This window comes from Aedes albopictus, chromosome 2 (genome assembly GCF_035046485.1).
Source record: "Aedes albopictus strain Foshan chromosome 2, AalbF5, whole genome shotgun sequence".
Classification (NCBI taxonomy): Eukaryota; Metazoa; Arthropoda; class Insecta; order Diptera; family Culicidae; genus Aedes; species Aedes albopictus.
This window is the reverse complement of record NC_085137.1, coordinates 82207279-82279367: the sequence shown is the minus strand read 5'-3', so window position 1 is coordinate 82279367 and position 72089 is coordinate 82207279. Positions and strand designations below refer to the sequence as shown.

General features: G+C 41.8%; 2 protein-coding genes across 2 annotated transcripts; both read left to right on the top strand.

Moving 5' to 3' along the window:
- The first annotated feature begins 16940 nt into the window (after positions 1-16940).
- Positions 16941-19028, top strand: LOC134286098 (uncharacterized). Its single transcript, XM_062847667.1, has one exon. The coding sequence runs from the start codon at positions 16941-16943 to the stop codon at positions 19026-19028; it is 2088 nt and encodes a 695-aa protein (XP_062703651.1).
- Positions 19029-20706: 1678 nt separating this feature from the next.
- Positions 20707-21735, top strand: LOC134286097 (uncharacterized). Its single transcript, XM_062847666.1, has one exon. It carries the CDS (start codon positions 20707-20709, stop codon positions 21733-21735), a length of 1029 nt encoding a protein of 342 aa, XP_062703650.1.
- The last annotated feature ends 50354 nt before the right edge of the window (positions 21736-72089 follow it).

Sequence of the window (72089 nt, the reverse complement as noted above, 5' to 3'; positions counted from 1 at the left end):
TTGCTCACGTTGAAGACTAAGATCAGGGACCAGGTGATGCAGGATAGGAGCATTACACTTGAAACTACACAGCACTTTGCGTACGATGAGGCCTCTCAAGTTGCTGCCTATGGTGCTCCAGTCGGGATCCCTGCTGTATGTACCGGACGATTCTTCTATGAATAAAATAGATTAAGCCATGTGTTTCAAATAAAACATTTCATTGAATTTCTTTTTGATTTCATTTTTTGCATAGATGTAAGGATATAAATATGTAAAAAACCCAGATTAATCTACCTAGTGGTGATAGTGCCTTTCTCGTCGAATATGTACTCATGAACTTTTTGTCGACGTTAGCCAAAATGTTCCTGAATCCTAAAAACACTTTACATAAAAAAGCAACAAACAGCAAAACAGAGCAGAAAAATATCAAACCTCTCAATTGACTGCTTGACCACCTTAACCCTAGTCGTGTATTGGGGTCATTATGACCCCATTCCATCCACTACTGCAGCGGGGTGAGCGTCAGCTAATGCATGAAGAACCCAAGCAACACACATGTTAGATACGAGTTACGACAGCGCAAATTTTGGTTGTATAGAAGTTAATTTACGTAATTCAAACATTGTGTTGGAATAACGTTAAATAAACTTTTATACAACCAAAACTTGCGCTATCGTAACTAATATATAAAATGTGTGTTGCTTGGGAAGGTTAACTTTATTCACAATCACAGATCACTTTGTGATCTTCGCCAGTGTTTATTTCAGCACACTTTTGGGTATATTTTATTATCATTGGTAACACAATTCATGTAAAATTTGACCTTCTTACGAGAAAAATGCAGAAAATGTTAATTTTCCATTCAAACTTCAATCGCAATGAGAAGAGTGAGGGCTCAACCAGCCGAACAAAATTGTGAACAGTAATTTTCGAAGCATAAGGAGATTGAAGATTGAAAAACTGTATAAGGTGTTGATGCGATTAAATTATATTTTTTCCATAAAACGTTGATCCATCCTACTATACATTCACACCGCAGGAATCTGAAATAGTGTGATTTGAAGAGATCACTTTGGTCACGATTTTGTTCTCTTGCATATATGAGGACTTTGACCATTTCTTCACTTATAATCTTACCCAACGTTTACATGCTATCAAAAAAGCCACAATTTGATTTATCGCTTTGACATTTATTTTGTTCACTTTTATAATTCCACTATTTAATGTGTAGCTTGCATGGGGTTTGTTAAATTTCACGTTAGACCACTTCCAGCGGGGCCCCTGGAACCGATTCCGGTTGTCTCAAATATGGTCTTAGACTATGTTTTTGTCAACTGTTCATTGGGTTACCAGAAAAGCCGATAATAATTGTGATCTAAGGCTATTTTCTTGCTAACCGGCAAATTTTTGAAAACAGCCGCGATTTTTTGTACCGCGTGCATGATTTTGGTTCACTTCTATTAAATCACTTCCGATGGAACATCCGTAACCGATTTCCAAATATTATTACTAGTTCTAGATGTGACCTGAGACTATTTTCTTGTTGACCGTTCTTAAGATTATCAAAAACGCTGCTGTGGTTTAGTTCTCTTCTATATTTTACCACTTCCGACGCGTTACTCGTCTTGTCACCAGTTCTGGGAGACTACCGGTTCTCCCAAATATGGTCTGAAACGGTTGGTTAACAGTTTATCTTGTTACTGAATAAGTCATTGATATGTCGCATGTATTGGTTCTCTTTTACATTTGACCATTTCTGGCGGTACACCTGTAATCGGTTCCGTGACACACTGATCATTTAATTTATTTAGTTAACATCAAATTCATGATAATACTGAATCAACAATTTGCCGCCATAATACTCGATTTGCAGCTGCAGCTCTCCAACGTCGATCACGCCCAACACTCGCCAGATCACGCTCCACCTGGTCCGCCCATCGTGCTCTCTGCGCTCCACGCCTTCTTGTACCAACCGGATGGTTAGCAAACACCAACTTTGCAGGGTTGTTGTCCGGCATTCTTGCAACATGCCCTGCCCATCGTATCCTTCCGGCTTTGGCCACTTTCTGGATGCTGGGTTCGCCGTAGAGTGCAGCGAGCTCGTGGTTCATCCTTCTCCGCCACACACCGTTCTCCTGCACGCCGCCGAAGATCGTCCTTAGCACCCGTCGTTCGAAAACTCCGAGTGCTTGCAGGTCCTCCTCGAGCATCGTCCATGTCTCGTGTCCGTAGAGAACCACCGGTCTTATTAACGTCTTGTACATGGTACATTTGGTGCGGAGGTGAATCTTTTTTGACCGCAGCTTCTTCTGGAGCCCATAGTAGGCACGACTTCCACTGATGACGCGCCTTCGTATTTCACGGCTCACGTTATTGTCAGCCGTTAGCAAGGAACCGAGGTAGACGAATTATTCTACCACCTCGAAAGTATCCCCGTCTATCGTAACATTGCTGCCAAGGCTTGTCCTGTCTCGCTCAGTCCCACCTTCCAGCATGTACTTTGTCTTAGCCGCATTCACCACCAGTCCGACCTTTGCTTCTTCACGTTTCAGGCGGGTGTACTGTTCTGCCACCGTTCCAAATGTTCTAGCAATAATATCCATGTCATCCGCAAAACAGACAAATTGGCTGGATTTTGTGAAGATCGTACCCCGGCTGTTGAGCCCGGCTCGTCGCATCACACCTTCCATGGCGATGTTGAATAGTAGGCAGGAAAGTCCATCACCTTGTCGTAGTCACCGTCGGGATTCAAATGAACTGGATAGTTCACCCGAAATCCTTACGTTGTTCTGCACACCGTCCATCGTTGCTCTTATCAGTCTAGTCAGCTTCCCGGGAAAGCTGTTCTCGTCCATAATTTTCCATAGCTCTGTGCGGTCGATACTGTCGATGAACAGGTGATGCGTTGGGACCTGGTATTCACGGCATTTCTGGAGGATTTGCCGTACGGTGAAGATCTGGTCCGTTGTCGACCGGCCGTCGATCAAACCGGCTTGGTAACTTCCCACGAACTCATTTACTTTAGGTGAAAGACGATGGAAGATGATCTGGGATAGCACTTTGTAGGCGGCATTCAAAATGGTGATCGCTCGAAAGTTCTCACACATTAACTTGTCGCCTTTCTTGTGGATGGGACAGATTATCCCTTCCTTCCACTCCTCCGGTAGCTGTTCGGTTTCCCAGATCTTGACTACTAACTGATGCAGACAGGTGGCCAACTTTTCCGGGCCCATCTTGATGAGTTCTGCTGCGATACCGTCCTTACCAGCCGCTTTGTTGTTTTTGAGCTGGCGGATGGCATCCTTAACTTCCCTCAGCGTGGGAGTTGGTTCGTTCCCGTCCTCTGCTACACCAACATAGTCATTTCCTCCGCTGCCTTGGTCCTCCGTGCCTACATTCTCTTCGCCATTCAGGTGCTCGTCGAAGCGCTGCTTCCACCTTTCGATCACCTCACGTTTGTCCGTCAGGAGGCTCCCGTCCTTATCCCTGCAGATTTCGGCTTGCGGCACGTAGCCTTTGCGGGATGCGTTGAGCTTCTGGTAGAACTTGCGTGTTTCCTGTGAACGGCACAGCAGTTCCATTTCCTCGCACTCCGCTTTTTCCAGGCGGCGCTTTTTCTTCCGGAAGAGACGGGTCTGCTGCTTCCGCCTCTGTCTGTATCGCTCCACATTCTGTCGGGTTTCATGCTGCAGCATTACCGCCCGCGCTGCATCCTTCTCCTCCAGAACCGCTCTGCACTCCTCGTCGAACCAATCGTCGACTCTGTTCTACGTACCCGATAGTGTTGTTGATGGCTGCTTTGACTGTACTCCAGCAGTCCTCTAGAGGGGCCACATCGAGCACAGCCTCGTCCGGCAACGCTGCCTCGAGATTCTGCGCGTATGCGGTGGCGACATCCGGTTGCTTCAGTCGCTCTAGATCGTACCGGGGCGGCCGCCGGTGTTGTACATTGTTAATAACGGAGAGTTTTGGGCGCAGTTTAACCATCACCAGGTAGTGATCAGAGTCGATATTAGCGCCACGATAGGTCCTGAAGTCGATAATGTCGGAGAAGTGCCGTCCATCAATCAGAACGTGGTCGATTTGCGATTCCGTTTGTTGTGGTGATCTCCAGGTGTAACGATACGGGAGGCTGTGCTGGAAGAAGGTGCTACGAATGGCCATGTTCTTGGAGGTGGCGAAATCGATGAGGCGTAGGCCATTTTCGTTTGTCAGCTGGTGGGCGCTGAACTTTCCAATCGTCGGTCTGAATTCCTCCTCCTGGCCTACCTGAGCGTTTAGATCCCCAATGATGATCTTGACGTCGTGGTTTGGGCAGCGGTCGTACTCGCGTTCGAACTGCGCGTAAAATGCGTCTTTGTCATCATCAGTGCTTCCGGAGTGAGGGCTGTGCACGTTTATTATGCTAATGTTGAAGAATCGGCCCTTGATCCTCAACCTGCACATTCTTTCGTCGATCGGCCACCAACCGATCACGCGCCTCTGCATGTCGTCCATCACTATAAAAGCTGTTCCCAGCTCACGTGTGTTGCCGCAACTCTGGTAGATGGTACGATTACCTCTAAACGTTCGCACCATAGATCCTGTCCAACACACCTCCTGCAGCGCTACGATTCCGAACCCGCGGTCCTTCAGTATATCGGCGAGTATGCGGGTGCTCCCGATGAAGTTGAGAGATCTGCAGTTCCACGTACCGAGCTTCCAATCGCAAGTACCTTTTCGTCGCTGTGGTCGTCGCCATTGGTATCGGTTCGCATTTTTCTCTTGTTGATTTTCCGGTACTAGTCTTTTTTACGGCTGGCTCGCAGGGCCTGACACCAACCCACTAACCCAGGGAGCTGGGCTTACCTTCCCGGAAGCTCCGGGTTCTGCATTGGCATTTCCTCCAACTACAGTGCTAAATAGCTAGGTTCGAGCGCCAGTCTTCGCCGGGGGTGGTGTTTTTAATGGGCGCCCAGGAGATAATATTTTACCTGAGCTTCCACCCCCACACACTGACACACTGATATGGCTTGGGTCTATTTTTTTGCAACTGTTCATCATGTTACCTAAAAAGCCGCGATTTGAGGTATCGCATGCATGGGTTTGGTGTCACTTCCGGCCCGGAACCGGTTGCGGAACACTACCGATAGTCTCTTAAATAGTCTGAGCCTATTTGCTTGCTAAAGTTTATTAGGTTATCAAAAAAGCCATGGGTTTGGTTCAATTTTATATTTAGCCGCTTTCGGAGGGAAACTCGGAACTAGTTTCGGCACTACTGACGGTCCATAATGAGGTCTCAGCCTACTACCTCAATAACCGGTCATCAAGTTGTCGAAAAAGCCGTGATTTGATGTGCCGCATTCAAAATTTTTGTCAACTTTTATATATGGCCACTTCCGGCGGAACACCCGGAACCGGCTCTGAAACACTACGGATTCAGATATGGTCTGAGCCTGTTTTCTTGCTAACTGTCCATCAGGTTATCGAAATTGCCGCAATTTGATGTGTCGCATGCGTGGATTTGGTTCACTTTTATATTTGGCCACTTCCGGCGGGACATCCGGAACCGGTTCCGGAACACTACTGGTTCAGATATGGTCTGAGACTGTTTTCTTTCTAACTGTTCATCAGGTTATCGAAAATGCCGCAGTGTCGCATGCATGGGTTTGGATCACTTTATATTTGATCACTTCCAGCGGGACATCCGCAACCGGTTCCGGAACACTACTGGTTCAGATATGGTCTGAGACTGTTTTCTTTCTAACTGTTCATCAGGTTATCGAAAATGCCGCAGTGTCGCATGCATGGGTTTGGATCACTTTATATTTGATCACTTCCAGCGGGACATCCGCAACCGGTTCCGGAACACAACCGGTTTAGATATGGTCTGAGACTGTTTTCTTCCAAACTGTTTATGTATGTGTTTGTTACATTTTTATGTATGGCCCTTCCAAGGGTACTGGTCCGGAACACGTAAATGGCCATAACTCCGGAACGGCTGGACCGATCCGAACCATTTTCAATAGGAAACAATGGGACCAGATTCCGCGTCGAATGAACCGTCGGTCATTAAAATCGGTTGAGGTTTACTGCCAAAAAGTGATGTGAGTTTTTTTGTACACATACACAAATACACACATACACATACACACACACAGACATCATCTCAATTCGTCGAGCTGAGTTGATTGGTATATGTGACTTGACCCTCTGGACCAAGATGTTTATAAGGAAGGTGTTAGCGTATAAGCAGTAAGTGGATGCGGGGAGTGCGGCACACTGCGGGGGGATGGAGGTGACAGCCGGCCAGTTTATTTATGCTGCAGAACGCTACAGAAGCGTTGCTGCGCCGCATCGGCAACAACATTCTCAACACGGATAACCAATGATGACATATTTCCATAGCACTCATAAAATGAGTAATATTCCCCCAGGTTTAAAATTTGCTCGTGCCCCCGCATTTTTGTTAATTATGAATACAATGGTGATTTGTTAACCAAAAGAGATTGCTTTGCCGAAAATATTGCAAAATATTTGCTTGAGTTGGTGTACGAGCTAATTTGCAATCCGTGTAAGTAGGAAACACTCGATGAGTGTCATGGAGTTTGTCCGATTTTAGTGCTGAGACAGTTAAGCGTGCATGGTTTCTGTGGGGTTGCTACGTTGCTAGGGCTGAAAGTTTTTGTTTGTCATCTCACTAGTGAAAAAAAATGAATACAAACTTGCCAGCTGTCGTTGGGTTTGCCAATATGGCGGATGGTGGAATCTGACATATTGGATTACCTTCCTTTTACTTACCTTGCTCTGGACCTTCTATCAAAAAGTCGTTTTTAGAGTGAACATATAGCCTTTCCAGTACACTTAGTGTACGAGAACGGCAAAAATGTAACGAAATACATTGGAACCTTATATGCAGCACATATCACTAACTAACAACACTTAACATGAATTCTGCCCAGTTATCTAAATGGATAACGAAGTCCAATCCCTGGATGACGAGATTTCATTATTATTCTTGGTCCATCAACCAATCCTGTGATCGTGTGTCTTCTGGCGGATTGCCTTTTTGTTCGCAGCGTTGGTTGCTTACATAGCTTGCATGTGGTCTAGGAGTTTCTAACCCTAAGGGGGCATCCTGATTTGGGCAACAGCACAAGACCGTCTTCCGTTTGATGTCCGTGTTAGGGGACGGCATGCGTGTTTTGTACTGGATCGCTGCCCGAAATGACTGGAGCGCTACAAATGTGCATTAAAATTCAGGGACAGATGTACAAACCTTAGTATGACATACAAAATATACTGACAAAATGTTCACAACAATCTAGAAACGCAACAATCGAAAAATTTGTCATGAATTGGAGAATGCAATTTATGGAAAATTCTTAAATCTACTATATTAAATAACGTTACACTCTATTATTCATCTATTCAACTAATGCCGTTTATCTTTTTTAACCTGGGTTGGAACTGAATTGGCGGAAAATGTGAAAACAATCAACGTCAAGCAAATTTTAGTACAAGCGAAACCGAAGTCGGTTGGGGTTGAAACTATGATCTCATCCAGTTCCAACCCAGGTTGGAACTGGAACAAAAAGAAAAAAACCCAAATTAATCCACCTAGAGGTGATAGTGCCTTTCTCGTCGTATATGTTCTCACGATCTTTCCGTCGACGTAAGTCAAAGTGTTCCTGAATCCTGATATTTTTTAAGAAAAGCAAGCATTTTATCAAAGCCATCATTGAATTGACTTAAAACTTATTGATGGCACACACTCCGACGTTGTGTTCAGCGTAAAAGCAGAGCTGAATAATATCAGATTTCTCAGTTGACTGCATGAGTACCTTCACAGCTCCCAATGTTGCTGATCAATATCAAGACGATACTAACAAGCTAAGATATAACTTTTTACACGTGAACAGATCAATTTGCGGTCTTCGATAAAGTTTTTTTTTGCGCATTCTAGGTTATATTTTATTGACCGTTAAAAACAAGAACGTAGTGAGTATAGTGAGACGTCTGTTTGTATGTGTGTTTAATATGTCAAGATTTTGTTCTCTTACACATATTTATCGCTTACATTGATTTTATTTACTTTCGTAGTTCCGGCGAAGCATCAAACGCTGGTTGTGCAACCCTACCAGTAGTCTCTAATGTGGTATGAGCCTATATTTTATAGTTAACCGTTGCTCAGGTTATTAAAAGAACCGTGATGTGATGTGTCGCATGGTACATTTGGTTACTTTCCGGAACAGGTTCCGGAGCACCACCGGGTCTCCCAAATATAGTCTGAGGCAATATCATTGCTAACGTACATCAGGTTACCTAAAATAAACCATGATTTGATTTATCTTATGCATGAGTACAAATCACTTTTACATTTGACCACTTCCAGTGGGACATCCAAAACTAGTTTCGGGACACTACCGGTTGTCTAAAATATGGTCTGAGGCTATGTTCTTACGAATCGATCATCGTGTTATCAAAAAAGGGTCTCCAGTTGGCCTAGTGGTTAAGGCTATGAATCGCCAATCCGGAAACGGCGGGTTTGATTCCCGTTCCGGTCGGGAACATTTTCTCGACTTCCTGAGCATAGTGTATCATTGAACTTGCCTCACAATATACAAATTCATGTATGGAAGTACTCTAAAGAACACTAAGTAGAAGAGAGACAGGCCAAGTTCCAATGCGAACGTCGAGCTATAAAGAAGAAGAAGAAGTTATCAAAAAAGCTGCTATTTGATGTACTGTCAAACCCCGCGTATTCATCACTCTTTAATAAGACACTTTTTAACTTGTACCCCGCTCATTCTAAATTTGTTGAATTAAAAAAATGATCAAATGTCTCAGTGTAATACACTGTAAATACGAATGATACGATATTGTGAAGTTACTTACACCCGCAGCGGCTCCTCGTGCAGCTGCTACTTCCGAAAGTTCTAATTTGGTGCATTCCGACACCTGACCCGTTTGGTGATCAACCGCAGTGAACCTCGGAAGCCAACAATCGTAAAATGAACAAGCTATCAATTCGTACCACCACAATATCTGTAAGATTTGTGTTCAAAAACAAATCATACAATCTAAATGAAACTAAAATAGAGTTAGTTTATCGAATTGAAAGTTTACACAGGTAATTTGACAGCAATCATTGTCGAATCAGCGTGGTTTTATGGTACGACACGCATGAATTTGATTCAATTTCACATTTATAACTTTCGGTTCACATTTTACCACTTACCGAGTGTCCCTGATGTGGTGTTAGACTAGTTTCATGCAAATTATTAATCAGTTCTCCTAAAAAGTCGCAAATTGAGGTAATGCATGTATGGGTTTGGTTCATTCGTGCATTTCGCCAGTTCCGGCGAGGCACTCGAATCTGGTTCCGGAACACTACTGACCTGTGACTATTTTCTTGCTAACCGTTCTTCGCGTTATCGAAGAAGCCGTTATTTAGTGTGCTGCGTGTATGCGTTTGGTTTTTTTTTTCTACATTTGACCACTTCCGTCGGGGCACCTGGTACCGGTTCCGGCACACTATTGGTTTTCCAAAGTATGGTCTATGATTTTTTTTGTTAACCGTTCATCAGCTTACCTAACAAGTCATTAAATGTGTCGAATTTATGGGTTTGGTTCTCCTTTACATTTGACCACTTCCAATGGGGCAACCGTAATCGGTTGCGGAACACTACCGGTTGTCCCCAATATGGCCGGAAACTTTTTTTTTGTCAAATCAAGATGCCTTAAAATCCGCGATTTGATGTGTTGCTTGCATGGATTTGGTTCCCTTTTATATTTGGCCATTTCCGGCGGGACACCCGGAACCGGTTCTGGATCACAACCGATTCAGATATGTTCTGAAAATATTTTCCTGCTTACTGTTCATCAGGATATCAAAAAAGCCACGACTTGATATGTCCCTTGCATGGGTTTAATTAACTTTTATACTTTGCCACCTCCGGCGGAACATCTGGAACCGGTTCCGATATGGTCTGAGAATGCTTTCCTGCTTACTGTTCATCAGGTTATGGAAAAAGCTGTTGTTTGATATGTCACATGCATGGTTTTATTTCAATTTTATATTTGGCCACTTCCGACGGGACACCCGGAACCGGTTCCGGGACACAACCGGTTCAAATATGGTCTGAGAATATTATCCTGCTTACTGTTGATCAGGATGTCAAAAAAGCCACTATTTGATATGTCGCATGCATGGGTTTGGTTAACTTTAATACTTGGTCACTTCCGGCGGGACATTTGCAACCGGTTCCGGAACACTACCGGTTCCAATATGGTCTGAGAATGTTTTCCTGCTTACTGTTCACCACGTTATCGAAAAAGCCGCGGTTTGATATGTCGCATGCATGGGTTTAGTTCACTTTTATGTTTGGTCACTTCCGGCGGGACACCCGGAACCGGTTCCGGGACACTACCGGTTCAGATATGGTCTGAGACTATTTTTCTGCTTACCATTCATCAAGTTATCGAAAATGCCGTAGTTTGATGTGCCGCATGGATGGGTTTGTAGCGTTTTCATATCTGGCCCCCTCCTGGGGTACCGGTCCGGAACACCTAAATGGCCATAACTCCGGAACGGCTGGACCGATCTGAACCATTTTCAATAGGAAACAATGGGACCAGAATCCGCGTCGAATGAACCGTCGGTCAATAAAATCGGTTGAGGTTTACTGCCAAAAAGTGATGTGAGTTTTTTGTACACACACATACACACACACACACATACACACACACACACATACACACACACAGACATCACCTCAATTCGTCGAGCTGAGTCGATTGGTATATAAGACTTGACCCCTCCGGAGGCTCTATCAAATTTTCGTTTTTGGAGTGAACATATAGCCTTTCGGTACACCTTGGTGTACGAGAAAGGCAAAAACTAGTTAATCCACCTAGCGGTGCTGGCGCCTTTCTCGTGCATTCTATCCGATTTTGGCAACATGAGGTGAATTTTATGTTGCCAAAATGGAGTGATGCCAAAATCAGTAAAAAAAATTGTGATTTTACAACTTTTATGCGATATTTTGACTTATATTAGGGGTACTCACTAAACAGATTAAATTGCTGCGTAAGCCATGATTTTCTGCTTATTTGAAATGTTTCATGATTTTGCGAATGAAATAATAAAAGATTGCCTTGGTGATCGCGACGTTTAATCAGTTTAATCGGTTTACGCTGTTTAGTGAATCCCCTTATTATCAATATGGATTATTCACTAGTTACAAAACGCTCTCCTTAGGTGACGTTCATAAATTACGCCATGATTTAAAAGTTGTCGTTTTTGAAAACTTAATTAATTCATATTTTTTAATAGAGGTAATGCGGAAAACATGTATTTGAGATGATTTTGCGATAAAAAAATTGTCAAAAATTTGTGTCGCCAAAATCGGTAAAAAAATGATGCCAAAAACGGGTGTTGCCAAAATCGGAAAGAAAATATTGCCAAAAACGGGTGTTACCAAAATCGGGAGTAGACAAAAACGGGTGTTACCGAAATCGGTAAGAAACTGTATAGCACTTTCATATATTTAACAAAAATCCATTTTATGGCACTAGAAATCATATCGTTTATTTGGATTTTGATTTTTGAGCCTTAAAATCTTAAGAAAAAGCCGCTATCTTGAATTTTAAGCCGTAATCTTGGATTTTACACTGCCATTTTGGATATTCCGGTCGCCATTTTTTGGGCTCCGAACATCTTCCCCATACCAAATATACCCATATTGCATGGTTTTAGGGCCTAAAATCCATTGAACAGCCGTCATCTTGAATTTTGGAAATACTGGTCGTAATTTTTGGAGTCCAGGCATCTTCTCCATATCAAATATACCCATATTGCATGGTTTTAAAGCCGGAAACTCCATGAAATAGCCGCCATCTTGAATTTGAAGCCGCCATTTAGGATTTTAGACCGCCATCTTGGATATTTTGGTCGTCATTTTTGGATTCGGGACATCTTCACCATACCAAATATACCCTACCCATATTGCTTGGTTTTAGGACCTAAACCTCCATTTTACAGCAGCCATCCTGAATTTTGAACCGCCATCTTGGATTTTGGACCGCCATCTTGGATATTCTGGTCGCCACTTTTGGACTCCCAACATCTTCCTCATATCAAATATACCCTTATTGCATTATTTTAAGGCCTAAAACTACATTAAACAACCGTCATCTTGAATGTTGAGCCGCCATCTTGGATATTAGACTGCCATCTAGGATATTCTGACTGCCATTTTTGGATATCGGACATCTTCCCCATACCAAATATACCCATATTGCATGGTTTTAGGATCATAAACTACATTAAATAGCCGTCATCTTGAATTCGGAGCCGCCATCTTAGACATTCTGGTTGCCATTTTGGACTCTGGACATCTTCCTCATACCAAACATACCCATGTTGCATGGTTTTAGGGCCTTAAACTCCATTAAACAACCGCCATCACTCCGGACATCTTCCCCATACCAAATATACTAATATTTCATGGATTTCGGACCTAAAACTCCATTGAATAGCAGCCATCTTGCATATTCAGTCGCCAACTTGGATTTTAGACCGCCATCTTAGATATTCTGGTCTCCATTTTTGGACTTCCGACATCTTTCTCATACCAAATATACCCATATTGCATGGTTTTAGGGCCTAAAACTTCATTAAATTGCCGCCATCTTGAATATTAGACCGCCGTCTTGGATAGTCTGGTCGCTATTTTTGGACTCTGAACATCTTCCCCATACCAAACATACCCATGTTGCATGGTTTTAGGGCCTTAAACTCAATTAAACAACCTCCATCTTGAATGTTGTACCGCCATCTTGGATTCTAGGCCGCCATCTTGGATATTCTGACCGTCATTTTTGAACTCCGGACACTTTCCCCACACCAAATATACCCATATTGCATGGTTTTAGGGTCATAAACTACATTAAACAACCGCCATCTTGAATTTGGAATTGCCATCTTGGATTTTAGACCGCCGTATTGGAAATTCTGACCGCTATTTTTGGACTCCGGAAATCTTCCTCATACCAAATATACCCACATTGCATGGTTTAGGGCCTAAAACTCCTTTAAACGCCGCCATCTTGATTTTTGAGCCGCCATCTTGGATTTTTTCGCCAACTTTGATATTCTGGTCGCCACGTTTGGACTCCAGATATCTTCTCCATACCAGATATACCCATATTGCACATCTTCTCCATACCAAATATACCCACATTGCATGGTTTGGAGCCTAAAACTCCATTAAAGAGCCGTCATGAATTTGGAACCACCATCTTGGATTTTAGTCCGCCATGCGGTAAAATTCCGGTTCGACTCGAGCTATAATCCGAAAATCGGCCAATGGGAAGTGCCTTAAAAGTGAGTGACCTTTTTTGTACACAGACATACATACACACATACACACATACACACATACAGACATCATCTCAATTCGTCGAACTAAGTTGATTGGTATATGTGACTTGACCCTCCGAGCCTTCTATCGAAAATTTGTTTTTTGAATGAACATATAGCCTTTCAGTACACTTTGGTGTACGAGAAAGGCAAAACCCGGATTGATCCACCTAGTGGTGATAGTGCCTTTCTCGTCGAATATGTACTCATGACGTTTCCATTGACGTGAGCTGAAATGAGAATACTTGACTTAGAAGTTTATCAGAGCCATCATTGAATTGACAAGTAACACACTTGTCACAGGAGAGTCACGGCGGCGCAGGTTTTTGGCAGAAGTCACTGTGACTTACTTCTAACGAGTATGCATAATTTTGTTAGAAGTAAAGCACAGTGACTTTTGCGCAACAAAAACCTGCGCCGCCGTGACTCTTCGGTGACAAGTGTGTTACTTGGGTGATGATGTGACTTCGTATTTCACGGCTCACGTTATTGTCAGCCGTTAGCAAGGAACCGAGGTAGACGAATTCTTCTATCACCTCGATAGTATCCCCGTCTATCGTAACATTGCCGCCAAGGTTTGTCCTGTCTCGCTCAGTCGCACCAACCAGCATGTACTTTGTCTTAGCCACATTCACCACCAGTCCGACCTTTGCTGCTTCACGTTTCAGGCGGGTGTACAGGTTTCTGGAGGATTAGCCGAACTGTGAAGATCTGGTCCGTTGTCGACCGGCCGTCGATGAAACCGGCTTGGTAACTTCCCACGAACTTATTTACTTTAGGTGGAAGAACACGAAAGATGATCTGGGATAGCACTTTGTTGGCGGCATTCAAAATGGTGATCGTTCGAAAGTTCTCTCATGTTAACTTGTCGCCTTTCTTGTGGATGGGACAGATTATCGCTTCCTTCCACTCCTCCGGAAGCTGTTCAGTTTTCCAGATCTTGACTACTAACTGGTGCAGACAGGTGGCCAACTTTTCCGGGCCCATCTTGATGAGATCTGCTGCGATACAGTCCTTACCAGCCGCTTTGTTGTTTTTGAGCTGGTGGATGGCATCCTTAACTTCCCTCAGCGTGGGAGTTGGTTCGTTTCCGTCCTCTGTTGTACCAACATAGTTATTTCCTTCGCTACTTCGATCCCCCGTGCCTGCATTCTCTTCGCCATTCAGGTGCTCGTCGAAGTGCCGCTTCCACCTTTCGATCACCTCACGTTTGTCCGTCAGGAGGCTCCCATCCTTATCCCTGCAGACTTCGGCTTGCAGCACGTAGCCTTTGCGGGATGCGTTGAGCTTCTGGTAGAATTTACGTGTTTCTTGCGAATGGTGTCCTCTAACCAATAAAGTTATGTTTTCGTATGTTATGAGTCTATAGTAAGCACTAACTGCACTATAAAAATCAGCTGGATTAGATGCAAGATAGCTCAGAAATTGCGCTGGGCGTAAAGTGGGTGGCAGCGTATAATAGGAGCGACTGGAACGGTAAACAACCCATCCGTCTCCGCATTGGCGATCGAAAGCCCAATTTACTCTATACGGAGACCCAGAATGTCAGAGTAACGCATTTTACACCGATCTACCCAATTTTCAGGATTGCACCATGAGACGCTTTCCACCTTCTTCGCTCGCATTTCCCTATCCTCCCAGGAGTACCCAGCGAAACGGGAAGGAAGAACCATCAAAGCCCCGTGCATGTGAATGTGTTTTAAACATGAACCATAAATTATTGATTTATTCTATTTCCTTGCCACGCTCTGCTTCCGAGTTTCATTCTGCTTCGAAGGATTCACGTCTACCAGCGCGAGTGCCAGCGGATGGCGAAGGTTGTCGTGAGAGCATTATACTAGACGTATGATGAAAGCACGAAAGAGTTGGACAGCTGAACTTCGTCGGCCGTAGTGGCCAGCCGACAACGTGCGGGACCGTGTGAGGTTAATTCAGAATGTTTTAAGTGGAGGAGGGTTTTAGCACCGATTTTGTACTGCTTCCTTGCGGGTCGATGACAATAGGACAACAAAAAGAGTACACGGCAGCTCTTCATAAGAATAAAATTAATAGGTAAGTTTAAATGCAATTACTACTTCAATTCAAAAATTACACATGCCATCAGATAAGACGTTGAAAGGCTTGTGTTAACGTAAAATTAGTAAAATTACCGATCGATGTGTAACCCTATTCAAAATTATTTCCCATTTGTATTTGTTTGACAATTTGTATTGTTGTATTAGCTAGATCAGATGAACTTCCGCTAGAGAACTCATTCTCAGCCCTCTCTTTCAAAACCGATCGTTTTGGTAGATAGAAAATTTGCTAGATTGTGAATTGTAAAAGTCAGTCTTGATCTCAACCACTCGTGAAACGGACGTGTTAAAATTATCTCGTCGCGTTGTAACTCAAGTATCGCAAATAAAGTGAAAAGTGTAAAAGTTTATTCAGTCTAATTAATTTCGACTCCGCGAGTGTTTTTCTGGAACAGATCCGGAAGAAACCAGAAACCCAGTTACGTCAGCGCTACCTTTTCCCCTCATCGGCCGCAGTAAGTTCCCCAACATTGTTTGGTGCCGAAACCCGGGACTTTCGGCTGCGGATAATCGACTTTGGAGGTTAGCGTGGGTTTCGCCTGCCAGTCATCCCACTATTCGAGTGGAATCGTCGCACTTCGGGGCTCTGGACGCCCATTAGGACCCTTCGTCGGACTTCCAGGCAGTTCCAGAACAACGGACACTTTCCGGACGATATTGGACGCACATCGTTTGGTCACGGTCGAACACGTGGTCGTAGGTCAGCCAAGTGAGCACAGGGAAGTACCACTCCAACGAGCAGGTGAGTGACTAGCTTTTATAAATACACACACTCACACTGCATTAAAGCAACACCAAGAACAATGGCGACATCGGACCACGAGGATCCGGTTGCTCCGGCAACGCCTAACACAAAAGAGTGCAAACGTTTGATTATTCGTCGCAATAGCATTCTCGGCTCTGCGAAGCTCATCGGAGCGTTTAACGAAAAGTATAATCCTGCTACTGATTATGCTCAAATTAAATTTCGTCTTGCATAGCTTGATACTCTCTGGACCGAATTTAATGAGGTTCAAGCTGAAATTGAATTGGATTATGGGCTAACTGAAGAGCTTTCGGATGGGAAAGCGACGTTTGAAGATATGTACTATCGGTTGAAGGGATCACTGGACAGCAAACTAACCTTGAATAACACACCTTCCACATCCGCTGGTCATATCCCACCCCCTGCTCCACCTACCCAGGCACTTGGTGTCCACCTTCCTGAGCTCAAAATTCCTGAGTTCAAGGGAGATTTTGACGAGTGGATGAATTTTCATGATTTGTTCAACACACTCATCCACTCGAACCACCAACTTTCCGAGATTCAAAAGTTCCAGTATTTGAAGGCAGTACTGAAGGGAGATGCGCTACGTCTCGTGCAGTCTCTGGCGGTGACCGCTACCAACTATGATATTGCGTAGGACCTCTTAAAGAAAAGGTTCGACAACAAGATCAAACAGCATTTCTCCGCTCTACTGTCCATGGCTCCAGTGAGAATGGAATCGTCGTCGGCACTTTCGGACCTCGCAGATGTCTTCGAGAAGCACATTGGTGTGCTTGACAAATTGGAGGGACCGGATGATCACTGGAATTCCTTTTTGGTCGAATTTCTCAGTAGCAAGCTCGATTCCGCATCACAAAAGGAATGGGAAAATCAATTACCCGACAATCAGCGACCAACTTACAAGGATTTGGTTGCGTTCATCCACAGGCGTTCCCGTGTTCTCCAATCTTTGATGCTCTCCCAATCTTCGCACACCACCAGCAAACCAGAACCACGATCCCCTCGAGTTCATGTGTCATCTCACTCGGCTCTCACTACTGAGAGCTCCAAAGCTTGCATTGCGTGCCACAAAGGTTCTCACTTTCTCTCGTCGTGTGACGAGTTTCTGAAGCTTTCACCGAAAAAGCGTTTCAATGTGGCCAAAAAGTACGGGTTGTGTTTGAATTGCCTGCGGTCCTCGCATTTGGTCAAGGACTGTCCATCTGGGAGCTGTAGAACGTGCAACAAGCGCCATCACACTTTGTTGCATATCAATGCTTCCACCACGTTGGCTGTTCAGGTTGACAGTCAGTCCAATCCACCCCCGCAACCCCAACATGCTTCACAATCGGCTCCGGTCGTCGAGTCGTCTTCGTCGGTTCGAGCGTGCACTGCCGATCAGTCGCGCGTAGTCGCTCGGGAAATGAGACCCGGTTCGTCGCCGTCGGGAGGCCAAACCAAGTCGTTCGCTTCTCCCCCGTCGGTTACATCGTCAGGCTCCGCTCATGGGTCTTCGCCGGTGATGAGCTGCTCAGCAGTCACCCCCTCGTCCACATTCGCTAAACGGATGAACTCTACGATCTTCATGCTCACAGCCTACGTTAGGGTTCGTGACATTGATGGAAACTACTCGTTAGCTCGCGCTCTTTTGGATTCAGCATCCGAGCGAAACTTTGTGACCGAAAATCTCGCTCAACGATTGCGGCTCAAGCGAGAGAAATCAGACGTCGATGTGTACGGAATTGGCAACAGCGTACAGCATGTCTCTCAATCGGTTTCGGTCAACCTGTCATCTCGAGTAGGTTCTTTTAGCGCTAGCATCGACTTCCTAGTGCTTCCCAGCTTGACCCGAATCTTGCCCTCCACAAACGTGGACATTTCGAACTGGATAATACCTCGAAACCTCCCATTAGCAGGTCCCAAATTTAACGTCCCCCACGGCATTGATATGATTATTGGCATACAATGGTTCTTCACACTATTGGAAGATGATAAAATCTCTTTGGGTCCCCAGCTCCCTATACTACGCAAAACAGTATTTGGATACGCTGTAGCTGGTGATCATGCGACCACCGAGCCAATCAAAACGGTCGTGTGTAATGCAGCACTCACGATTGACAAGCTGACTGCCGCAGTGCAAAGATTCTGGGAGGTAGAAAGTTTTGAGGAAGGGAAAGCATTGTCGCTGGAGGAACAGTATTGCGAAGACCATTTTCGAAGCACCCACACAAGAGCCCCTGACGGTCGGTACGTTGTTCGGTTACCGATTCGTGATGAAATGTTGTCGGAACTCGGAGAGTCGTTACCAGTCGCGCATCGAAGGTTCCAAGCAATGGAGAGAAAATTTCTCACCAATACAAGGCTGCATAATGACTACAGTCAGTTCATGGAAGAGTATGAGTCGCTCGGACACATGGAAGTGGTCGAACCCGATCTGTCCACTCCACACTTCTTCCTCCCGCACCATGCGATCATTCGACCGGACAGCACGACGACCAAGACCCGAGTCGTTTTTGATGGGTCGTGTCGGTCTGCAAACAATCTCTCGCTCAACGATATTTGCTACGTAGGTCCAACTGTTCAACCACCCCTTCTCGCAACGAGTATGAATTTTCGCATGACCAAGTACGTCATCACCGCCGACGCCGAAAAAATGTACAGGCAGACCTGGGTACACGACTCCGATCGTGCTCTGCAGCAAATTGTGTGGAGAAAGTATCAGAGCCAAGAGCTGAGAGCCTACCAACCAACTCAACACTGTGACCTACGGTACAGCATGTGCGCCGTTTCTCGCAACTCGCGTTTTGAACCAACTTGCTGATGATGAGAAGGAGAAGTTCCCGTTGGCAGTTAGACTGGTGAAACGTTCATTCTATGTCGACGATTGCTTGGCTGGAGATGACGACAAGCACCGCATGATGGACAGTTGTGACCAGTTGATAGGACTACTCGGATCTGGTGGCTTCGTTCTGAGAAAATGGAGCTCCAACGATCCCGAAATTCTCTCTCGTATCCCCGAAAATCTCAGGGACAATCGTGACGACCTAGAAATTGACAAATAGGTCAAAACACTAGGTCTACTCTGGCACCCTCAAATTGATTGCTTCGGATTTAAGGTGCCAACACTCTCGTCGTCAGAACCGGTCACGAAGCGGATTGCCTTGTCAGAGATGTCCAGACTATTCGATCCCATGGGCCTAGTGGAATCAGTGATTGTATCCGCGAAAATCTTTCTGCAGTCACTTTGGTCAAATTCGTTCACTTGGGACAGCGTGTTGCCGCAGGAGTACCAGGACTGGTGGAAATCGTTTAGGAAGGAAATTGAGACTTTGTCCGCCCTAAAAGTTCCAAGAAAAGTTCTGATCGATAATTTCGTCCACGTCGAGTTGCATTGTTTTGCAGATGCATCCGACAAAGCATACGGATTTTGCCTTTATGTGAAATCTATCGATAGATGTGGAAAATCGGCTTGCAATCTCCTCATCTCGAAGTCCAGAGTATCCCCCCTAACACGACAATCAACACCTCGTCTCGAAATGTGTGCAGCTGTGATGGCAGCACAGTTGGCTGATAGCGTGAAAAAATCAATCGAACTGTCCTGTTCCACCACATTCTGGTCAGACTCAAGCATAGTGCTTCATTGGATCGCATTATCGTCATCGTCTTGGAAAGTGTACGTCTCCAATCGCATCGCTGAAATTCATCGGCTCACTCGTGGGAGTGAATGGCGCCATGTGCCGTCAGAGTCGAACCCAGCAGATCGTGCCTCGCGTGGAGTTCCTGCCTCTCTCGTCGTCAACGATCAGATTTGGTGGCATGGGCCACCGTTCTTAGCAGCTGAGAGGAACAGTTGGCCAGAGAATATCATCGAGCTTTCTCCACTCCACCTTCGTGCCAGAGAGGAAGAAGTTCGGCAAACCGTTTCGCTAGTTACAACCTCGGTGCCCATGGCAATTCCGCTAATCAACAAACATTCGACGTTGCTTCCTCTCACCCACACTTTCGCATGGATACGGCGGTTCGTATCAAACTCTCGCTTGACCGCTCCAAATCGTGTCGTAGGTCCACTCACTACGAAAGAAGTGGATGACTAGCTAAGATGGCTGATCAGACAAGTTCAGGAAGAATGTTTTTCTGCCGAAATACGTTTTCTACAACAGAACCCTGGTCCAGTCAAGAAGCATTTTAGTTTCAAATCCCCTTTGAAAAAGTTGAACCCGTTTTTAGATTCTGAGGGCCTGCTGAGAGTCCATGGCCGCTTAGAATTGTTAGAAGCACCTTTCGATACCCGATACCCGATCATACTTCCCGCAAAACACCATCTAACCAACTTGATCGTCACAAAAACCCACATCGACACCTTGCATTCCGGACCACAGCAACTTCTGTCTACACTCCAACAGAGGTTCTGGGTCATCCGAGGAAGAGATGCTGCAAAACGTGTAGTGAACAAGTGCATGGTCTGCTTCCATTGTAGGCCGAAACCAATCGAACAGATAATGGGCCCTTTGCCAGCAGCAAGGGTAACTCCGTCGCGCGCGTTCGTCAAGTCCGGCGTGGACTATTGCGGTCCGTTTTTCGTTCGGCCACCGAATCGCCGCGGAAACTCGGTAAAAATATTCGTCGCGATATTCGTCTGTATGGCCTCCAAGGCAGTCCATATCGAAATGGTCTATAGCCTGTCGTCGGATTCGTTCGTGAGTGCGCTCAAACGGTTCGTTTCACGTCGCGGTCGCGTGTCCGACGTGTATTGCGATAATGCTCGTACTTTCGTTGGGGCAAATCGCCAGCTCCAGGAGCACAAGCAGCAGTTTGATGCTATCCACCGCTCTACCGGATTAGCAGAAAGCTGCACTGAAGCAGGGATCAACTTCCACTTCAACCCAGCGCGTTCTCCCCACTTTGGAGGGTTGTGGGAGGCCGCCGTCAAGATCTTCAAACATCATCTCTATCGCATCATGAAGACTACGCTCCTTACCATCGAAGAGTTCCAGACTCTCATTACTCAAATCGAGGGCATAATGAACTCACGGCCTCTCACTCCCTTATCATCTGATCCTGCTGATGTGGTGGCTCTAACGCCGGGCCACTTTTTAGTGGGAGAGCCGTTACACTCTCTCCCTGAACCTGATTTGAGTGATATTCCCGTTAATCGCCTCAACTCTTTCCAGCACATGCAACAGAAGGTACAACATTTCTGGCGGGTGTGGTCTCGCGACTACATCGGGCAGCTCCAAAGTCGCCAACATTGGCCGTTGGTCCAACTCGACATCCAGGTTGGGACGATGGTGCTGCTCAAGAAGGAAGCGGCTCCGCCAATGAAGTGGCCCCTTGGTCGGATCGAAGCCGTGTTCCCCGGCAATGACGGCCACGTTCGAGTCGTTCAGGTCCGAACGGCTACTGGATGCTATCGGCGGGCCATCACTGAAGTTTGTCCTCTGCCCGTTGAGAGCGGCACCGAGGCGAACGAAGTACCAGACGCTCCATCTTCACCGAGTGCACCACCTGCCACCACCCCCTACGGATGAAGCACCATGCGGCTCCATTAGCATAGTTAGTGTATAGTTTGAAAGTGCCTTTCAACGGGGCCCGACATGTTAAAGTAAAATTAGTAAAATTACCGATCGATGTGTAACCCTATTCAAAATTATTTCCCATTTGTATTTGTTTGACAATTTGTATTGTTGTATTAGCTAGATCAGATGAACTTCCGCTAGAGAACTCATTCTCAGCCCTCTCTTTCAAAACCGATCATTTTGGTAGATAGAAAATTTGCTAGATTGTGAATTGTAAAAGTCAGTCTTGATCTCAACCACTCGTGAAACGGACGTGTTAAAATTATCTCGTCGCGTTGTAACTCAATTATCGCAAATAAAGTGAAAAGTGTAAAAGTTTATTCAGTCTAATTAATTTCGACTCCGCGAGTGTTTTTCTGGAATAGATCCGGAAGAAACCAGAAACCCAGTTACGTCAGCGCTACCTTTTCCCCTCATCGGCCGCAGTAAGTTCCCCAACAGCTTGCTAATTCAAAAATTTGAAGTGGAGTGGAGCTTTGCTATAAGATCTGACGGAGGAGCGAATGGATACCGGTGGAATTACCTAAGTAGGATCCTGTTCGTATTCTGAAGACTATTAAAATGGGACTCCGTTGAAAATGTGGTGATAATCTTATAGAAAACTTCGGGGGGGGGGGGGGGGGTTTGACGTTGGTTTGGTGGAAGGCCAAAGTTAAGAAGGTTTTAGAGGACAGGCCCGTGCCTAGATAATGTGACAAGAGAGGGCAATTTCTGCAAAAGGCGGAGGGGCGCCTAGTAGATACATTGCACTTTGCTATAGAGGGGCTTAACCACCAAAACCCCTCTCTTGAGCACGGGCTTGTCAGAGGGAACTTCGACATCGTGGCGTTGCAGGAACTTTGTTGGACTGGATAGAAAGTGTGGAAAAGCGGGCATCGAGCAACTACCTTCTACCAAAGCTGTGGCACCACCAATGAACTGGGAACAGGATTTATAGTGTTGGGCAAGATGCGACAACGTGTGATCGGGTGGCAGCCTATCAACGCAAGGATGTGCATGTTGAGAGTTAAGGGCCGTTTCTTCAACTACAGCATCATCAAAGTCCACTGCCCACACGAAGGGAGACCTGATGACGAGAAAGAAGCGTTGTACGCGCAGTTAGAGCAAACATACGATGGTTGCTCGCCGCGTGACGTGAAAATCGTTGTCGGCGACATGAACGCGCAGGTAGGAAGGGAGGAAATGTACAGACCGGTAATCGGGCGAAACAGCCTGCACGCCCTATCCAATGATAACGGCCAGCGATGCGTAAACTTTGCAGCCTCCCGTGGTATGGTAGTCCGAAGCACCTTCTTCCCCCGCAAAAATATCCACGAAGCCACCTGGAGATCACCCGACCATCAAACAGAAAACCAAATCGACCACGTTCTAATCGACGGTAAATTCTTATCGGATATAACCAATGTCCGAACTCAAAGCTTTCGACAGTTATCACCACGCGTCGAAGTCGAACGCCGCGGCTCAACATCGAGCATCTGCGTAACGTAGAAGTGGCTCAAGACTACGCGCAGCAGATAGAGTGGCCCTACCAACGGAAGATCAGCTTGGCGCAGCTACACTTGAAGATGGCTGGAGGGATATCCGATCCGCCATAGGTAGTACCTCGGCTGCAGCACTAGGCTTCGCGACTCCGAATCACAGAAACGACTGGTAGGGTAAACAGGTATAATATGCCCCCCCTAAGCAGAAATGGCAATATATCTGAAACTGGCGCCTTATTCCATCTATTGTTCACTGCAAATCGTTGTTACTAAAGTTATTGAAGTGTTGCATGCAAACTTTGCCTTGGGAGTGTTGGCTAGGGAAGCTTTGAAACGTTTTTCGAAAACGTTCCAAAATTTGCCTTTTCAAATCAAACGGGGCAATACGCCCCATCAAAAGAAAAACGTCCAGCCCCGTGATAAAACGGTCCTAGGGGATAGTTCCACCACATGCTTATCCTAGAAGGGTCTTTCAACAAGTGTTTAACTGCATAAAAGTTGCAAAGTAATACAAGCGAACCGATCCAGCTTCGTTTACAATAAAGTCAGCTTACAAGAGGTAAAATATTACGCCAAAAGCCTCGATTTCAGACTTTTTGATATTTTCATTGCTTTTCTGTACCAATCCGCTAACGGACCAGCTTGATGGCAATTATTCTTCAATATTTAAGATTTCTAATCGATCACGCATGCAAAAAGCGCTTGAATCGCTAGAAAATGAAGGGGGGCGTTCTGCCCCGGTGGGGCGTATTATACCCTTTTACCCTACGACGGCGAATGTGAACAGTTGAAAAACGAGAAGAATGGGCGAGGATGTTGCAACACCGTACCAGGGCGAATGGGGCACGTTATAGACAGGCGCGGAACAGGCAGAACTCAGTCTTCCGGATAAAGAAGCGCCAGCAGGAAGAACGAGATCGCGAAGCGACAGAAGAGCTATACGACACTAAGGACACACGAAAGTTCTACTAGAAGCTGAACCGCTCGCGCAGAGGCTTTGTGCCACAAGCCGACATGTGCCGAGATAATCACGAGAATATTCTCACGAGCGAGCGTGAGGTGGTCGAGAGGTGGCGGCAGCATTACGATGAGCACCTCAATGGCGACGTTGCAAGCACTGAAGGTGGAGTGGTAACAGATCTAGGAGAACGGGCGCAGGACGAAAGATTTCCAGCTCCTAACCTCCAAGAGATTAAAGAGTAGGTTAGCCGGATGAAAAGTAACAAAGCCACTGGAGCAGATCAACTACCAAGCGAGTTACTTAAATACGGTGGAGAAGCACTGGTAAGAGCACTACACTGGATCATTACCGGAGGAGTGGATGGAAGGTATCGTGTGTCCCATCTACAAAAAGGGCGACAAGTTGGATTGCGGGAACTATCACACTGCTAAGCGCTGCCTACAAAGTACTATCTCAAATTTTATGCCGCCGTCTATCACCGATTGCAAGAGAGTTCGTGGGGAAATATCAGACTGGATTCATGGATGAACGCGCTACAACGGAGCAGATGTTCGTCATCCGCCAGGTGGTGCAGAAATGCCGCGAATACAACGTGCCCACACATCACTTGTTTATCGATTTCATATCGGTGTCCCAAGCAACACAGAAAACATCTTTGGAGATCAATATTTCCAACGATGTATTTTAAGTGCATTATAAGCGATTCAGAAAACATCATGTGTTAATTTCCAGCTGTAATTATGCTCACAAAAAAAAAACAAACAACAACAAAAAGTGGGATTGTTTGGATTACGTATGAAATATTTATTATAGAACTATTATAGAACAGAAACATTAGTTAGCCAATCAGTGATGAAAGCAAACACGTCATAACAACAGAAGGCAACAAAAGATTAAAAATGAAACAAGATGCAAATAGTGTATGCGTTTATTTCAACCATTCCTGGGATGCTCTGGTTGATAGGGCACAGTTAGTGGTTCAAGGGAAATGACCTAATATATTTGTAGAATTTACGAAAAAAAAAAATAAATCAGCACTGCTCGGGCGGTTAGGCTGCCATCGATTTTCCAGTTTCACATATTGTTTGCCGGATACAAATTCCCTATTTGTGGTGCCAAATAAGGCAGCGTACAGTAATCTGGTCAACATCCGAAAGGGTCGAAGGTCCAGGCTACTGATCTAAAAACCGGTTTGTCGAATACCACTAGGACCACGCAACTTGTATTCCGGCCTATGTAAAAGAATCAGAATCCAGCAGTCGGTGCTAGTCCAACATAAATTCCGGTACATAAACTCGACATCTAGCAGGCATGAATTTCACCGAAACCACCAAATGCACAACGTCATCAATCTCCCTGCTATCGCGGATTATTCGGAACACTGAATGGTCGGGTAAATCATCGGCCACATATAAATAATTCCTCGGAAAACACAAACCTCCGACGCACGATCAGCAGCGTAATTGTTTACTATTTGAAATTATTTTGCCATTTTGACAGGTATAGCCCCACTAAAAGTGTGTAGTAATAAATAAGTTATTTTGGGGTAGTTACTTATAATGTTTAGGGAACAATTTTAGAGCTAGAGTGAGAGTATATTGAAACGATGTTATTTTGACGTATTATAAATGCTTTTTGTGTTTCTGTTTCAAACCGAAGCACTTGACTTGTAGAGCTCAGCTGTTCTTATTCAAGAGGTCATGACGATTACACTGCCGATCAAATATGTTGATACACAAATTTAAAAAATGGTACAAAATTCACGCTTATCTTACTCGTTCGAAATTATTAAGGAACCAGCTTTCCAAGTTTAAAAATACTCGAATTTTACTTGAGTAATAATCAGAAGTTAGTCAAAAGCTCAGTTATTGAAAAAAGTAAATATAGATTGCAACATTTATGAACGGCACTGTAAGCCAAATGGAGAAGCTGCCATATTGTTATCACCGCAATTTGGAAAAAATGAACATTTTGAAAAAAAAATACGACATCATATGATTGATTCAATCTGCATATTTCAATACAATTTAGTGGCGCATGAATTTTGAATGAGAAGAATCAAATATTATACCATAAATCCGGAATCGCAATCAAAATAACACTACCCTTCCTGAAAATAAATCAATTCATAAATTTCTAAAACAATTTGTTTTAGAAAATATCATTTATGGTCTTTGCCTATCACCTGAGAAAAGTTTTCTCACTTGTTGGAGTTACTTTTATTTTTTTTTCTGTCAGTCGCTGCGATATGCTCGATTGTCATTATAAGATTATATTTATAGTAATAGTTTGTTGTAAACAAGGCTCTCGCAAGTTGTATCACAATCTAATTTTCTGATTTGAATCTATGCATGTTTTATGTTACATAATAGTATTTTACAAGTCATATTACTTAGATGCAGCTAAGTTTGAACCAATGAATAAAGTTGTATTATTTAGGTATTTTTCAAGTATTTTTTGCTTACAAATAACTTCATTATTGCATGACATCTGAATGGAAATCAATTATTAGTACTATAAGAGTATTCCTATACATCTTATATGACCTGTAAGATGTTCTATAAGCCGCCATTTTTTGCGCTGTTTTGAATATATAAGTATCCCATACGACGTAAATAATGCAAGAATTAAACAATAGAATAAGTTCGAAACTTGTATTTTAAACTCTTATATAACAAGCTGTGTTACTTGGGGTATGATACAATCGATCGAGACCAGCTATGGCAGATTATGTACGAATACGGATTCTCGGATAAACTGATACGAGTAATCAAGGCGACGATGGATCGAGTGATGTGCGAGTCCCTCAGAATCTCGCAGAGGGTTACGGCAAGGTGATGGTATTCCGTGCTTGCTGTTCAACATTGCTTTAGGGGGATTAATAAGGAGAGCGGGGATAAACACAAGTGAAACGATTTTCACGAAGTCCGTTCAGCTGCTTGGTTTCGCTGATGATATTGATATTATAGCTCGTGAATTTCAGACGATGGCGGACACGTACATCCGACTAAAGAGTGAAGCCAGGCGAATCGGATTAGTCATTAATGTGTCGAAGACAAAGTACATGATGCCAAAGGGCTCCACTGCCGTAATTCTGCAAAGTGACGTAAGCGACATTGATAGTTTTTGCCCATTTTTTGGTTATATTGCATAAAACTCTTGCTCATCCTTTAAGTTTCCTTCCATAGATGATAGAATACGACTAGATCTTGCATTCTAGTACAGCAGGCATACCACAGTGTTATTTTTACACCAGATATTATATATAATGTACCAAGAAATATCGACATTTTGAATGGCGCTTACGTCACTTTGCAGAATTATGGCAGTCCAGGGAGGAATCTCCGCGCCCGCCACCCCGAATTTGTATCGACGGTGATGAAATCGAGGCGGTTGAAGAATTCGTGTACTTGGGCTCTCTGATGACCGCCGACAACGACACCAGCAGAGAAATTCAGAGACGCATAATGGTAGAAAAACTAGCTTACTTTGGATTTCGCAGAACTCTACGATCGAATAAAGTTCGCCGTAACACGAAGTTAACTATCTACAAAACGCTGATTAGACCGGTGGTTCTCTATTGGCATGAAACATGGACCCTACGTGCAGAGGACCAACGTGCCCTTGGAGTTTTCGAACGGAAGGTGTTGCGTACCATCTATGGCGGAGTGCAGATGAAAGACGTGACTTGGAGAAGGCGAATGAATCACGAGCTGCATCAGCTGCTGAGAGAACACCACGTCCTCACCACGAAAATCGGGAGGCTACGGTGGATGGGTCACGTCATCAGGATGTCGGATAGCAACCCGACTAAAATGGTTCTCGAGAGTCATCCAACCGGTACAAGAAGACGTGGTGCGCAGCGAGCTAGGTGGGTCGACCAAATGGAGGACGATCTGCGGACCCTACGCTGAGTGCGGAACTGGAGACAAACAGCCATGGACCGAGTGGAATGGAGACGGCTACACTATGTACAGCAGAGGTAGGGATGCCATATATACAGATTTTTCTGTATTATACAGATTTTGGAGCTTCCATACAGATTTAGTTTTATATGAAATACAGATTTTTGAGCTAGAGGGTCCATTTTATTTTTGTATGGGATACAGATTTTTCTGCCAAATTTTGTATGGGATACAGATTTTTGGAAAGAGTGATACAGATTTTTCAAAAAAATCATCTGGCATCCCTGAGCAGAGGTCACCCCGGCCTTAGCCTGATCGATGATGATGATGATGATCTTGCATACATCTTCTTTTCAGAGGTTGTAGTGACGTTTCCTATATTTTCAGTAAAACATATTGAGATGAATTCTTTATTTTTTAACTTTGTTTTCAACATAAATCATAAGAAAAGTATCTGATTGTTTCAACTATGGATATTCAGATTAATTTATGCTTGTTGACTGTTCAAAACAAAACATTGGCCACCGTACATGTCTAAAATATACTTTTAATCCAAATAATTGATAGCTTTCTTCGCAAAGTTAAAAACGATTATTCGAATCTGTTCCTGTGATTGTTTCCATGTTCCATGTATGCTGGGCGGCTTATGTCTGACATCGCAAACTCACATCGTCGAATGCCGAATCCAAGACTCTGATGAGCACTATCGCTTACCTATCGTCAAAATATGCCTGCTCAGCTCTGGTCTCTGGACCAGTTTTCCTCTGAGCACTTCCAGGTACTGTACCGGGCACCTTCATCTTTTCGACAAACAATCGCATCGTCGTCGGAAGTTTTCTAGTCGATATGGTTTCATTGTGAACTTTGATTCCGGCTAGGTATAGGTACGAGAGGAGCGCACAAACGGATCGTTTTGTGATTCCGTTATCAATTGTCTGTTGTAAATAGGATTAGATGCGACTTACGTCGTCGTTTGTGATGTGCCACCGATGTGCTCTCTAGCCCTACCGGAGCAAGACAAGCACACAACCGGGACGCATCAGCCAGCCCCATAGATGAAGAAGGATACTGACTGCTCCCGTTCCCTGACTGGTACATCTGCTGGTAATCATCTCCTAGGAAACAAGCAGGAGAAAGAGTATTCACGGGTTTTTTCCGCTCGATGCTGGATGGGTAAACCTTACCTGATTGAGCGCCCTGGCATTGCTGCTCGTCATCCCGGGGTAACAAGGGCTCGAATGACGTCATTTTGCCTGATTGGAAGCTGCTCGAGTGGGTTTAATTTTCAATCAGTCTTTCTACTTCCTGCGCGTAAGCGAATACTCAACCACGACCGCCACCACCGTTCGTTGCGTTGTTCGCAGGTAGGTCGCTCTTGCGAAGATTCGATGGGCTTACGTGAAGTAATTTGCATTTTCCGGGGAAATTTTGCGATCGATACCAACGTAAGCTTGTTTGGAAAGAAAGGCCATTATTTACGCATCAACGGTAAAGGGTTTACTGAACAGCTCAATTCATTTGCAATATGTCGGCTGAGAAAAGAGCATAAGCTTTGTCAGCAAAAAATGCTATATACTCGCTGGTTGAATATTAAAGGATTAACCGCACTAACAATTTCATAGTTTGGGAATCAACATTGCAATATTTCTAAGTCAATTCTCAATTGAATTGACTGTAAAATATTGCAGTTGATAAACTATTTATTTTCATACTACACAAACGCTAATCAAGATGCTAGTTACTTACCAAAACCATGCCAGCTAATTGCCTAATTAAACTGACAGCTTTTACGATGACACCAAAATCAACTTCCCGGAGCAGGAATTCCTGAAATAAGTCCCGAACAAAATCCTAGTTGAGTTCACTGGGGATTGATACTTCTGGGACATTCCTAAGCAAACTCCATTGGTAACTGCTGGAATAAATCATAAATGATCACTTGAGACAGAGCAAGACGAATTTTGGGGAAATATTAGGTGAATTTAACCTTAAACAATTCTGTTAAACTCACGGAAAAATTCCTAAAGGAATCCTTGAGGGCGTAATTGAAAAAATATAACCATAAACAACGTTGACCAAATTTTGGCAAAATCAGACAAACCCCTCCACCCTCGTAGGTTTTTGTCACACAAAAAATTGAAAACTTTTTTGAACAGAGCACCCTCCGTCACAAAAAATTGAAAACTTTTTTGAACAGAGCACCCCTCCGTCTGAATGTTTACGTGGTTTACGAACAGCCCAACCCGAGCAGACGAGAGTATCAAATCCATAACAACAGAATCACATAGCCTATTTTAATATCGCAATTTGTTATTATTAATTTATCAGAGTATTACTCTTTCATACTATGGTTTGTTGGGCAATCTTATTTTGTTATGATCGAGTTATTATGAAATATCCACTAAACAACATTTCAATAATATACTTTGCTGTAGACCAAGTTTTGTTATTGTTCTACTATTGAAAATGTACAAATATGTGATGCACTATAACACAACAATTACAAGTTTTAAATTCACTGCAATATTCATTGTTATTAGGTTGTTATAGAATCTAGCAAAACATGTTATTAAATTGGTCTTCCAGGAACATTTTTTTGTTATGATTTTTGTTATTTTTCCGCTTATGACAGACAAGTTTATAACATAATAAGATATGGTAATAACATAAAAATTACTGATTCCATTATATAGTTATTATGCCAAAATAACATTTTTTATAATGGTGTTTATATTCTCTTCTGCTCGGAAAGGGTAATTCTTGTGTGAATTCCTTGCAGAAATTGTAAAAGGATTTTCTGGAACGGCACAATACTAAATTTGTAGTAAATTTCCTGCAGTGACATGTATAAAAATTCATGAAAAATGTACGTAATTGAAATTTCCACAGGAATCCCAGAAAAAAAACAGCGGAATCAGAAGAGGAATCGCTTGTGAGATTTTCAGTTGAATGCCTTGTAGAATTGTCGCCGGATTCTCCTAAGGAATTCCCAGAGAAATTCTGAGTCCAACTTCAGAGTAATTCCCGGTGCAGTTTTCCAGATAAATTCCCAGAGGAATTTCCAGACAAATAAGCAGATGAATTCCAAGAAAAATTCACAAAAGAGTTTCTACAGATTTACCCAGTGCAATTCCCAAAGGAAGGAATAACCGTAAGAGTTCCATAAAGATGCCTTAATAAGTTCGCAAAAAATGCCCTGAAGGAATTCCCAGAGGAATTCCCGAAGGAATTTCCAGAGAAATCCCCCAAGGAATTCCCGAAGGAATTCCCAGAGAAATCCCCGGAGGAATTCCCAGAGGAAACCCTGAAGGGATTCCCGAAGGAATTCCCAGAGTAGTTCCCAGTGGAATTCCCGGATGAATTCCCAGATTAATTCCCGGAGGAATTCCTAGAGTAATTCCTGGAGGAATTCTGAGTCCAACTTCAGAGTAATTCTTGGTGCAGTTTTCCAGACAAATTCCCATAGGAATTTCCATACAAATAAGCAGATAAATTCCCAGAAAAATTCACTAAAGAGTTTCTAGAGATTTAACCAGTGAAACTCCCAAAGGAAGGAATTACCGTAAGAATTCCTGCCTTAATAAGTTCGCAAAAAATGCCCCGAAGGAATTCCCAGAGGAATCCCCGAAGGAATTCCCAGAAGAATCCCCGGAGGAATTACCAGACGAATTCCCGGAGGAATTACCAAAAGAATTCCCGAAGGAATTCCCAGAGTAATTCCCGGAGGACTTCCCAGAGTAATTCCCGGAGGAATTCCCGGATGAACTCCCAGATTAATTCTCGGAGGAATTCCCAGAGTAATTCCCGGAGGAGTTCTGAGTCCAACTTCAGAGTAATTCCCGGTGTAGTTTTCCAGACAAATTCCCAGAGTAATTTCCAGACAAACAAGCAGATGAATTCCCAGAAAAATTCACAAAAGAGTTTCTACAGAATTACCCAGTGAAATTCCCAAAGGAAGGAATTACCGTAAGAATTCCATAAAGATGCCTGAAAAAGTTCGCAAAAAATACCCCGAAGGAATTTCCAGGGGAATCCCCTGAGGAATTCCCAGAGGAATCTCCGAAGAAATTCCCAGAGGAATCTCCGGAGGAATTACTAGACTTCTTCCCGGAAGAATTACCAGAAGAATTCCCGAAGGTATTCACTGAGTAATTCCTGGAGAAATTCCCAGAGTAATTCCCGGATGAATTCTCAGAGTAATTCCCGCAGAAGTTCTGAGTCAAACTTCAAAGTTTGAGGAATTCCCAGAGTAATTCCCGGAGGAATTCCCAGAGTTATTCCCGGAGGAATTCCCAGAGTAATTCCCGGAGGAATTCCCAGAGTAATTCCCGGAGGAATTCCCAGAGTAATTCCCGGAGGAATTCCCAGAGTAATTCCTGGAGGAATTCCCAGAGTAATTCCTGAAGGAATTCCCAGAGTAATTCCTGGAGAAATGCCCAGAGGAATTCCCAGAAGAGCTCTTGGGGGAGTTCCCAGAATAATTCCTAGAGGATTTCACAGAATAATGACCGGATGAGTTCCCAGAAGAATTCCTGGAGGAATTCCCGGAGGAATTACCAGAAGAACTCCCGGAGGAATTACCTGAAGGTTTCCCAGAGGAAGTTCCGGAGGAATTCCCAGAGTAATTCCCAGAGGAATTTCCGGAAGAATTCCTAGAGGGGTTTCCCGGAGGAATTCACAGGGGAATTCCCGGAGGCATTCCCAGATGAATTCCCGGAGAATTTCCCAGAGGAATTCCTGGAGGAATTTTCAGAGGAATTCCTGGAGGAGTTCCTGATGGAATTTCCAGAGGAATTCCAAGAGGAATTTCCGGAGGAATTCCTGGAGGAATTCCTGAAGGAATTCCCAGAGAAATTCCAAGAGGAATTTCCAGAGGAATTCACAGAAGAATTCCTGGATGAATTCCAGGAGGAATTCCAGGAGGAATTCCTGGAGGAATTCCTGGAGGAATTCCCAGAATAATTCCTGGAGGATATCTCAGATTAATTCCAGGATGAATTCTCAGAGTTACTCCAGAAAGAATTAACAGAAAAATTAACGGAGGAATTACCAGAAGAATTCCCGGAGGAACTTCCAGAAGATTTCCTGGAAAAATAACCAGGAGTATTCCCGGGAGAATTCCCAGAGTAATTTCCGGAGGAATTCCCTGAGTAATTCCTAGAGAAATTCCCAGAGTAATTCTCAGAGGAATTCCCAAAGGAATTCCTGGAGGAATTCCCAGAGGTGCTCCTGCAGAAATTCCTGAAGGAATTCCGAGAAAATTTCCCTGGGGAATTCCCAGAATAATTCCTGGAGGATTTCTCAGAATAATTTTCCGATGAATTTCCAGAGAATTCCTGGATGAATTCCCAATAGAATTCCCGGAGGAAATACCAGAAGATTTACCGGAGGAATAACCAGAAGAATTGCCGGAGGAATTACCAGAAGACTTCCCGGAGGAATTGCCAGAAAAGTAAAAGGAATTCCCAGAATAACTCCTTGAATTTCTAGAATATCTCCCGGAGGAATTCCTGGAGGAATTCCCAGAATAATTACCGTATGAATTCGTCCGGGAATTCCCAGAATTCCCAGAGGAATTCATGGAGGAATTCTCGGATGAATTCCCAGAGGAATTTCAGGGAGTATTCTCAGAGTTAATCCCGAAGGAATTCCTGGATGAATTCCCAGAGGAATTCCCCGAAGAATTTCCAGAAGATTTCCCGGAGCAATAACCAGAAGAATTCTCAGAGGAATTACCAGAAGAATTCCTGGAGGAATTGCCAGAGGAATTCACGGAGGAATTCCCAGAAGAGTTCCCGGAGGAATTCCCAGAAGAGTTCCGGAGGAATTCCCAGATAACTCCCGGAGGAATTTCCAGAATAATTCCCGGATGAATTTCCAGATTAATTCCTGGAGGGATTCCCAGAATAACTCCCGTATGAATTCCCGGATGAATTCCAAGAGGAATTCCTGGGGAAATTCTCGGAAGTATTCTCAGAGGAATTCCCAGAGGAATTCCCGGAGGAATTTGTCGAGGAATTCCTGGAAGAATTTCCGGAGGAATTCATGGGAGAATTCCCGGATGAATTCCCAGAGGAACTTCCGGAGGCATTCCCGGAGTTATTCCCGAAGGAATTCCCAAAGGAATTCCAGAACAAATTCCCAGAGGAATCCGCGAACGAATCCCCAGAGGAATTTCCTTAAAAGGAATTCCGAGAAAAGTTCCCGGATGAATTTCCAGAGGTATTTCCAGAGGTATTTCCAGAAGAATCCACTAAAGAATTACCAAATGAATTCTCAGAGGAATTTCCGGAGGAATTCCTGGAGGTATTCTCAAAGGAATTCTCAGAGGAATTCCCAGAGAAATTTTCAAAGGAATTTCTGGAGGAATTTCCAGAAGAATTCTTGGAGGAATTCGTTGAGGAATTCTTGAAGGAATTCGTAGATAAATTCCTGAAGGAATTCGCAGTGAAAAAACCAGATGAATTTTAAGAAATCGCAGAAGAACACTTAGAAAAATTCCGGATGAATTCCCAGAAGAATTCCTGGATGAATTCCCAATGGAATTACCGGAGGAATTACCAGAAGATTCCCCGGAGGAATAACCAGGAGAAATGCTGGAGGAATTACCAGAATTATTCCCGGAGGAATTGCCAGATGAATTCCCGAGAGATTTCCTGGAGGGATTTCCTGAGGAATTCCCGGAGGGACTCACGGAGGAATTCCCAGAAGACTTCCCGGAGGAATTCCCAAAAGAGTTCCCGGAGAAATTTCCAGAAAAGTAAAAGGAATTTCCAGAATAACTCATTAAATTCCCAGAATAACTCCCGGAGGAATACCTGGAGGAATTCCCAGAAAAATTCCCGTATGAATTCCCGGAGGAATTCCCAAAGGAATCCTTGGAGGAATCCACAGAAGGTATTCTCAGAGAAATTCCCAGAGAAATTCCTGGAGGTATTCTCCGAGCAATTTTCAGAGGAATTCCCAGAGGAATTTTTGAGGAATTCCTGGAAAAAATCCCAGAATAATTAATGGAGGAATTCCCGGATGAATTCCCAGATGAATTTCCGAAGGTATTCCCAGAGTTAATCCCGAAGGAATTCTTGGATGAATTCCCAGAGGATTTCCCGGAGGAATTTCCAGAAGATTTCCCGGAGGAATAACTACCAGAAGAATTTCTGGAGGAATTGCCAGAGGAATTCCCGGAGGAATTCCCAGAAGAGTTCCCGGAGGAATTCCCAGAAGAGTTCCGGAGGAATTCCCAGAAAAACTCCCGGAGGAATTTCCAGAATAACTCCTGGATGAATTTCCAGAGGAATTCCTGGAGGGATTCCCAGAATAATCCCCGTATGAATTCCCGGATGAATTTCAAGAGGAATTCCTGGGGGAATCCACAGAAGAATTCCAGGAGGAATTCCCGAAGAAATTCTCGGAGCTATTCTCAGAGGAGTTCCCAGAGGAATTCTCGGAGGAATTTGTCTTGGAATTCCTGGAAGAATTCCCGGAGGAACTTCCGGAGCCATTCCCGGAGTTATTCCCGAAGGAATTCCCGAACAAATTCGCAGAGGAATTTCCGGAAGAATTCCTAGAGGGGTTTCCCGGAGGAATTCACAGGGGAATTCCCGGAGGCATTCCCAGATGAATTCCCGGAGAATTTCCCAGAAAAATTCACAAAAGAGTTTCTACAGATTTACCCAGTGCAATTCCCAAAGGAAGGAATTACCGTAAGAGTTCCATAAAGATGCCTTAATAAGTTCGCAAAAAATGCCCTGAAGGAATTCCCAGAGGAATTCCCGAAGGAATTTCCAGAGAAATCCCCGGAGAAATTCCCAGAGGAAACCCTGAAGGGATTCCCGAAGGAATTCCCAGAGTAGTTCCCAGTGGAATTCCCGGATGGATTCCCAGATTAATTCCCATAGGAATTTCCATACAAATAAGCAGATAAATTCCCAGAAAAATTCACTAAAGAGTTTCTAGAGATTTAACCAGTGAAACTCCCAAAGGAAGGAATTACCGTAAGAATTCCATAAAGATGCCTTAATAAGTTCGCAAAAAATGCCCCGAAGGAATTCCCAGAGAAATCCCCGAAGGAATTCCCAGAAGAATCCCCGGAGGAATTACCAGACGAATTCGCAGAGGAATTTCCATAAAAGGAATTCCGAGAAAAATTTCGGGATGAATTTCCAGAGGAATTTCCAGAGGAATCCACAGAAGAATTAAAAAATGAATTCTCAGAGGAATTTCCGGAGGAATTCCCGGAGGTATTCTCAAAGGAATTCACAGAAGAAATCCCAGAGGAATTTTCAAAGTAATTTCTGGAGCAATTTCCAGAAGAATTCTTGGAGGAACTCGTTGAGGAATTCTTGAAGAAATTCGTAGGATAATTGCTGGAGGAATTCGCAGTGAAAAAAACAGATGAATTTTAAGAAATCGCAGAAGGACTCTTAGAAAATTCCTACTGGCATTCCAATAATTCAAATTTTATAGTGTCGAATATAATATAATATAATATAATATAATATAATATAATATAATATAATATAATATAATATAATATAATATAATATAATATAATATAATATAATATAATAGCTCTTCTTCTTCGAAAGCCTCATATTATTGAAACGTCTTTAGCTAACAGTGATCAATGAAAGGGAAAGAATACTTGCCAATGCGTAAAGCTGATGGCATCAATCGAGACGGAAATGAGAATCCATTACCGATGGAATGCATTTAAATCGGCTTGCTCAAAGCTCAATCATAAAGGCTTCCCGTTTCTGCAATTCACGCATTCAATTACGGTCTCAATAATTCCCCGGAGAAACGGGACTGATTGAGTACAATCAACGTAACGACGACGGCATCGCATTGAGCCAAGAACACTGCCCCTTCCTTACCCTGATTCTGTAATTTATACACTCATTTACTCGTTAGACACCTAATTCTGCGCCATCGACAGTCTTCCGTTTACCACCTAATACGCTATTTGCAATCGCCTTGCTTTCGCCATTCCGTCCGGAAGTGAAAGGTTTCCTATACACCAATCAACCATCCAACCCGACCCGACCCGTAGCTATGTAGCCATCGTTCGGCATGCATTCTTCCCTTTGCATGGAGTTATGCAAGAGGCTCATGGCTCTTTCACCTTCGTCGAGTATCCCACCGGCGCAGCCGGCGTAGAATATCAAAGAAACAACGAAACCAAATAATTAAGACAAATTAAATCAAACCAGCAAAAACCCGCCCCACGGGAGTGCCCCTGGTCCTCAACTTACCACCACCCCAAAGGGAGGGAAGCCAACTTTCACGTAAGAGTTCCTGTGTGCATTTCCGAGACAACGCCAGCCCTTTGGAGCCCACACGGACCAAGTCAGTCAATCAGCCCCGGCACCAGTAGTGCCAGTGTGGGATAAAATTTACGATTATGGAAGTGGAAAAGCGAACGAAAGTAAATAAAATAAACACATAATACAGGATATTAGCTCAATAAATATGCTCCCCTCGACCGGTGATGGTGAGGCAACGAACGTGGGCGCATATGAGTGAATGGCAAACACGGAGAATGTGAACTGGCTGCACAGGATCAGACTTCTGGCGGGTCACTGTAGGACAGGAATTTGAATTTTGTGACGGACTGCGATTAGATACCTACAGTTGACTCTCTACATCTCGATATTGAAGGGAGCATCGAGATAGGGAGAGATCGAAATCAAGAACCAATTTGTAATGCACACTAGATTGAAAAATCGTCCGTAACTAGGAAAAACCGTCAACAAACAGATGTCACTTCGCATTCGCAGAATGTTTTGCAATTAGATCTAGCAACCTGTAAAAACGGGCATATCGACATATGGAGAGAAAATCTAGAACAAAAACGAACGAGATCGCATCGAGATAGAGAGATATCGAGATAAGGAGATATCGAGATAAGGAGATATCGACATGTAGAAAGGTAAAATGTATGCAGATTGAAGGGACCGACCAAACCATCGAGATGTAGAACATCGACATGTGGAGAGTCGACTGTGCTTGGATCCGGCTTTCGCATTTAGTGAAAAGGAGTCCCTGGTCTTCATATGAATCTCTCAAAGCGTTACGTTTTACGTATCAACTTGATAAGTTTCGCCTGAAAACTATGTGCACAGATAGTCTCAAATCCATAAGGGCTGTATATCCACAGACATCCAAACACTATTATTTAGAAACGTTCGTTATGTTTTTTTTTTACAATAACTCTCAAATTTTAGTGAGATCAACCAACACCATCAGAACTTCGCTGATATTTGCTATGTACAGTAAGCAAGGGGTTTCCATGTGATTCTGAAAGGTTGACGTCATTCTCTTTTCAATTCCACCACAGTATTCCAATATCTGACCCACAGCGCCCTCAGGTCGATTTGGTGTTGTTGCGGTACTGCTGCGGTGCGGTGCAAAAACATCCGGAGTGAGAATCAAAGAAATGCATCCTAGACACGCAAAACTAATCGAGCCCGAACGAGCGACCGTCGAGAAGCGCTGCTGGCTGTGCCGATGACGACGACGCCACGTCCTACTCATTTGGTAGGTAGGTACTCTTCAAGTGTTTCTTGGAAGTGATGGTAATGGGGTTGGTGCTGCAGATAAATTTAAGCCCCCGCTTTAGTGTGCTTCGATTCTCAATTGTGATTCGATTACGGAATAAGTTGGCTCTTTGTTTAGTTTTTGATTGGATTAATGGGGGTTTTCAATCGAAGATTGAGAACCAAGGTATGAGACAAGTAATTTGATGAGGGCATATTTAAGTTATGTTGAATGCTGAAGCTTTCCTTCATTATTAGCATATGCTGAGATATTGTAATGTATTTCTGAACAATCATACGAAAATCATACAGAAGCCTCTAAACGATCTACTTTCAATCATAATATTTTAGATTTTTCTGAATTCTGGTCATCTTTTCTGAATGGTCATGAAATCTGCTGTTGCCCCACATACTCTTTTTGAGAATAATAGGCTCTACCAAAACGAGGTACACGATTGCGGCTAGAGACAAAGAAAGGCCTGTTGGTTTTTATTTTATAATCACAAAATTATCTTACCGTTTTTGTTAATACACTAAATATGATTTTCTAACATTTTAAGGCTATTGTGTGATGTCTCTCCCAATCTCAGGGGCTCCTTCTGTAGCTTGCATTCCAAAGATTATATAATGATCATTTTAGTATGTACAGGTCGGACTCGATTATCCGGAGTATTGATTTTTATTTCACTCCGGATAACCGAATCACGAAAAAAAGTATTAAATTTTAATTTAAAAACGTTTGGAAATGTATTTGTTTTTGTTATTTTATGTGCATGAAGAAGTGACGTAGCCAGAAATTTGAATCATGGGACGTCCATAAACTACGCAACATTTTTTTTTAATTTCCGCCAAGTCATACTGCTTTAATGAGACCCCTGAAGTGTTTGTATGGGTCATCACACTATGTTGAATTCCCCCTCTCTTCGTACAGCGTGACGTAAGTTATAGGCGTTCCTTGAGAATATTGTATACATACAGTGGTACCTTGATTGTATTTTAGGCTGACAAAATCGGCATAGTTTTTTTTTTTGTGAATTTTGAACTCCATAACAAGGTTCTGATTCTATCAAAGGAAACAATACAGTTAAAGGGGGTTGGTGAAGGGGTGTGGTTTATGTTATTTTTTGTCAGTTTCGATGAACGAGAAAAAAATGTAATGAATAGGGCAGTATTAGAAATGTACTTTTGATATTTATAGCGGAACAATTTAATCTTCTAATTTTTGTAAACATGATATGCCTACAACACAGTTTTCTCGGAGCCTATAATAATTGGCTTCTTTAACGATATTGAGATAATTCGAATCTGCACGTCAAACAGAGCAAAATTCAAATTTTCATGAATTTTGTTGCCCGGGAACCTATTTGAAAATCAATTTGGAGTTTGAATGGGAGCGATTTGTCGAATCTCCCCTCGTCGCAGTTCATACTGGGCGAATCTGTCAAATAGTTGCCCAGCTGTCACAAGGTGATTTCAAAAGGTGATTTAAGAAAAAGGATTTTAGGTATGAAAATAAAGTTCTAAACACCCTGAAAAAAATTATAAGTGGCTCAGAAAATGATGCTCTTTCGTGTAAAATAAAACAAAAAAATGTTTAATTTAAGAATTCAATTGTGTCCTGACAAACAGGAGACAGTAGACGATCGGTGAAGTGGAACAAGTGTAGGCAGCTTGAATCATCAATCATAATTGAGCGGCAAATAAAAATAAACATTAGCGGATCCGTTTTCGTTGCCTTTCTGGGTTATATTACAAAGTATTCTAACCCAGAAAGAGCTTCTGCGCTAAGTCTATGATACACACGTAGTACTGAGAGCGGTGATGTCAATTCCACAAAAACACGCTTAATACAAAAACGATCACAATCTCGCTAAAGGAATCCTTGTAGGAATCTTAAAGGAATTCCTTGATTTGCCCCTGGAAAAATTGCTGATGGAATCCTTAGAGATGTTTGAAAGAAATTTCTGAATCACTACGGAAATTACTGTAACTCATAGAAAATTTCTGTAAAAAAATTCTTGAAAAATCCCCAGAGGACAACATTCTGAAGGTCTATACCCGAGCAGGAACGAATTAGATATCATACTAAGACATGGCATTGAGTCATCGACAAAACTAATTCAACGAGATATTGGTTTGGTATTGAGCTTGAGCTTGAGGTATTATTGAATTATAGACCACGCACCATTTATTGTTTTTGATTTTGCATACCTCATTTAATATTCTACACCTATTCTCTCCTGCTCGGATATCTGGGAGTTCCTGGGGAAATCCCTATAAATATCCTAAGGATTATCTGGAAGACACTCTGAAGAAATCCAAGCACGAGTTTTTGCACAAATTCAAGGAAAAGAGCTCCTGGAATAATCCTTGGAGAAATTCCGGCAGTACAATTGGGACTTCCTCCCTAAAGGACTTCTTTTGGTCCACCAATATAAAATTCTGGCGGAAACTTTAGAAAAATCCTTGGAAAAATCTTTCCAAGAACCGCAAGAATAATTCTTAGAAAACTTATAGAGAAAACCCTGGTGGTATTGTAGGCAAAGGAAGGTAAGGAAGAATCTGCAGCAGTGATTCCTGAAGATATCCCAGGCGGACTGAAGGATTCCATACGGAATTCTTGGAGAAATACCAATTGATACCAAGAGAAATTCATCTTATTTGAATGCTTCCAACTGCTAGAAGTCTGCACCGGGAATTCATCATTAAAAAATCTCTGGAGGATTTTTCCTTGGAAATTCTAGAGAAATCCCAGCAGTTATATCCGAAGGAATCTCTACAGGCATTTGTTTGGGAAGTTCCTGAATTGGCGTCTGTTTTCAAAGGATACCATAAATTATGTTTTGAAAACAGTCGCAAATTTAGCATTTTCTTCGCTGAAACAAAATTTTAAATTGTTTGGCCCCTTTTAAATATAACTGGAGATTTGTTTGTTATGTAATTTGTATATGATTCCAAAATATATCAACTGATATTAGGATTGATTGTAAAATGGTATGCCGAATGTAAAACACTTTTTCTTTATAAAAAACTAACACAATCGGATCAGAAAACCGACAACATCCGGAGAAAACGCAATCGATGCCTCCTAAAATCGGGTCAGCACAGTTTTATAATATTAAACGATTTCGAATTTCTGCAATAGAATGTTTAAAAAAATCTCAATAAAAAATACTCCGGATAATCGAGTCTAAATTTCCGGATAATCGAATCCCGGATAATCGAGTCTCCGGATAATCGAGTCCGACCTGTACTATCATAAATTTCCAAGCCTCCCATAGGATATTTCTTAAAAGTCATCACTAGAGATTATTCCATAAAGGTTATCGTAGATTCAGCCAGACTCTCCATGAATTCCCTTTGTTGTGGTTTGTGTCTTCTCAGCTGCAATCTTCATCATTTTCCATCCCTGCTAGGGAGGGAAGTATGCGTAGAGAGCACCACTACCAGCACGTTCACACTTAAACCGAGTAGGTTCGCTCACAGCGGAGCGCCTCCCCGAATATCTCGTCGTTGAACTATGATGTCTTCGACCTACAAGGGCTTGACCTTGGCCTACACTGCAAATCTTGTTTGCTGTTATTCAGCAAGCTTTGCTGATTTTTTTTGTGCTGATTGCATTTAGCAATACGATTTTACTGAGTATCAGCAACAATTTTTCAACTTGCTGAACTATCCAGAAATTTTGACAGTTGATCAGCAACATTGTGCTGAAATTCAGCAAAAATTTTGCTGAAGTTCAGCAATTTATTTTGCAGATTTTTTTTGTGCTGGAAGCATTTTAAAAAAATGGTGTGTAGTCATTTCTTCTTCTACCCGCTGCCCAGTGATCTTGTATTCTGGTTTCAGATACCTGTAGCAAGATTCCGATGGTTCGTGCAAGGCCAGTTGGCATACTTTTAGCTTCCCTACCTTAATGGATTTGTTAGCTGTAACAAGGCTGCCTGAGTCCCTACCGGGCACTTCCGTAGCCGAACGACTGCGGTGGTCACCTGCACCTCGCACTGTTGCCGCAGTGCCGTGACGAGCTCTACCGCGTCAGTGATCTAGTTTAGGTTGCTCCCTTTCAGAGTCGCCTCCGCTTTTAGAGTTCTCGCCTCGACATTCTCGTCATAGACCTCTTCCGCTAGACTTTTATCATGCTTGAGCTCTTGGATCAATTCACCTGTACGAGTACGTCTAACACTCTAGAATCAACGAGCTTGGCGTCGCTCCTTATCACCTTCAAGACTTCCGAGTACTCAGACTCTTAAGTCTTGATGACCTTCCTACGTTTCTTAGGCCTGGTGTCCCTATGCTTCTGCACGTCCTGCGGTTTCTTCATCTTCCTCCGCTCAACTATGGTTCAAGGGGCGTTCTCCCTCTGATCCGCCCTAACTTGTGGTTGCTGAGGGCCTATCAGTAACCGCTTTCTTCGTCAATGTTTGGTCTGGACTGCGTATAGCTATTATGTCTAGTAATGCAAAGCGGTTTTCTTTTTTCTTCTTCGGTGGTGAACTGCAGTCCAGGCTTGAAAATCCTCTTCGAAATCAAAAGAGTTTTGCAACATGCTTTAGAGCGGTGTTTTACTTTTGCCTCGTCGCGAGGGAGCGAACGAACCCCAAACAGAGAGGCAATAAAAATTGAGCGAGGAAGAGGGGAACGAAAAAAGAGCAGATGATTATTTCGGGATTTTGAAGGCGATTTTCGCCTCGAGAGTCTTTCTTTGTATGGGAGTGGAACTCGCGAGAGCATTTTGAGTGTGAGTGAACGTGAAAAACACAACAAGCAATTATGAGTGTTGGACGAACTCCTCGCTGCGCGGCAAGCTCGCGCTCGGAGCTGTTGAAGATTTGCGTTGTGATTTCTGAGTTTTATTTTCACTCCTCAGAAAATCGCCAAAATCGCTTCCTCATTTTCTCGCGAGGGAGTTTCTATCAAGCCTGCTGCAGGCTCAGTTAACTCTTATTAAAGGCGTCAAAGACATGTTGTATGCAGTTGCGTAGGATAGCTATAAAGATAACCTTACCTTACCGGTCAGACTAAGGCCTGTGTGTCCTCTGCTGTACGTAGGAGTCGTCTCCAGTCTACTCGGTCCATGGCTGTATGTCTCCAGTTCCGTACTCTGTGGAGGATCTGCAAATCGTCCTCCACTTGGTCAACCCATCTAATTCGCTGTGCACCACGTCTTCTTGTACAGGTCGGATGACTTTCGAGAATCATTTTAGTCGGGTTTAGTCGGCAGCTGAACGGACTTCGTGAAAATCGTCCCACTCGTGTTTATTTCTGCTCTCCTCATAATACCCTGTAACGCAATGTTGAACAGCAAGCACGAAAGACCATCACCTTGCCGTAACCCTCAGCGAGATTCGAAGGGACTCGAGAGTGTCCCTGATACTCGAAGTACGCACATCACTCGATCCGTCGTCGTCTTGATCAATCGTATCAGCTTATCCGAGAATCCGTGTTCATGCATGATCTGCCATAGCTGGTCTCGATCGATTGTATCATACCATACGCCAATTTGAAATCGATGCGGCATTTTTGCAAAACTTGCGGATGGCAAACATCTTATCAGTTGTAGCGCGTTCACCCATGAATCCATCTGTGATATACGGCGGCATATCAATTGAGAGAGTATCTTGTAGGCAGCACTCAGTAGTGTGATCGCGCGATTGTTCCCGCAATACAAGTTGTGGCTCTTTTTGTAGATGGGACTCACGATACCTTCCATCCATTCCCCCGGTAATACTTCCTCCTCCCAAATCTTATTGCACAAATTTCCCAAATGAAGAAGAACGTGTCTCTGGAGCCGACCTACTGATACCTTCCAAATCTTGATAATAACCTAGTTCAGTGCTGTCACCAGTGCTTCTCCACCGTATTCTACAAGCCCGCTTAGTAGTTGATCTGCTCCAGCGGCTTTGTTGATTTTCAACCGGCCAACCTCTTCCTCAACCTTTCTAAGAGGTAAGGGCTGGAAATCTTTCGTCCTGCGCACGTTCTCCTACATCTGTTACTACGCCACCTTCGGTGCTTGCAACGTCGCTATTGAGGTGGTCATCATAATGCTGCCGCCACCTTTCGACCACCTCACGCTCACTCGTGAGAAGATTCCCGTGATTGTCTTGACACGTGTCGGCTTGTGGCATGAAGCCTCTGCGCGAGCGGTGCAGCATCTCGTAGAACTTCCGTGTGTCTTTAGCACGGTGCAGCTCTTCCATCGCTTCGCGATCTTGTTCTTCCTGCTGGCGTTACTTTACCGGAAGACTGAATTCCGCCTGTTTCGCGTCTGTCTATAATGTGCCTCATTCGCCCTCGTACGGTGTTGCACCATTCTCGTCCAACTTTTTACATTTATCGTCGTACGAATCGTCTCTGTGATTCTGAGTTGCGAAGCCTAGTGCTGCAGCCAAAGTACTGCCTTTGGCGGATCGGATGTCCCTCCAACCATCTTCCAGTGCAGCTGCGCCAAGCTGCTCTTCCGTTGGCGTTGGTAGGGCCACTGATAGTTTCTGCGCGTAGTCTTGAGCCACTTCTACGTTACGCAGCTACGTTACTGAGCCACGGCGTTCGACTTCGACGCGTGGTAATAATCATCGAAAGTTTTGAGCGCATGCATACAACCAACGACTAAGTACCGAATCTATATTCGCAATGCGGTATGTGCGGACATAGGTTACTGTCGATTAGAACGTGGTCGATTTGGTTCTCTGTTTGATGGTCGGGTGATCTCAAGGTGGCTTTATGGATTTCTTTGCGGGGGAAGAAGGTGTTTCGGACTACCATACCACGGGAGGCTGCAAAGTTTACGCGTCTATAAAGATGTCCTACACGTATTTTTTTAAAGATGGTTATTTCGAAGGGTAGAGAGTTCATAGCTGTTTTGATTACCGAATCCATCACGATGTCCGCAATAAAGGGCGGAAATGGCGTGCCCATGACAGTCCCGTATGTTTGCTTGAAACACTCAAATACAAATTCAAACCAGAATTAGCTAGCTTCCATACAGCACTTCACAATCTCGAAGAACAATTCAAAAATTGATGAGGGCTTGGACTTTGTTCCACCAATCAATAATGGTCCAAATGACCAGATATCTTGGTGCATTGGTACATATGTAGCAATGTGACGTCGAGGGAGTTCATAATGTATTCCTCTGTAAATACAACTTGGTTGACATCGCAACAAAATTCGAATGAACTGGTTGTGTTGTTCTGGCTGTGGAAGAAGTTACTCCAAATCAGGTACATACAGTGAATCAAAATTCAACCATCGCGCAACAATAATGACAATGTCGCAACCTGTATTTGTTGCGACAAACAAACCCATGCGACATAAGTTTGTCCCAACTTGAAAATAATGGGATTAACATCGTAAACCACGAGTTTAGAGATTTTTAAGCCTTGCATTGCGATTTTCGAACGGTAACTTCGAGTTGGTAATCACTGCAACTCTGGTGAAGCTCTATCATCAAACAGTTTTGACTTTGGGTTGGCAATAATTGATTATTCACGAGTTGAAAAGTACGCAACAAATTCAGCTTCCGTTTTGTCTGCAACAAAAAATTTCGAGATCATGTCATTATCTGTTACCAGTAGGGATAAAGAGTAATCGTCGCAGCTCCTTTGTTGCTTGTTTTGTGCATCTTTTGTCTGACAATTCTCTTCACTGGGTACATATTCAATTAAAGCTGTTCCTTAGTCGGTGTTGCTGACGAAGCATTCATCAGTCACGCATCAATGAATATGTAATACGCTCCTTAATATGTTCTGTTTGAAAATAAAGGATTTCATCTATTCTTAAGCCCAAATTGATTAGTTTCTGTTAAATGAGCCCTAGAAGCATGTCCTACTCTAATGATTTCAAAGACAGATCCCCCTAGTTATGAACATCAAAGGAATTACAGCATTTGCCCTCATGCCACATCGTTTGCATTCGCCTTTTGTATTCCGACACGCGTTTGTTCCGTGAAATCGTTTTCTCTGGAATTCACTCTCCCATCCCCGGGTGGTGCCTAAATATAATCCCCCATTCAGTGGCTTATTTTTCGTCAAAATCCCGGAAGCCACCACCGCCGTGTGGCATAGCAAGCACCGAAAGCAGCAGCGGAGAGCCACTCTGAAGTGCTTACCGATTCATCATGAACAACTACCACACCACACTAGGCGTAATTCGATGTGATCCTTGCCTAAGTCCATTTAGCCGAAATAAGGTTCCTTTCTGCGGGTGGCGGTTTCGTTGTACACAGGTTACTGACTCACTGTAACCCAATCCGGGGCTGCTGAACTTCTCGCTTCGGGCCGTGTGATTCCGGGGAACAATCAACCGCAAAAAGCAAACCATCCACTCTGCCCCAGACCACCAGGCAGGCTCAGGCCGTCGTCGGTGCCATCATCCTCATCTTGCGCTGGCTCCCGCTGGTGGTGGTGTAGGTTGGACGAGAAGCAATTTGTTTGATATTAAATTTTCCGGAAATTTTCATCTCCAGTCTGTCAGAGTTCTGGTGGTGTTACTGAGTGGGGAAATGCTTCGCTAAATCAGGCTTCAGTTTATTTTTATTATTATTATTATGGTTGTCGATTTGATGTGCATACTTGACATGTTGAAGCGTGAGGAATGAATGTGTAAGTTGAAGTGTGGGCGTTTTGTTACAACCTTTCATGAGAAATCCTATTAGAAAAATACGAAATAAAGCAAAGAAAAATCAGAATAACTGAACTATCCCCAAAAAAGTTGTGTCAAGCTTGCTCTTTCATAAGACAATTTCAACAACTTGCATGGCGGTCGTTCTAAAAAATCTGAATGAATTGCAATAACGAATTGATCCCTGTGTTGTGCGAACACAAACTCTTTGTGAAGGTAGTTTAGCGACCTTATACTGGGGCTCGAGAAACCAGGCACGAAATCAACTCGTACTACATTGGAATATGAAGCATATGTGCAGTTGTACCAGTCGGATGGTATGTCTGAAATAGAAGAGAACGCTCAAATTTTGAAGACACAGAGTTTAATTAATTGACAATTTGAGAGCTAAATTAAAAAAAAAAATCCCACTTATTTTGTTTGGTTTCAAAACTAAAACTCTGTATCACCTGCCCGGCGCTTTAACCAACTGAGCCACAGCACATATTACGATTCTACAAAATAGAAGGTCAAACTGCATATAGCAACATCCGGAGATATTTCTGAAGTCATCTGGATATTATTGGAGAAATTTCAGAATAATTTCCTGGCTGAACTTTTAAATAGATTTCTGAAGTAGTCCCTAAAGATATCGTTAACGAAGAAATATCTCAAATTTAAGTATTATTGTTGACTACCGGACCGCGGGGGGAATTTCTTTCGCATAAATAACCTCCAGAGCAAGTTTTACTTTAACTCTATATTGGGAGATTATAAATTTCCTATATGGGACAATTTAAACGAAATAGATAGGTAAAGAGTGAATGTTAGCCAAGTTCCTTCTTGTAATGGTTAAGGTCAGATATCTTAGGTTTTTTGTCTTAGCAATCTACAGTCACTTACGTTTAACACCGCTTTTGGTAATCTGTCCCGCAGTCTTGTCAAGTCAAGTAATCGTGAGGTGAACAGAGGCGGCTGTGAATGTTTTAATTGGGAATCAGAAGACTTTTTAGATGTTTATTGCTAAGTTTTCCTGTAGCTTACCAAATAGCTTGCAACGCTTCTTTTTTAATACAGGTTAGGCAAGCTACTGCTCTAAATAACCGTTGTACTAGGCAACCTAAAGTCATAAACAATGTAAATTCATTTAAGCCCGCTCGTAATTTCACTTGCAAATGGGTTACCTATCAGTTTTTGGGCAATTCATACAGACAGGAGCCGAATAGAATAACTAATTTAGAATAATATCAAATTTAGGTAGAATAAACAATTTAGGAGTTAGAATTCACTTTCTGCGTTAACGCGATTGGTCAGTGCTTTTTTTGGATTCTTTCGTCTTTTGTTTCAATATTGCTACTCACGGTCGGTGACAGCGATAGCTATCAATCCAGTCCACAGTTGTCACAGGCTCGAGATGATTGACGTCGGAGAGTTTATAAAAGGCGCGTGCTGTCCATAAGGGGCAGCTTACACTCCCCCCGGTACGCCTACGTCGTAGTTGGCTTACTCACCGTCGCGCCTGACATCAAGGACGGCTAACTTGGCGGTAGCTCTCTCGTATACACCAGACGCCGTTCGCACTGTTGCAGACCGTATTTGGCCGTCTTTCGCTGTTTTGACTCCAATAACCTTACCTTTTGGCCAACAATTTCTTGGCAACTGGGGATCAACGATGACCACTACATCGCCGATGGATATCGGCTTCGTATAGGTGAACCATTTTGTTCTTCTGGTGATTTCGGGTAGATATGCAGTTAGCCAACGCTTCCAGTATTGGTTCGCTAGGACCTGCGATGTGGTGTAAGCCTGCTTCAACGTTATCCCACTATCGTCGATGAGGGTGAGAGGTTTAGTACCGTTAGATGAACCAAGTAAAAAATGGTTCGGAGTGAGAGCTGGCTCGGAATCGTTGTCGATCGGTACGTGAGTCAATGGGCGCGAATTGACAGTGTTCTCGATTTCGATCAAGAAGTTTTGGAGCTCTTCATCTCGCAGGGTGCGAGACGGGCTGATCGACATCAGATTGTTCTTAACTGTCCTAACCAGCCTCTTCCAACTTCCTCCCATATGCGGAGCTGCTGGCGGGTTAAACTTCCATTCTGTATCGGTACTGATGAACTCTTTCATAATCTCCGGCTCATTTATAGCTGCCTCTACATCGCACAGTTCACGACTCGTTCCAATAAAATTTGTGCCACGGTCGCTATATATCACTCTGGGAGTTCCTCGACGAGCGATAAAGTTTCGTAAGGCCATGATACACGACGCCGTATTGAGAGTATGGACCGTTTCGATGTGAATCGCTCGGATAGTCAAACAGGTAGCGAGCATTCCCCAACGTTTTTCGATTCTGCGTCCTACAGATACTTTGAAGGGGCCAAAGTAATCGATACCCACATGTGTGAAGGGACGTGTAAACGCTGCCAGTCGAGCCGGTGGAAGTTCAGCCATGATAGGTGGACGCGGAATGGCACTTTCGTTCTTGCATCGTTGACATCGTCTTCTGATTTTGCCGTAGCATACTCGAAGCCGGGATATGCAGTATTTTTGGCGTAGCTCATTGATGACGGTTTCATGGTTGCAGTGGTGGTATTTTTCATGGTAGTATGCAATAATTAGAGTGGTAATGTGGTGGTCACGCGGTAGAACAACGGGATGCTTTGAGTCTTCTGTAGTATACTGACACATTCGCGTTCTACCCCGCATCCTGAGGACACCTCGCGCATCCAGGAAGGGAGAAAGCTGATACAAAACACTTTTCGGTGGCAGTGGCGTTGTTTGTTCGTTTTGAGATTCCTGCGCTTTTCGTAGAATGGCAATTTCCTTACGAAAAGAATCAATTTGCGCCAGTCGCTGCAAATAAGCTTCGGCTTCAACCAGCTCTACGGTAGCTAGCGGGGAGGTAACAGTTGGTAATTTCTGTAGCTTGCGTCGGCAGTTTGCAGGAAACCGAAATACGAAGGTAGTCACACGGAGAAGCCTCTTCCAACTAGAAAAATCGTCTACGTTTATTATTGGTTCTGGAACTTTAAAGTGTGCTAGCAGATTTGGACGCAGTTCCGTAGTTGTTGAGGAGACGTTGAAGGGAGCTCGTGGCCAATCGGAACTAGCACGCCACAGGAAGTCCGGCCCTTTGAACCATCTGCTATCAGGACTCAGGTCTGGCCAGCCAACCCACTTGGTGGCATCGTCAGCTACATTATGCTTGGTGGGTACCCAACGCCAATCATTGATCTCGGTGGTTTCGAGGATCTCGCTCACTCTAAATGCCACAAATTGACTGTATCTCCTGTGATCCGAGTTAATCCAGCAGTTCACGTCCCGGGAGTCAGACCAGAAAATACGACTTGATATTGGAATTGTCAAGGACTCCGAAATCATTTTGGCCAGTCTAGTTCCAATGACAGCTGCCTGAAGCTCTAGTTTTGGGATAGATGTGAACTTCAACGGGGCCACTCGTGTCTTTGCTGCAACCAGTGTGCACTCAACGACGTCATTCTTATGGAATCGAAGATATGCAGCTGCAGCAAAACCATTTTTGCTCGCATCGACGAACACATGTAATTGCATATCATAGGAGCCGTCAAGGGAGGTATGGATTCGGAAGCAACGTGAAATACTTGTTTGCAAGGTTGCAACCATTCATTTGCAAAGATTTACATTCATTTGCTATTATCTCAGTTCAGAAGCATGCTATCGAAAAACAATGTATGGATGAATTTAACCTTGTAGTTTTATCTGAAAGTTTGCCGAATAACATTGGGGTCGCACACGCATTCCAAAGTCGTGAGCGAGCTGTGAAGGCAACTTTCCACAGCGTGAATGAAATTTACATTCACCGCGTGGAAAGTTGCCTTCACAGCTCGCTCACGACTTTGGAATGCGTGTGCGATCCCAATGTTATTCGGCAAACTTTCAGATAAAATTACAAGGTTAAATTCATCCATACATTGTTTTTCGATAGCATGCTTCTGAACTGAGATAATAGCAAATGAATATAATTCTTTGCAAATGAATGGTCGCAACCTTGCTTGTTTGTTCTACTTGAGGAAGGATCTGCAGCCATTGTTTCCATTTTTCAAAAGCCACGTCCTGGATTGGTTCGTCCCACTGAACTCCGGAACGCCAGACTTCTTGTAGCAGAATCTTCAAAAACATGAGGAAATGGGCGACCAATCCTAAAGGGTAAAATATCGTCATGAGCACCCGAAGGATCTCTCTCTTTGTCGGGCAGCGTTGACCACTCAGTAGACCCTCATCGTATCGGTTCCTGCAGATTTTGAATGTGAAGGTATCTGTTGATGTGCACCACCACATTCCAAGCACTTTTTCGGTGGCGAGTTCGGATGACAAATCGAGGTTTTTCTCTGTAACATTATCTCCTTGCAATGCCTCCAACACTTGGCTGGAGTTACTGACCCAGTTTCGAATTTCGAACCCGCCGTTTCCGTGTACTAGTTTTACTTCGCTTGCAAGCTGAATGGCCTCCTGCTCAGTCTCGACGCTCACAAGCATGTCGTCCACATAGTGCCTTTTTGTTATAGCTTGCGCCGCATCCGGATAGTCCTGAGAATGTCGCTCAGCGTTGACGTTTTTAACGTACTGAGCACAGCTCGGCGAACAGCAGGCTCCAAAAGTCATAACGCGCATCACGTAGGTCCGTACATCACCGGATTTGTCTGTCCAGAAAAAACGTTGCCAGTGCTGGTCCTCTTCCCGAATGTCCACCTGATGGAACATCTCAAGGATGTCACCTGTTAAACCAACTCGATGTTCACGAAACTGTAGAAGTATAGACAACAAAGAACACAGCTGGTCCGGGCCTTTCAGGAGTGCAGAGTTCAGCGATTTGCCGAAGGTTGATGCTGCGGCATCCCAGACAATTATTATCTTTCCGGGTTTATTGGGATTTGTGACCGGAAAAATCGGAAGGTACCATACACGGAACATTGGTTTGTTCAGTTCTTCTTCGGTGAGCAGACGAATGTATCCCTTTTCCAGGTAATCGGCGATTTTCTTATTCAGTATTTCCGCCAACTCCGGATCCTTCCCTAGACGTATTTCGAGAGAACGATGACGGCGAAGGGCCATAGCATGGTTATCTGGCAGGCGCGCATCATCGGAGCGCCATAATAGCCCAGTTTCGTATCGACCATTCTTGAGCTTCGTGAGTGAACGTAAAAGAGTCTCGGCCCGTTGATCGTCGGTGGACAGAAGTATGTTCGATGGCTTCGTTATCCCAAGAATGTCCAAAGAGAAATACTCCTTCATTGCTTGGTGTAGCGATTCGTCCATGTTGTCGCTTTGGTGATGTTCATGAAACGCACATTGGACGACATTGGGAGCATCCTCTGTGCACCCTCCGTAAACGGTCCAGCCTAAACGCGTTTTCGATGCAATGGGATGATTTAGTTCTCCTTCTCTGCTTTGAAGTACTAAGCCGATAAACGCGTGCTTCAACCCTATGAGTATGCGTGGTTGAGCGGACTGATATGAGTCTACTGGAAGCCCACGAAGATGTGGGTATAGCTGCGATAACTCCTTCATATCGATTGTCTGGTGAGGCAACAACAGTTCTTGAACTGTCCTTACGTTGTTCAAGTTAAACATTTTGGTTTGGTTCCGAATCCCTCCTATTTCCAGGCTTACGACACGGGAGTTGTCTTCATTGCGCTCTTTTCCACCAGTCCATCTTAAACATAGCGGACTGATTTCCCCATCAAGTTCCAAAAGCTTGGCCAAGCCATCATCGAGCAAACTGAGCTCGGAGCCCTCGTCGAAAAACGCATAGGTTTGAACTGTTTTGTCACGGCTTCTTAGCACCACAGGCAGGTATCGAAAGAGGACAGCCGAAGTTTTTGTACGATGAGTATTGCATCCGTGACCCTGGCTAGTCTCCGGCTCGGATGACCCGGAATTCGGGTTCGGCGAAGCTACCACTGTAGTGATTTGCTGAACTCGCTGCTGGTCGTTGTGAAGTAATGCATGATGTTTGAACGTACATCCGTTTTGGCCACATTCCTTCGTGTTGCAGCTTCCATTGTGGCGACGGAGACATCTACGACACAATCCGAATTCACGCACGGAAGCCCAGCGTGCATCACGTGAGAGCTCAAGAAATTGTTTGCATTTATCGGCTGTTCTGCAACTACCTTTGCAAATCGGACACCCATCGTTGAGACGATCTATGGGCGCTGGCGGACGATCTATTGCGTTGGCGTTACTTGACGTGGCGGGCATCGAAGCATCGATTTCCGGTTGAGTTTCCAAGTGAGCGTTTAAGAATGCATTCCCCTTCTTTGGTAAGCGGGTTTCGCTCCGAGTCTGCTTCTGATCTGCAACTGTTATAGGGAAGACAACCGTGCTGGCGGCCTCTGCGAGGGAATACAGGAAATTTCCGAAAGTCGCCAAGTTGACTCGAGGTACAGACATACGGTAGCATGCCCAATCCAGCTTCAAGGTTGGCGGAAGCTTAGAAACCAGTTGCTGCAAGAGCGACACATTGCATAGGTGATCCTCTAAACCACAAGCGTCTACTGTTGCACAAAAGTTTTTTACGTTCACTGCGAAATCCACCAGTGTCTCCAACTTATCCTCTCTCAAGGATGGTAACGCATTGATCTTAGCCACAAGCGAGTGTACAATGGCTTCAGGCTGCCCGAACATCATCTTCAGGGTAGCGATTACTCCAGGAACGTTTGCTGGATGCATCAGCTGGCTTTTCACTGCATCATATGCTCGCCCTTTCAAACATCTCTGCAATCGAATGATGTTTTCATCATTTGTGAACCCGCACATCGCTGAAGTACTATTAAATGACGAAAGGAAAATCGGCCAATCTTCAGGATTTCCAGAGAAAGTAGGCAGATCTTTAGAGATTGCCTGACGTGCAGCCAGCTGTGCACGAGTTGGTCCATGACGGATACTTTGATGGCGTGATGAGGGATTGTGGCATACGGAAGAGAACCCATCGCCTTGCGGAATCGCATGATATCTGGACGACCGAAGCAGGGGACCTTCACCGGAAACGGGCATGGGAATAGAGCGTCTACTATTTCTGATATTATAATTGATTGGACCAGTTAGCGCAGGAGATTGTCTACTCGTCGCCTGGGAACCCCTATTCACGTTTGAACGGTTTAGTGTTGAACACCCCCGAGGAGAGAAATTGTTGGGAGCTGGTTCAACCAACGATTCACTACGACCACATCCGTTCACGTCCTCGACCCAGGCGTTCACTCGTTCCGTTCCTTCCGCAATTGACGTCATGTCGGACTGGTTGGTCAGCTGCCTCAAAATGTCGTACTTTTTGTTCAGATAGTTTCGCTGCTTTTCCGCTTCTATCTGCTCCAGCGCACGCTCCTCCTCCAACTTTTGGAGTTCGAGTTTCAGTATTGAACTTCTGGAAGATCCTTGAGAGAGCACTGAGTACGTTCCTTTCGCCGAACGATCCGGTATGGATTTCAGCTGCGACGACTGTTTCGCTGCTCCTTTGCTTGACGGCCCATCCGGAGGTTGCAGTGTGTGCTGTTTGTCCGACGGGATGACCGAATTTAACGACTTGCTTCTTTTTGCTGTTTCCGCTTGCCTTGGAGCCTTGTCGGAGGTCGACAGGATTTGCAGAGCTCTGGTTACTGTGTCGCAGACAGCACAGCTCCAATTATTGTCCTCAATCTCCTTGGTGACTCCCACGCAGGCGAAATGATGCCACTTGTTGCAGACGTCGCATTGAATCATCTCTTCAGTGTCTGGACCACCACACACTTTGCATGCTCTACCCGGCAGGGTTTGATTCGCCTGTTGCTCTGGCGACGGGACCCTTGTGACAACCACCGGTACAATACCACCGTAAGCACCATCTTCCACTTGATGTTCACTTTGACCACCACTACCACCGATTTTTGCAACCGAACGCGTTCTCGTTGCACCGGTTCTCAAATCCGGTCTGAGATTGCTTCGGCTAGACATCTCTTGAAATTAAACGAAATTTATAAGCTGTTGTTGACTACCGGACCGCGGGGGGAATTTCTTTCGCATAAATAACCTCCAGAGCAAGTTTTACTTTAACTCTATATTGGGAGATTATAAATTTCCTATATGGGACAATTTAAACGAAATAGATAGGTAAAGAGTGAATGTTAGCCAAGTTCCTTCTTGTAATGGTTAAGGTCAGATATCTTAGGTTTTTTGTCTTAGCAATCTACAGTCACTTACGTTTAACACCGCTTTTGGTAATCTGTCCCGCAGTCTTGTCAAGTCAAGTAATCGTGAGGTGAACAGAGGCGGCTGTGAATGTTTTAATTGGGAATCAGAAGACTTTTTAGATGTTTATTGCTAAGTTTTCCTGTAGCTTACCAAATAGCTTGCAACGCTTCTTTTTTAATACAGGTTAGGCAAGCTACTGCTCTAAATAACCGTTGTACTAGGCAACCTAAAGTCATAAACAATGTAAATTCATTTAAGCCCGCTCGTAATTTCACTTGCAAATGGGTTACCTATCAGTTTTTGGGCAATTCATACAGACAGGAGCCGAATAGAATAACTAATTTAGAATAATAACAAATTTAGGTAGAATAAACAATTTAGGAGTTAGAATTCACTTTCTGCGTTAACGCGATTGGTCAGTGCTTTTTTTTTGGATTCTTTCGTCTTTTGTTTCAATATTGCTACTCACGGTCGGTGACAGCGATAGCTATCAATCCAGTCCACAGTTGTCACAGGCTCGAGATGATTGACGTCGGAGAGTTTATAAAAGGCGCGTGCTGTCCATAAGGGGCAGCTTACAGTAAAAACCACAAAAAAAAAACCAAAAAAAAAAAAATAGTGTTGCGAAGAGGCATTGGTGGACCGACTCTTTCAGCGGACATCTAGAAAGCAAACTACTGATTGCTGTTCAATCTGCTACAAAGCTGTAAATATATTTTATTAGACTCGTCAATTACAATAATACACAAAGTAACACTTACAAATTCGGTAACTACGTAATAGAAAACAGATGATTTCTAACCGTCACCTCCTCACTAAAATCACAATCTGATGGTGGTATTATCATCAGCCGAGCTTTGTCTTGTGCATGAGTTGCATAGTGGTGTTCAATAATGTTAAATCTAAAGTGCGCTATAATGCGCAACACTCCCCCCCGTAACGCTACGTGCCAACTGGAGCTTTACATAGAGTCTTTAGATTACCATATGTTTATTATTATAGGATAATAATTGCATCACGCCAACTTTTGGAACAACCCTACTTTTGAACTCGCATTCGGTTCCTGCTTATGACAAACTTGTTTGGTAAAATAATAATGAATGAAATGCTACACTTTTAAACAGATGCTACACACAGAGAGAACGATCGACATGTTTACAAAGCGTTTGTATAGTATCGGATCGGTATGGCACCAGAGTGTTGAGAAATTTGCATTGAACATTGTTCTCTTGGGAACGACTCGCGGTTTTCTAGCACACTGATTATGACCATATTTCCCGTACAAAACACTTTGCGAAGCAGCTTCAAGCTACTGTTCACGTTGCCAAAAACCTCTGCGCAGGCATTCATTTAACAAAGTGGTGCTCCTTCATCGACGGTTTACGGCAGATCGTTGGAAGCAATTGTCCGGTAGAACTTCGTGCATCTCGCGGTGAAGATTCAGTCCGAAACACGCTGCTTTGTTTCGATCTCATGACGCCTTTGAAGCAACACAAATTCGTTTACTGGTAACGAATTTCTTTGTAGTGTTGCGAAGAGGCATTGGTGGACCGACTCTTTCAGCGGACATCTAGAAAGCAAACTACTGATTGCTGTTCAATCTGCTACAAAGCTGTAAATATATTTTATTAGACTCGTCAATTACAATAATACACAAAGTAACACTTACAAATTCGGTAACTACGTAATAGAAAACAGATGATTTCTAACCGTCACCTCCTCACTAAAATCACAATCTGATGGTGGTATTATCATCAGCCGAGCTTTGTCTTGTGCATGAGTTGCATAGTGGTGTTCAATAATGTTAAATCTAAAGTGCGCTATAATGCGCAACAAGTATAAATATTTGTAATATTTTTTAAAAATAAATCCTGGAAAAAAGCCTTGAAAATTTAAAGCAGGAATTTCTAAAAAATATTCAAGGAGGAATACTTGAAGAAGTTTCTTTAGAAACCTTCGACAGAATTTCTAAAAAAAAAAGAATCTCTCAAAAAAAATATAAGAAGACTTTCTTATAAAAACCACTAACGGAATTTTGGAGGAGTACTTGTAGAGAAAAATGTATGAAACGTATCTGCGAGTATTTCTAGAAAATGTCCTTAAATATTTCCTTTATATGAACATTTATGACACAAGTTTCTGAATAAATATTTTCTGAATTAACGAATTTTTGAATAAATTCTTAAAGACTTTCCTGAACGTATCTTTGGGGGAAATCTTAGAGGAAATTCTGTCAAAAACGTAAAGGAATATCAGAATGAATCTCTTCGTAGAAGTAGTCATATTTATTTGTTTGAACCACTGAAAAAAACATACAAGAATCTCTGGAAGAATCCTTGAAGAAATTCCCGGAGACATTCCTTCAAGAATTTTCAGCGAAATCCCCAGAGCAAAGAATTCATGGAGAAGTACGTGATGAAATGAAACCTGAATGAAATCCTGATGGAATTCTTTGAAAAATTTCTGATGAAACTGCTACAGCAATTCCAAAAAGAAGCATTGAAAAAAACTCTGAATTCAATGTGAAGAAATTCCTGGAGAAATTTTCGAAGGAATTCTTCGAAGATTTTCTAAATGAATTCCTGAACGAAAATCTGAACAGATCCCTGGATGATATTCTGCATTATAGTCTATGAGTGCTTGTTTTTCTATGAACTCATGAAGAAATCTATGAAAAATGAATTCCTGGAAAAAAAATCCGGACGAAACCGCTAAATAAATTTCCAAAAAAGGGCTTGAAAAATCTCTGGTAAACTTTGAAGAAATTGCTGGAATTTTTTTTAAACGGAATTGCTGAGAATATTCGGAAGAATCTATGAAGAAATTTTCGAAGGAAAGATAAAGATTTTTTTAAAAGAAATTTCCGGATAAATTTGTAAATAAGGAATCTCTAGAGGAGTTGCTTGAAAAATCTCTCGAAGAATTTATGAAGTATCTATAGAAGAAATTCCTGATAAAAATCAGCGAGAATTTTAAGAAGTTTTGAAGGAACTACTAGAGTAATTTCTAAAGGAATCCGCGAAGGTTTCTGAAAAAAAATCTGGAGGAATTTCTGAAGAAATCAAAAGAAGCAGTTTTAATTCAAAATTTCTTTGTTTTTTTATGAAAAAATTCTTGGAGAAATTATTTGTGTAAATTGCGATGCAAACCATAGGGATTTTCTAAAGGAATCCATGGAAAAATGTAACTATGGAGAATTTTCTGTAGGAATTCTGAATTTCTGTTTTTGGGGGGAATTTCCAACTCATTTTTTTTTTTGTTTTTATTAATGTGTATTTTAACTTATAGCTAATTCTACACTTATTCCAACTCATTGTTTCTGTAGCTGTAGCGGTCTATCTCAATCCACCCACGTATATCGATACCGTTATCAGGAAGATCAGTCTTCACGTTTTCTGTTTGGGGTATCGACATGCGTGGGTGGATCGAAATAGACCCTACAGCTACAGAAACATGTTTGTTTACCAAAATGAGTTAGAAGCTTTGACACAGCGGGGCCGTAGATGTGCCGTAGTCCACATGAATTTGACATGTTTGGGAAATTGACACTTTTAGGCACTCTGACAGATCTGGGATGTGCACGACATTTGCAAATTAGTCATTACTTAAGTAAAACTTAAGTAAACGTGTAAAACTAGCAAAAGGTTATAAACATTTTAGCGTGCAATCGTTTGAAATTACACGACAACGCGGAGATAGCAAATAAATCACTAAGAAATTGTGTAGTGCGTCAATTCTTAGCACAAACAATTTTGAACGTGTTTTTGTTGTGAGCTACGGGGCCTTTCGCTGACCCCCTGCTTTGACATGTTAATGAAGAAATGGTATTAAATTCAAAGAAAATTTAAAAGAGATTTTTGAAGAAATGTCTGAACTTATTTGGAATTAATTTGTTGAGAAACTTTCGATGGGATCAAAAAAAGATTTTCCAAAAGAACCATGTCTTTGAAAGAATTCCTGGAAGAACTTACTGAAAAAAAAAAAACATTTTTATAAATCCTGCGAGAATTTTGGAGAAATGTATAGAGTAATTGTAAAGAAAATTTCGAAGATTTTTTGTGGAGGGATCTCCTAAAAAAAACTCTTCCGAAAATTGTGAAAAGATTCTTAGAAGAACAACTCATAGAAGATTTTTTTTTAAACTGACATTATTTGCATAGAAAAAGTTACTTCCTTTAGTTTTGCGTTTTTTTTTTGTGGGTCTCCACTAAAAAAACCTTGTGATATAGGGACTTTATTCAAAGATTTCTTCAGAAATCCCTTCAAATAAAAGAAATATACCAGGGATTTTCTTCAGAGTTTTTTTTTCGATGGTTTCCCTCAGAAATCTCTCAACCCTAAAATGTATACCAAAGATTCATGAGGAATTTTCTTCTTTTTATTAGATTCAGGAATTAATTTAAATATTTGACTTGTTTATTCTCTGAAATTTCCAAAAGAATTAAAAAAGGGTAATAAGAAAACTCTTTTAGCTATTTCTACTGAAATCTGCCAAGAAATTCCTCTTCCAGGGTTTCGTTCAGTAAATTCAAAGTTTACTTTAACAGTTTTTCCCAGTTTTCTAGAGGTTACTGCTGAAATACATTTAAGGTGAAACATCAAGAAATCCCATTACAATTTTGCATACAAACTTTAGAGGCACAAATCTGACAAACGAAGCATCAAACCATGCCACACTTGTCCATCCTGGCTTTACTTACTTGCAAAACGGGGCAGCTTTTTCAAATCGAGCGCATTTGTTTACGATTTTTTAAGATTGGTGTTCTTGAAAATGTGAGCAGGGGTTCAAATCGGCCGTTATGGCAGCCATGTTTCTATCATCTGATGTTTCTTCTCAACAATTCCATTATAAAACCTTCCTTGGATTCCTCCTGAAATTACTCCATGGATATTTTGATTTTAAATTTCTCCAGGAATCCTATTCAGAAAGGCTTACACGGGTTCCTTTTCAAGTTTTTTAAAACATTTTTCATGGATTCTTTAAGAAATTCCTTCAAAATTTCTTTCAGAATTTCCTCACAAATATATCCAAGAATTTCCCTAGACAAGTGTCTATGGGTTTCCTTTGACGATCCTCCATAAATTATTTCAGAAATACGTACGATAATTTGTTCAGAAATTCTACGAATTTCTTCAGAAAATCAAAAGTTTAGAATTTTTCAAAAAATTGCTTAAATAATCAATTTAGAGAATTTGAAATTTCCATGTAGATGTCTTCACAAATTCATTATGAGATTCGTCAATAAATTTATTCAGGAACACATTTAAAACATCTTCTTTGGTTTTTTTTTTCAAAATTGCTCCATGGATTTCTTCAGAAATTACTTAAGGAATTCGGTCTGAAAATCCACCAAGGTTTCTCTCAAAAACTCCTACAGCGGTTTCACCAGAGATTACTTTTGAAATACTTCTTGGAATTGGAAAAAAAAATCGGAAACTTCTCCACGTTTCCATATTTAATTCTTTCAGAGAAAATCTTCCAGATATTTCTTCAGAAATACGTACAGGTCTTTCTTCATGAAGTCTACCACCGATTTATTCAATAAAAAAAAACAGATTCTAATGAAAATTGCTGCTGGTTTGTGTCCAGAAATTTTTTCAGCAAATCATCCATTGAATACTGCCAGAATTCCTCCCAAGGTCTTTGTATTATTACTTGCATTCTTAGTGTCTCTATTAGTTAACCCTTTGAGGAATACGAATGCAGATATCTCCAAGAATACTTCCAGGAAATCCTCTCATTCAAAAGTTGTTTTTTGGATTTTTTTTTTCTAAAAACTCCTCAATAAACTTTTTTAGGAATTCTACCAAAGGTTTCTGGTGATGTTTCACCATGAAGTTCTACAGAAAACCCTCATGAGATTTCTTCAGATATTTCTCCAGAGATTCATTCAAAAGTACTTCGTGGGATATCTACTGGAGATTTATTAGGAAATTCTTTCGTTGACTTTTTCAGAAATTCCTGCTCGGACTCGTTCAAAAATATTTCCAGTTAATTTTCAGGATTTTATTCAGACTTTTTCAAAAACATTTCCGTTAGGCTTTTTTTTAGAAATATCTCTAAACTTAAAAAAAATGGCAGAGTATCCCTGAAGGAATCCAATAAAAGATATGCCTTTAGAGCTTCACACATATAGTTCTTATACATTTTCTGGAAAGATTCTTAAACAAGAAGTCATAAAAAAAATATGAATTTGGATGAATTTTGGGATGAATACCTGAGAGAATACCTGTGGAAGCTTCCTAAAATACCTTCTCAATTTCATCGAAAAAAGCATGCAAATTTTTTGGAGAATCCTGAAGGTTCCTGAAGCTAGTCCTGAAGTTATTCAGAGATGAATTTCTGTAGAAATCATTTCAAAAAGGCTTATAGAAATTACAGACAAAGGTACTTTCGGAATTTCAGAATAAATTGACGAGAATTTTTCGATCTCGTGAAAATATCTCTGGAGGTATTTTCATAAGAATCTTTAATACAGTTTCTGAAAAAATAAAAGTACTTCTTCTTTATAGCTCTACGTTCCCAACTTGGCCGACTTCTCTTCAATTTAATGTTCATTGAGCACTTCCACAGTTATTAATTGAAGGGCTTGCTTTGCCTGCCTTTGCATGACTTTTTTTTGTCTGTATTAACGAGATTTTTAACCCTAGGCTAGTTCATCTCGGGACTCACGTTTTACTTCCCTTCCGAAGGAAGAACCCACATTTTGTGAGTATGTCGGGATTGGGTTGCATGACTTTTTATATTGTGGGGCAAGGACAATGATACTCTGTGCCCTGGGAGACACGAAAATTTACCCGATCAGAACGGGAATTAATTAAGTTCATTTGAACTCGACGTCTCCAGATTAGCAAACCATAGCCTTAACCACTAGGTTCACTGTGGATTCGACCTGGTGTGATGGTTGAAGCACGTGACTATCACGTTGAGGACCTGGGAACTCTGTGGACACACATGTAAGAATGACAGATTAAGTTTGAAATCTCTTTATGAGTTTGGGCAAGAATTTGCGAAGAAAATTTTCCTGAACTAAAAAAAAACTTGCCAGAATCTCTGGAGGAATCTTTAAGGATTTTTCCTTGGAAATTTCCAGCTGAATCCCTGGATGAAGGAGTTCATGGAGGAGTTCGCGATGAGATACCTGTATGAATTTTTAAATAAATTCTCTGAAGAATTTCAGATGAAACTGCTAGAGAAATTTCCAAAAAAAAAGCATTGGAAAAAAATCTGAAACAAATCTGAAAAAAATCCTGGGAAAATTTTCAAAAAATCTTCAAAGATTTCCTGAATGAATTCCTGAGAGATTTTCTGAAGAAATTCCTGAAAAATATCTGAATAAGGGCATTGAAGACTTCCTTAATGAATCCTTGGATAAATCTGCGGGAAAAGAATTTTTGAAAAAAGTTTCTGATAAAACCGCTAGAGAAATTTCCAAAAAAAGCTTTAAAAAATCTTTAAAACACTCTGGCAAAATTCCAGATGGAATATTTAGAAGAGTTGCTTGAAGAACCACACGAAGAAATTATAAAGTAATCACCGAAGGAATTTCTGATAAAAATATTGAAAAATTTCATGAATATAAAAAGTAATTGCTTGAGTATTTTCTGAAGGAATCCATGGAAGATTTTCTGTAAGAAGAAGAAGAATCTCTAAAGAATCTACAAAGCGATTTTGGAATAAATTTATGGATAACCTTCATACGACATTTTTGGAGAAACTTATTGAGGAAATTGCGTTGCAATCCATGATAATTTTCTAATGGAATCCATAGAAGAAAGTAACTTTACAGTATTTTCTTGAAGAACTTCTAAAATTTCTTTTTTTAAGAAAGGAATCTCTGAGGCAATATTTTTTGTTTCAAATCAGTTTTAAGAAGGAAGTGATGGAGAATCATTTGAACTATTTTGGAACTAATCCGTGGAGAAACTGTCGATGAAATGAGCGTAAGATTTGCCAAAAGAACCAGTGGAGGAATTTCTGAAATTTTTTCTCAAACTTACTGAGGAAATGTATAGAAATTTATTAATGAATACTATGAGATTTTTGGAGAAATTTTTAGAGTAATTTCTGAAAGAAAATTCAAAGAATTTGAGAGATTTACACAAAAACTCCTGAAACTCATAAAGAAATTCCTAGAGGACCAACCCATATCAGATATTCTAAATAAAGATATTTATAAGGCAATCCCTGGAGGAAATTCTTTAGGAATTCATGAAAGGTTTTGTTATGGCATTTTTGAAGAAATTTCTTCGAACTGATTTCATAAGAAATTTTTAAGACAGATTCTTAAAATCTTTGTGAGAGAATTTCTGAGAAAAAAAACACTGCTGAAGGATTTTGTAAAGGAATTCCTGGAGTAAGCGTCATCAAGCGTTTAACCGCACCATGCCATGAGTAAGGGTTCGATTCTCGCTCTGAGTGATGAAACTTTCCGCAAAAATAAATGTACAGCCTCTGGCTGAAGACGGTGTCTGTGTCTTTTATTACAAACGCTAATGTAGGTGTTTCCCAGGAATTTCGATATGAACTCTTCTGAAAGTATATACGCCGATTTCTCTAGGAAAATTTACAGGGAATCCTCTTTGACAAATGATTTTTACAGGATTTTTTTTTGTTTCTGAAAAAACCTCTAAAAACGTTCCTAGTAATTCCACCAACGGTTTCTGGAGAAGTTTCACCATGAAGTTCTATAAAAATTCCTCCTGAGATTCTCTCAAGAATTTCCCTCTAATTCTTAAATAATTCTAGGAAATCCTCCAAGAATCTTCTTTCTATAAACATTCTGGAATACATTTTTTTAAATCCTGAAAGAACTTCTAAATGAATCTCTAGCGATGTTCCTGGAGATCAGGGATGCCAAATATGCAGATTTATCTTTTTTACAGATATTCGTGCATTCGTACAGATTTGATTTTTAGAAAATAAAGATTTTTGAGCTAGGGGGGCTATTTAATTTTGTATGGGAAGCAAAATTTTTGAAAAGAGAGGTATTTTTTTTTTCATAAAATCATCTGGCATCCCTGCTAGATATCATTGAGGCTTGAGGAGGAAAAACTCAGAGTAATCTTAAGAGGAATTACAGAACTCATAAATATAATAACTGCAAGAATGCCCTTTGCACGATAATAATTTTGGACATATATTATTATGCAATTATAGTCTTCATCTTTGACTTTCAGGACAAACTTTTCCAGACCCTAAAATGTATTAAAGCTGCAAAATTTATGAAAAATCTTCATACGACATTATTGGAGAAGCTTTTTGAGGAAATTGCGTTGCAATTCATAGTGATTTTCCAATGGAATTCATAGAAGAAAGTTACTATAAAGTATTTTCTTGAAGAATTTCTAAAATTTAGTTGTTTTTATCTTTTAAAAAAGGAATCTCTGAGGCTGATGGAATGAGCTTAAGATTTGCCAAAAGAATAAATGGAGGGGTTTTTGAAGGAGATTTTTCTCAAACTTACCGAGGAAATCTATGGAAATAAATTAAGGAATACTATGAGATTGTTTGCAGAAATCTCTTGAGTTATTTCTGAAGGATAATTCAAAGAATTTATTGAAGAGATTTCTAAAAAAAATCTTGGAGAAATTCGTTAAGAATTTCCTAGAGGAACAACCCATAGCAGATGTTCTAAATGAAGATATTTCTAAGGCAATCCCTGAAAGAAATTCTTAAGGAATCCATGAAAGGTTTTGTTATGGCACTTTTAGAGAAATTTCTTCGAACAGATTTCTTAAGAAATTTTTGTGAAAGTTTCTTAAAACCTTTGTGAGAGAATTTCTGACAAAACAACTCCTGATGGATTTTTTCAAGATAAAGCTTCTTTTCACCTCAATTCAGGTGAAAAGCTAGCTTTCGGTCACTCTGTATGTACGAGAGTATAAAGCATAAGTATCCAAACCTGCAAGACACAGTACTTTTTGCTGTTCTATTTCAGGACGCTGTGACTGTCATGTCGTCACTGCTCAAACCTGCAATTACTCGGTTCGGATCAAGAGTGAAATTTTTCCATCGCCATACCTTTAAAGCTCCGTTTAATTTGGAAATTTCCCAAGAAATTTCCACTAACCGAGATTTATATTTTCCCGCAACTAAAACCGGCATTCAAACCGAGTAACCTTGAGCATATGTAGGTGGGACACTCAATTGTAAAAGCAACACACGCAATATCAGCTGACATTACTCTCACAGTGTGGTTTAGAATTGTGTGGGGGTAATCTGCAGCTAATCGTTATGCAATAGAGCATGATTGTGATGCAATTGACAGTAGATTAATTTACATGTTAGTCAATTAATACTGTTATTCATCTATGTTTGAAGTTATGAGGTTGTCGTTCTAATCTTAACGATACAAGGTGTATGTAGCATGTCTGAACACTTGCACAGATCAACACGATATTTTATATTTGAATCCAGACGAAGAAGATGTTCTTTCCATGTATCAGAAAACATCGTCTTATGTTCTGAATGGTAAGCGTTAACTCACCAAACAGTTCTCCAGGTTTCAAGCCACTTGTTTCGATAGTCGGTGGGACGCAATTCAACCAGAGACCAATTGTTTATCCCATTTTTGTCGTCGCGGTCCTGCGAAGTACAGAAAAAAAAGCGAACCTTGAAGGCATGCTGTTTTGTTTGTAGTTGCAAACGAGGACGACGACGACGGCAGTTTTTGCAAATAACCAGTGCTTACGGAACCCAAAGAGTGCTCTCCCGGTCGGTAGGTAATGGCATAAGAGCGCACTTGAAGAAGGCCCCTTCTTCGGATTGAATGGCTCAGATCGTGGAAAGTGCAGAAATGGAAAGGCACTTTCGTTTTGAATTTTATATTTTCCCGGATAACAACGGAGGCGAGCGGTGGCCAGATAAACAGAGAATCGTCTTTAAAGCGCCAGCTTAAAGGTGCCTCATCCTTCCCAGAAGGAGGCTTTCTCTAATTCGTTTTCTGATTTCGGTCCGGTTATTAGCGGCGTTCGGGTGGAAAGCTCTCCTTGGAAAGACGGCCGTACAACTGGAAAAGTCCTGGTATTAGATGATACCAAAATACCTAAGTTAGGATTCTTTCTTGTGCTGCTGCTGCATCGAGCTGTCTCCCTGGATGATACCCGACTCATCGGATCCTACGCTAGCTAATGAAATAAAGAAAGCAAATAAAACCAGAACCAGAGATTTGGACAGATATATCAATCCGGGAAATTCCATTGATTAAAGTTCTGTTTTGATAGGGAGCTTTGCCATGTGGACACAAGCGAGGGTCAAGCGAGCGCTTTGGCCGTAGGCTATAAATCACAGCGCGTTGACAAACCGTAAAGAACGGCAAAAGGCGAACTACGGCAGAAGCAGAAGCTGAACGGCATGGCACAAGAAGATGCTGTGTCGTCGAAGCCGGAATTGAATGTTTGTTACCATCTGGACAACTGATACGATCTGCTCTGGAGGAATGGCAATGGCACGTGTTCGACACTTGGGTTTCTGAAATGGGTTCGAATGAGGGCAATTCGAGCGTTTGTGTGGTGGAATAATCAATTAAATTGGAAATTGTATTTTTTGCGAGCATTTCTCAGTTGAAATTTCGTGATTGATTCATTGTTGATTGAAATTTATCAAGAAACAAAAGTTGGAAGTAAGAAGCAATTACAAAAGTGAATATTTTTCAAATGAAGCATTTCAAGAAACGTGGTTTTTTGCCAAAGCTCTGTTTTTCTGTTCATAAGTTAGTTCAAATAATTGAGGTATTTCTCACATTTTGTTTGAATATTTTCAGAGTGGTTTTCGGAAGATACATTTTAAAATAATTTCATAAGTTGTGGAAGCAGTTGGTGAAACGTTACAATGGTGTTTCGTTGTGTTCCAAGGGATTCATAGAGAACCTTTCTAGGGATTGCAGTAGCGTTCCTAGGAGTTTCAAGGATATTTCAAGGGACGTTTAAAGGATTTCAGGGAGCGGCTGGAAGAGGCAAGGGGTTCCAAAGAGATTTCAGAAAACACACGAGTGATCAGAAAAACTGATCGCCTTAAAACCCTTTGATATCATAATGTTCATTTTTTTTTATTTTACTTACAGAGCGTTTCAAGGATTACAGGATTGCTTGAGGGAACTCTGGGAGTTGCTGGACCTAAGGCCCCTAAATCCGCCTGAAACCCCGTGGGGCCCCTCTGAAACGTACTCCAACGCCCTGTAAATCCATGTCATATCCATCTGAAACCTTCTCGGTAAAACCCCTAAAATATCTCAATAAAACTCTATGTAAATCTTTATGAGCCTAAAGCATTCAACACATTGGAACCTTTTTGAAACCTCTCTTGAACTAATACGTTGGGAAAGTTCAGGTACCTTTTGGTAGAAAGAAACACATCCCTAATGTTTGCATATGTTGTGCACAAATGTCACTGCCTTCAATTATTGCAAAAAAAAAATCAATGGTTGCCAAGATGATGAAAAAAGTATTGCTGAATAAATTCAAGATGGTAACTGAAATCAATATAACCCCACTTGCTATAACCGTAAAAAGTATCGCGTTCAACAAAGTTTCATTTTAGAGAGATATGAAAAAAAAAACTTACGAGTTATAACATATTAAATGAGCCAACAATCGTCCACAATCGAGCGGTCTGCCAAAACTGCTGTTTCTCCAAAGTTTTCTAGACATTTCCCCATAAAAATGATTTAAAAACTTGTATATAAAACCTTCATAGCGTTCCTCTCGTAAGGTACACCGGGACAAGTTAAAACGGGTGGCAAGATGAAACATCGGGTTAACATGATGTTTTCTATTGATGATAAACAATTTCATTGTCATAACACATAGTTTTTGATTCAAATAATCTTTTAGCGAAGGATAAACATCCAAATTTCATTGAATTCTATAGCAAAACTTCGCGTTTCATCTTGCCCCATCCATTTCAACTTGCCCCGGTATACCTTAATTGCTTTATGAATTTCTTTAAAAAAATCCTCCGGAAATAACTATCAAAAGTTCTTCCATGGATTTATTTTTAAAGTTCTTTTGAACATTTTCCATGCATTGCTTCAGATATTCGTCTTGGTGTTTATCCAGACTTGTTTTTCATAAAAAAAACCTCTAGAAAAGCTTCTATCAGTTTCATAATCCCAAGAATTTCTCCACGGATTCTTTAGAAAAAAATATTGAGAAAAAATTCCCAAGAATTTCTAAAGAACGTTAGAAATAACTCACATTTTTTTCGACGGATCCTTACAGAAACTTGTCAAAGCGTTTTCCTCATATTCCTTCAGGAATATATTGGCAGAATGCTCCGGGAATACTTTCAAAAATTCCTTCTAAATGATTTTTCCAAAAAAAAACATCAATAAACTTTTTTATAAATTCTATCAAGGGTTGAGTTTCTCCAGGTATGTCTTCAAATAGTTCTTCAGAAGTTACCTCTAGGATGTCTACATGAGTTAAGAATTAATTCAGATAATCTTCTAGAGATTCATGCAAGTGTACTGTGTGAGATTTTCACAGGGATTCTACTGGTGATTTCTTTAGAAATTCTTTCAGGGAGTTTTTCAGGAATTCCTGCTCCTGATTTCTTCGAAAATATCTCAAGAGTTCAACCGAATTTTGGAGATTCCTTCCGCATTTCAACATTTCGTCAAAATTTTGTAGAGATTTCTATGGAAACTCTTTCAAAATTTTCTCTCTGGAATTTCTACAAGGATTTTTTTAAGGAATTGCTCCTGTGGATCCATCGGAAATATTTCCTGAAATTCCTTCATAGATTCGAGTAGGATTTTTTTTAGATATTCCTTCAGAGATTTTTCACAATTTATTCCTGAAATTTCACAGAAAATACTGAAAGAATTGTTATTGAATGAATTGCTGAAGGATTGTCCAAAGGAGTCTTCAAAACTCCTGGTGATACCTTTGGAGATCCCTAGGAGAAATTCTTAAACATGTTCGTGACGGATGCCTGAGCAAAAGTTTCTGAAGTAGTTTCTAAAGTTATCTTGGAAAAAAATCCTGGAAAAATGCCTGGGAAAATACCTGAAGAAACTTCTTAGGATACCTTCTCAAAATGTCATGAGAAACTTCCAATAATCCGAGCAGAAGAGGATATCAACTGCATAATAAAATATGTTATTTTGGCTTAATAACTGTATAATGAAATCAGTTATTTTTATGTTATTAACATATCTTATTATGTTATACATTTGTCTGTCATAAGCGGCAAAATAACAAAAATCATAACAAAAAAATGTTCCAGGAAAACCAATTAAATAACATGTTTTGTTAGATTCAATAACAACTGGATAACAATGAATTTTGCAGTGAATTTGAAAACTTGTTATTGTTGTGTTATAGTTCATCACATATTTATTAGTGTGGGTCATCAGAACCGTTTTCTCAGATCAAAGCTTTTTTGGTTCCGTTTCGGGTCCTGAGTATCTGTGCAAAATTTGAGCACGATCGGTTGCGTCTACACTTTGCGCATTGCAATTGAAATTTGTATGGGATTTTGTATGGGAAAACATACTTATTTGCATTTTTGTCATAAGTTGAAAAAGTTTGTCTGAAACTTTTTAGCCGATACTATAAAATGATAGCCTAGGATGTTCTTGAAAACTTTGTTGAAGACCGCAAAGCGATCCGATGCTTGTGAAAATAGTTATATCCAACGAACTGCATGTATGTGTTTATGTTTCAACATGTAACAAAATCATGCTGTTTCAACAAGCAATGCCAACAATATAACTTTTTTCGTAAGCATCAGATCACTTCGCGGTCTTCGACAAAGTTTTTCAGGACACCCTAGGCTATGTTTTCACTTTATCGGTTACATGGTTTTAGAATAATTCGAGCTTGCTATGAGAGAAATGCAAAAAAGTGTGTTTTCCCATGTAAAACCCCATACAAACTTCAAACGTGATGCGCAAAACGTAGACATAACCGATCGTGGCCAAATTTTGCACACTTATTTGGGTCCTGAAATGGGATCAAAAGAGCTTTGATCTGATAGGATACCATTGAGTTTTTCATTTTTCCATATAAACGATGACCCACCCTGTATAAATAAGTGGAAATTCCTGTAGAAATTGAAGAAAAGATACTGGTGAAATTCTTGAAGAAGTCCCTCAGGAAATCTCTAAGGGTTCTCTGGAGGAATCCTTGGTAAAACTCCAGAAAATACATCTGGAGCAATTCTTAGAAGAGTTTCTTACACAATTTATGAAAAGATTGTTACACAAAAATCTCTGAAGAATCCGGGAGCAAAATTCTGAAGGAAGTTCTGCAGGAGCAAAAATAAATCATAGAGGAATTTATTGGAGAACTACTGCAGAATTTTATTTAAAAAATGTTTTAAAGGTATCCTTGAAATTATCCTTAATTATGGAATTATTAGTGATCTCTTTACAGGTATTTATAGAAATTAGAAAATTAGAAAGTACTTTGAAAATGTCCAGAAATACCCAAGTAACAATGAATGGTGAACAGTGAAAGTGTTAGCTGAACGTTGCCTGGTTAATAGTGTTAATGATTGAACACAATGACATGGCTGAATATTGATCTGAAGAATGGCTTGCTGAACCTCTAAAATAAGCAATACATATATGGCTGACAAGTTGAATAGAATACTCTTCATCTATGTAATCAGCTTTAAAATATCCGCAAACATGCAACATTGATCACACTAGTTTACAGCATTCTTGAACTCGGTAAGCTGATGATCGTTTTTGGTGTAGAATCATGCCCTGAGTTCGAAAACGCGAAGGAATAAAATTACAGTAGAGCGGAAATTTTTTCGACTTTCCATTCAAGGTTGATGATTTGAAATCGATTTTTGTTCTATTTTTAAGCAAAGTCGCTCACTTCACACATCTCATTCTCTGTAATCAATGCTCCGATTGAGCTGAATTTTTTACTGTAACTCACCTACATATGATATGTCAAATATACGTTGAGAAAGAATTTTTAAATTGTTTTTTTCTTATTGAAAAAAAAAAAAATACATTTCTTCATATATTTTTGGAAAAATTGCTAAAATTTAAGGAGATCGTCCCCAAAACTCGCCAATATCTTGAATTTCATCAATAGGACGCAAAACCTGCATTCAGATGATCGAATGGTATTATATTCAGCTTTTAATTTATGGAAAAAGATTTAAAATTGGTTGAGCAAAACGCAAGATATTTGAATTTTAGTAAATTCCATATTTTAAAAAGTTGTAAAACTCAATATTGAACTAAAACTTAAAAACTGTTCAACTTTAAATTTTTTGAAGCACGGTTTCGAAATCAGCGCTAAATTATGCTTCAAAAATTTTGGTCGTTGACAGAAGTTCACGACTTTCGTTTTATTTTGTAAACTAGTGTCATCTGTTGTTCAGCCTTTAGTCAAACTATTTTTGACAGCTGATCCAAGCAACTTTTCGTAGTGTCTACGTTGCTTCTTCAGCCTCAATACAAGCTCATTTCAAGTTATATTCTTGGTTATTCAGGCATAACAAGTAATGCTATCGTTAACGAATAAATGTGTACAATTGTGTGTGTATGTGGTGCAGATGCTGAAGCGAGTGATTGTACTGGCAGGTCTGAGTTCAATTCCCAGTTTTTCCAAAGATTAATATAGACATTTTAATCTATTCTGT

Coding starts and splice junctions, on each gene's coding strand:
- LOC134286098 (XM_062847667.1), top strand. CDS start 16,941: ATGGAATCGTCGTCGGCACTTTCGGACCTCGCAGATGTCTTCGAGAAG.
- LOC134286097 (XM_062847666.1), top strand. CDS start 20,707: ATGGGCCCTTTGCCAGCAGCAAGGGTAACTCCGTCGCGCGCGTTCGTC.